The sequence below is a fragment of the Dipteris shenzhenensis genome, chromosome 3 (assembly GCF_047967505.1).
Source record: "Dipteris shenzhenensis isolate YYH24624 ecotype China chromosome 3, Dip_SZ_1.0, whole genome shotgun sequence".
NCBI lineage: Eukaryota > Viridiplantae > Streptophyta > Polypodiopsida > Gleicheniales > Dipteridaceae > Dipteris > Dipteris shenzhenensis.
Genome location: NC_141598.1, coordinates 33,289,822 through 33,361,910, shown reverse-complemented (window position 1 = coordinate 33,361,910; position 72,089 = coordinate 33,289,822). Strand labels below are relative to the sequence as shown.

The following is a 72,089-nucleotide window of genomic DNA, read 5'->3' as shown; positions in this document are numbered from 1 at the left end:
GCGACTTTGGGCCAAACAGGGTCCATGTGAGGTCCATGTTTGGCCCAAAGTCGTGCGCCGGCGCACACCTGGGCCTCTCTAGGTCCCCGTCTAGCCCAAAGTTGCATCCCCCATCACTTACACACACACACACACACAAGAAATACAGTAGGGGTAATTAGATAATAACGGATGTTAGCACCCTCTCCTAGGTGTTGACTTCATTTGTTAAGGATGATAATTAAGACGTCATTTTCATCCTTGGGGTCATTTTACCACTAGGTCCACTAAATGACTATGGTAAGATAATTATTACTTCGAAATTAATACATTTCATGCTTACAAGGACCCTATGTTGAACAAAGGACCTCACATTTCTTTTGGATCACTCGCTTAATTATACCCTTAAGAGTACATATCCTAGTTGTGGCACTCATGAGGAAATCGGATGTAATAGTGAAGCTTGGATTCCATTACCTGTCGTGCAAGGACACCGACCACCTTACATCTCTCATAAGCATGCAACGCCTATACCTCCTTGTCATGTGAGCTCAGATCTCTGGGGCTTCTCTCTATCTTCTCCTCCCCCATGTTTTTCCACTTTCCTCCACCTAGATCCTATATTCTTTCCTTTCCTCCCCATTGACGCTAACCTAGCTTGCATTAGCATTCATGCAACTCGTATGGTAGCCTTTTCCTTTTCGAACAATTGGGCAATGCCACTCATCAGGTTAACTCTGATGGCTTGCAAAATCCTTCCATCGCTTTGTGCCATCCATGGTCCTAACATGTAAAAACAAAAAAAAAAAGCGCCTCTGTCATGGCCACCTTTCGATCAAAGATGCAAAATTTTTGCCCAAATCAATTTGCTTCTTCATGCTTGAAATGTGGCCCAATTTATAAACCCATATCTTGATCATTAGCATTCAAAGTTGGGAGCCACTTTGAATAATGGTTTCATATGTCATGTTATTCACATCATTTTAATCCATTGCAACCATTTTAGTCCATTGTTGCTCATAGCTATTAGTGCATTTGTCAACCTTACCATTTTGTATCAAACTTCATTGCAGTCATCACCAATGCCTTCAGAATATCAAGGCACACTTCTAAAGCAATTTTGGCCATTCCTAGCATACTTTACAACATTTTACACCATAAGGGCCTACATCTTCAATTGTATGTAGCACCCCTTAGCCCCACAATTTCCATAAAAGTCAAAACCCAATCTCCTATGCTAGGATTGAGTCAATCATATGCTTGTTCTCTATCCAAATTTGATAATACATAAACACCAACCAAGTATACGTGTGGATTATTACCATCTCCATGTGGAACCATTGGCATAAGTGAGCTTGCCATCTCAATCATGGAGCATATATCCTCTTAATTTACATTAATCCTTCCAACTAACCATGCACATAACTAAATTAGCCACCATATTATTGTTCTATTTTCCTCCTAGGTTTGGGATGCAAAACATTCCTAGTCCTAAGATGAATCTAAATATGGAAGGGTTTGAGATTGTGCATCCAATTTAACCTTTTGTTGCTATCTTGATTAGAGTTCATCGGCAATCTTGATCTTGTCTATTCATACACCTAGTAACTTGAAGAATTTTTGAAACATTTGATAAGGGAATGCACTTTTCTTCAAAATCAACTGTATATTTAAATTAAGGATACACTAAAATCCAAGAAATGAAACTCAATTATAATGCAAAACACCACCCATCTGGAAAACAAGAGATATATATATTAAATTTTGATGTCTATACAATATTTCTTGTATATTGCATCCAATAGATGCACTTTTTACAAAATATTTACTTGCTTAGCTTTAGCTACTATTGCTGCTCTCCTCTGAGTTGACAAAACAGTGAATTCACTGAAAGATTCTACAAGCTTTCTAGCATCATAAACACCTGCCGAAGCACCCATAGCAGCAACTGCCATGATTCTTCCTGCTAGTTTCTCTCCAAAAGTAGATAATGCCAAGTCCCGCCTCACCAAAATACACTTGCACGTAGAAGGGGGTAAAGGCACAAGGGAGACTAGCTTTGAAAGTGCCTTGCACTTTATCATCTCTTCCTTCCCATAAGGGGAGAACAAAGTATGGAAGCACACTAGGCTATGGCACTCGAACATTCCCATGTAGTGTCCTAGTGCTGAATCCACACCAATGTTGTCACCTCGACCCCCTTTACGTGTCGCAAACTTATCAACTTTGATGACGTCCTGAAAATTGAGATAACATCAGTAATCTTCTCAATGCCAAACTAAGAACATAAATTTATTCATATTCACAAAAAAACATGAACTTACAATGTGGGCAGCATCTTGTTCGTCCATTGCCGGCTGAGTTATATCGATGGAGCTTTTGCTCTCATCAATTGCTGGAGGTGGCGCCGATGATGAGGCCTCTGCAGTATTCTCAAGTCTCTGGCATTTTTGCGCCCTCTCTACATCCAATCTTTCCTAGACCTCACGGAACTGCATCTCTGTAATAACTGCTGCATTAGTAGAGTCATGCATTTCCTCCCACACAATTAAGATCGGATGCTCCAAAGTGTTTGTAGGTGCCAAATCTGTGCACCTATCCAACCCCTCTTCTAGGTAACCTAAGTTACTACTACTCTCCCAAGCAGAGAGTGCCCCCAGTACTTCATCTTCTCTCAAATTTTTAATATATTGAATGTTAATCAATAATAAATATTCTCTATTTTCAATCAAAATATACGGAAGGGTTTGCATCAAAACCTCATCTATCATACCTTCTCAACATAGTGAACTCTAGCTAGACTTTAAGCTAGGACAACTCTACCACAATACGTAGCCAACAAAATAATGCCTTTGACATACTCCTCCCACATTTGCATTGGGTCTTTTCTTAAACAGGAATACTTCTCCCACCCCAATGCAAACCACCAATTTCCTAAAATTTTGTAATTCATGTCATGGCATTGAAAGACATAAAAGCCATGTGCCCATCTCTCTTAAATGCACATACCTACTAATTGGTCCTTTGCATTTACTCTTTTTCATTATCATGAAAGGTTGCTTTTAAAGGTCCATTAGCTCCCTCTTTCTTTAGTTCATTCTAATGACCTAGTTCCCAAAGCAATTTAAAAGGACATCTAAATCACGTAGGACACTTTCAATCACTATGGGTAGATAGCTAATGTCCAAATGACATTCTACCATGTGATCCTAAATATAGAATTTCTTACTTCCATAGATACCCTCCTAACACCTTATATACCCTTCAGTTATTACAATAGTCCTTTCCATAGATCTACCCTCCTAACACCTAATATACCCTTCAGTTATTACAATAGTCCTTTCCATAGCACTTACTCAACTTACCCCTTGGAAACCACTCTCCATAATGCCAAGCCTCAAGGCATACAAAAGTACGATACTCCCCTTGGCATGTCCTTTGGTTGAAAGGCAAAGCTCCAAAAGTAGAGTACACGTTCTTTGGTTGGAAGGCAAAGCTGTTATGTTTATAGTAGGGTACATGTGCATGTGTGGGCACACACACACACACAATGAAAGCCTGTCCCGCTTGCCCAATACTTTGTGGCTCTCTCTATACAAATCTCCATTGATCAACACAACCCTTGTATTTGACTTGGGTTAAATCTAGAGTGGTGGATTGTATCTCTCTCTCACTCTCTCACTCACACACGCACACACACACACACTTATTTTTGGGGTAATAATTTATATTACTGTGGGAAACCTGAAAAGTGGTGAAACCCCATCATGAAGTACAAATGTTGAAAATGGCAAATAAAAGATCCCAACAAGAGAGTCAGGAAACTCAAAATGCAATAATCAAGTAGAATCCAAGCAAGGTACTAGGATTAAATCATCCATAGTCGGCTGTTGGGTTTCCAAAAAACTTTGTAGAGAAACAACTTCACCAGTATCAAAATGAAGCCATTTGATCCCCTTACAATTCTTGTGAATAACAACTGGTATTTTGAATTTTTGAAGCAACGGATTGAAAGACCACTTCATCAGGGGGTGAAAAAGCTCTAAAGTAAAAGATGTATCGGAAGCTGCATCTTGGATAGAGAGGTAATGATCAACATCTGACTTAGGCATAGAAACATTGAACTCAACCTTGATTCCAACATCTAATTCAACCATGATCCCTACACCTAACTCAGGTACAATATCAGCAGAAGCTGCGCACACCTGATAGTAGCATCTTGCAGTGGAGTCTCCATGACTATATCTGAAGGAGGTAAAAGATGGGACTCCAATTGAGCAGAAGGAGGCTCTGCTTGAGATACTTTACTAGCTCCAAAATTCAAAGACACTTGTGTATCACTTTTAGATAAAGGTTTCAACAGATTTTTTATCACCACCGATGGAACAATTGCAAATTTTTTGCTATTTATTCACCTGATACCGTGCTTTTTTAGAAGGTTTAGAAGGACAAGGTGGCATGGGCAAGGAATCTTTTATGGACGAGGAGGGCAATGCAGTCGTAGAAGAGGAGAAAACTTGCCAGCACTACTTTGAAAAATGCCCAATTTGTTACACTTATAACATGAATTTGAAAAAGAGGCAAAATGAAGTTTAATGCAATGAGGGGAAGCAAATCCCAAGCTAATATCCAAATAAGCAAGTATAGGGAACTGCATATCCCATAGTACACAAACACGAACATCTCAACCTAGCGTATAGAAACTAAGCTTCGGCACATGAAGTACTCTACCTAAGAGAGCCGCAACTGAAGAAAGATGAGGGAAAAGAGGAATTGGGAGGTTTCTTAATGTTATCCATATTGGACAGTAAGACATGGATTCTATAGCTGGATCAAAGTGCAAATCCCAAGGCATCACATGGGCAAGCATCCCCTAACTCCAAATGCTAGCTTGGCAAACCAGACGATATACCACATCCCGAGACGTACAATGGGCATAGTAGAAGGAAAACGTATATTATCCTCATCTGCAACTACTTTAGCCCAATTACGAAGCTACTATTCCAGGAGAACTCGCCCATGAAGTAGACACACAATCCATGCTATTGGGAATCGTGCAAAGAGGCAAGGATTGAGGTCTTTGCAAAGGCTTGAAGAAGAAGAGACATGAATTGTGGAGTCATCACAGAGAGCACAGAGAGCAAGCGGTAAGGTCGAGGTCATGGAGCTAGCGTGATTCGATTTCAAAGCTTTATCTAAGATAGGCAAGGCTTTGGTAGTACTTGGTCTCTTCTTGTGGGAGTCCAGAGAGGAGGCTTGGAAGCGAAAGGGACCGGTGAAGAGGAAGAGGGCTGATTTGCGTCGAAACCATCTAGAGGCTCAAAAATATTCAGGGCAATATTAAGAGGAGGAGCAAAAGGTACGGTGGATTTTCCAACAAATGGAAAGATAGGAGGAAACGCAACAGGTTGGGACGGACGGAAGAAATGCAACAGGTTGGGGCAATGTATTTACAGGCGGCTGCAACAAAAACGAAGGAGACTGGTGTGAAACGTTACATGGCATGTCAAGGAGTCAACGAGATAGCAGTAGAGGCGACACAGGTGAAGCCTTGGACAAAACCGGGGAAGGGTAAAGGGACAACGATGGAGTAGTGAGCTCCATCTCCTCACTCACACACGCACGCACGCACGCACACACAACCCCGCTTGCCCATTCTCTATAGAAATCTCCATTGACCCCAACCTAGAGAGGTGGATAGTCTCTCTCTCTCTCTCTCTATCTCTCTCTCTCTCTCACACACACACACACACACGTAACCTCCACCCCATTTGCCCAACACTTTGTTGCTCTCTCCCTATAGAAGTCTTCGCTGATCAACCCCCTTGTATTTAACTTGGGTTAAGGGCAACCTAGAGTGGTGTCTCTCTCTCTCTCTCTCTCTCTCTCTCTCTCTCTCTCTCTCTCTCTCTCTCACACACACACACACACACACATTTTTTTGGGGTGAAAAAATCTCTCTCTCTCTCTCTCTCTCTCTCTCTCTCTCTCTCTCTCTCTCTCTCACACACACACACACACACACACACACACACAATTTAATTTTTTTAAAGTGAAAACTTTTGATTGATTATATTACAAGAGTAGCAGCCTCAAAACGAGGCAGCCAAAAGTACATCAATTGAAAATCTCAATGTATGCTAAATATACATCATGATCTATGCAGTGTGTCTGCAAGCAATTAAAGAAGGATTGCTACAGAGAAAGCTTTAAAAAACCAAACAAGGAAAATATGGGATCACCAAAGACTTTAGAGTTCCTGTCTGTCTATAAAGTCCAAAGTGCTCAATAGCGAACCCAAACAAAGAAAAGATGAAACTCTGGTCTGGGTGGATGAAAAACAAAGAGCCACAAAAACTTCCCAAAAAGACTAGTCGGGAATCTGGCTCATAGGCGCTGACAAAGAAGATCAATGAACTCACGAGAACATGAACAAAATCAGAATAAATGAGGCACAGTCTCCTGAGGACTCAAGCATCTATGGCAACGAGCAGGAGCAATGTGTCTACGGGCCAACATCTGTCCAGATGCAAAAATGCCCAGAAGCACTCGCCAGAAGAAAACTTGTTGTCGAAGAGGAGTTTTGTAAGCCCAAAGCTGCTTTAATCTCTTTCTCCATCACTTACCTTTCTCTGAAACCCAAGGTTGAGGCAAATGGATTTTATACAATGCATGCATCGTAATCTGAGATAGCCTCAAAGGGCGAGAAGAGGACCCTGGTGAAGTCAAAGTCCAATCCTCCAACCTGTCCTGAAGTTTCAGAGGAGGAATCGGAACAAAAGGCGAAAGTATATAATCAATTTGTTGCCACAAAGCACGATAGTGAGAGCCCAAACGATACCATGTAGTTGCCAAAGAAAAAGGTAGCATAGAGCCATCATCTTGAATAACATCAGCAATAGGTGATGCCCTTAAAAGAAACAAAATAGGAATGACGAGGTTCCTGTAAAGCCAGTGGAGACTAAAAAACAATTGACCAGTGAATGCTTTTAGCTTGTGAAGAATTCCCCAACAAAGATTATTGGCCATTCCATTCCAGATGAGCGAGGACGTGCTTCCAATCAAGAAGCAAAAACTGGAGACCAAAGGGCAACCAGGCAAAGTGCCATCGATGTGACCAAATAAGAAATCCCAGTAATTGATTTGCCAGTGACCAAAGGCAGCAATACTGATATGTGTAACTAGAGATCTAATGATAAGAGCCCAAGGCTGATCACCTTGCAGAAATTGCAACAACATTTCCCCCCCGTGAGCAAGGATGTGCACCTGGATATTCATGATGTTCAAACCACCATGCATCTTAGGAGAACAAAGTTGATGCACTAAAAGTAATCTGATACTTTTTCTGCCATGTTTGGAACGCCAAAAGATTTCCATAATGGCAGACATGAAAGAAGCAAGATCTGCCTTGGTGAACATTATCAAAGGCAAGTAAAATTGAATATATGCCACAAGGATGGATTGTACTATCCGAAGTCGAATATACAAAGGCCAGGTTGCCAATTTCCAATATTCTAGCTTTTTTCAAAGCTTGACCATCACCCAATTAGTTCGTTGATGACGAGTAAGACTCCACCCAAAAGGGTAACCAAGATGACGAACAATCTGAGTGGGTGGAATGATTTCCCTGGGCCACAAAAGACTATGGTAGTCTTAGTCTTTAGAATGCAATGGGAGTAGCTTGGACTTCTGAAAATTTACAGCTGCCATGCCATAAACAGAGAGAGCCTGCATCAAAGCAAAAAGATCATTCTGTGTATTCTTTAGGGTAAAGAAATAATCATCAATATAAGCTTGAGCAACCATGCTCGATTTACATCCAATTCCAAACCATGACGGGAGCTTGTAGCCACGAGATGATCAATATATTGTAGCATAGGATGGGTAGCAATGGCATACAATAAAGCACTAAGGGGACATCCCTGACAGACCGAACAATGAAGAGTCCACTCATCAGAGAGATCTCCAGAAAGAATGCAAGCTGCAATTGTTGTCATTGTAAAGCCAGTAAATAATCTACTGCATTTTTGTTCCAAACCCCAAAGCTCGCATTGTTTGCGAGATGAAATTGCATTGAACTATATCAAAGGCTTTTGCAATATCCACCTGTAAGAGCAGAACATCTTGATGTGTGTATTTGGCATATTCAATCCCGATATAAGCATTGGCAGTATTATATGTGATATGCCTATGGGGAACGAAGCCATATTGTGAAGGATGCAGCCCATCAACCTTTAATACGATCCACAACCATTTTGGCTATGATCTTGTAAATAACTGGCATAAGTGTAATTGGTCTCCAATCAGTGAGAACAAATCACACAACTGCTTTTTTGGAAGGAGCTTGACAAGTCCTTTTTTCCATGACGTAGGGATTTGCTGCCCTAAGCTGAATTAACCATTTGCAGCAAAGTGTGCTTGAGGATATCCCAGAAAGCAAGAAAAAATTCCACAGTGAGACCATCCCATCCGAGAGATTTCCATCTACCACAGGATTTAGCAGCATCTGACAATTATCTTTCAGTGAAAGGAATTTCCAATTCCAAAGCTTGAGCATCAGAGAGGATGGGATGGACATGCTGCAAAAGAAGCTGGCGAGTAGACACAACCTGATGAGAAAGAATGTCCACATGCCCAAAATGAGATGAAAAGTGCTGCACGCAAAAAGCAGCAAGCTCTAAGCGAGATGAGGACCAGGAACCATGAGACATCCGAATCCGATAGATATTGGCAGCTTGTCTTTTGTAATGCAAACTTTTAAAGAATTACTTGGAAGAGCAACCTTTATCCAAAAAATCCATTTGCCTAGATCGGGTCTCCCATTTAGCAAGCTTTCTTCGATCATTTGATTGAAGACAAAATTTAGCATGGCATAATAGCAAGTTTTCTTATGAAGATAAAGGCGGAAGATGACTGATGTCAATCAAACTCTGGTAAGTGTATTTGGCATGCTTAATGGTCTCCCATGTGGCTTGCATGTAAGATTTACCATAATCCCAAATAGCAGCTTGCATTCTTACAACAAAAGCCTGCCATGCATAATCTAGATCAATGTGCATCTGATGCGAAAGAGGCTGAATGGCATCAAAAACCATAACTTTATAATCAGCATGGTCAAGGTAACTATTATTTAACAGCAAAAGGCGTTTGCAAGCCAATCTATCATCTGGAAAGTCATGCAAAGAGAGCCTCAGCCAAAGAGGAGCATGATTAGAGTATATGAAAGCATAGTCTATCCAAAGCTGACAAGTGAAGGCATCAGAATGTTGCGGAATGCCCGATACCATCTGTCCAAGCGTGCCCGATATGAAGATTGAGAATTATGCTGAAAGGTATAGCCTGGAAGCATGGGCTACAATTCCTTCCAGAGACAACGAGAGACAACTGAAGCAAAAATTTAGACCATGCCTGCTTTTTAGACCAACATCTGAGTGTGGCTTGAGATATTATCTCCCAGTTGTGGGGCATTATTGAAATCACCACAGATAAAAGCATAATGCTGCCAAGGATATTTATGCATGGCATCCCAAACCAAAGCTCAATTCCCAGAAGATTGAGGAGCATATACTGATGCAAATTCAAAGATGTCGCCTTGAATGAGGCATTGTATGATCATCCATTGACCATGGTGATCATTGAAGGCCACAATAGAGTGAAGATCATGCTTAACCAAAAAAGCTACCCAGAGAAAGAGTGCTCTCCAGCATAAAAAATGTCATAACCAACAAAATGTCTAGATCCAGCATACATATGTTGATTATGCTCTTGCAAAGCCATTATATCAAGCTGCAATTGGCGTATATACAGCTAGACCAGTTTCCATTTTCGAGCATCACACAAACCCTGTACATTCAAAGTGACACATTTGAGATGTTCAAGCATATTTACAGACATAGGACAGGTATGTACAACATCAAAAAAGCCTTTTATGTCTGCATTTCCACCTCAGTATCCGGGCCTCTACCCTGAGAAGAAAACTCAGCCTGAGGAGAAGACAATAATGCAGCAACTTCCTCTTCTTGAAAGAGGGTACGATTAGCTATCACCTCAACCCAAGTCAAACCAATACCAGGATTCTCAGCCGATGTTTTGCCATGAGATGAAGAACCATTCCAAGTCCGGGAGGGCTAGGTGTGAAGACTTTTCTTGGGGTTTGCCAAGTATCATTCAAAGTTTTTTTATTTGCCTGAGGATGAGAGGCCGAAGGCACTAAAGGAGAAACATCACCATTTGAAGCAATCGGTGCTTTCCCTTTGTCCTGGACAACAAAAAACTGTTTCACCCCCTTAGCCTTCATTAAAGAGGGGGCAGTAGAAGTCTTGCTCGGAGGCGGAGACAAATCAGCTTGCACTGGCATCTTTGGAGTATGTGAAGGGCATTGCGAAGCCATACGCCCAAACTTCTTGCATTCAAAGCAAGCACCTGCAAAGAGACCCCATTTCAGTTTATGGAAGGAACTACCCATCAAAACATTATTCACTGTAACCAAATAAGAGTCTAGGGTTGGATTATCTATGTCCCACAAGATACAAAATCTATTTGAATTGCCATTAGGCCACAGTGGACACACTGCTTTGCTAAGAGAGGCTGCAATTTTTGGCAAAAGAGAGGCCAGACACTGAGGGAAATCCACAACTTCCACCCAAACATGGCATCTATGTCGAATCAACGCCTGATAATCTTTGGTAGGAGACCAGGGCAACACATGAACCATCTGCCTTGCTGCATAATGAACTTTTTTGACATAGCAACCACCCAGGGTTCTAGTCAACCAGTTACCAACATCTGCAACAGCAGGCATACATCCTGGGAAAAAAATAATGATGGCATGCGACGGGATCAAAAATGTCATCCACCTCAACCATGATGCCCATGCTGGGAATTGGATCTTTCCAACTCTTTCGAGTGTCTTCAAACCCTCATGCATCACCTCGTAGACTAATTGAGCCTCTGTAGAGGTATGGAGAGGGTCATCCTGACCCATAACTTGCTTTTTTTTTAAATTCAGAAGTGATCTATCTTTCTAAAAACTCCTCTCGTAAGGACAATCCACCATTGGGAGTTGAAAAAGTGAAGAGCCCAAGAACGGAAGAGGCTTGAGAAGGAGCTAGATAGCAGGGACTAAAAAAGCAAAGCAAAGAAAGAAGTGAAAGGAGAAGCAAAAACACAATGAAAAAGGCTGACAGTACAGAAAGAAAAGAGGGCTAAACTATATAGAAATTAAAATGCTGACAATACGGATCAAAAAGGACCGACGGGACAGGTAAATAAAACTGACCATATAGACTATATGGCAAAAGTACGGATAGACAGTACGGACTGACATAATGGCAAAAGGTACGGACTATATGTATGGCAAAAGGTACGAACTGACAGTACGAAAAAAACGTACAGATTGATAGGGAACCTGTACGGAGAGAAGAGAGGAACTAAAAGCCAAAAAAGAGGGCCCAAACTACATAAAAAATAGAGGACAAAAAAAGAGAAATGGTACGGACAACAAACGCCAATCGTACGGACTTGCAGGCAGACCTATATGGATTCCGTACAGGCTTGGGTGTAAAGGCAAACTAGAGGAGTGGATTCTCTCTCTCTCTCACACACACACACACACACACACACACACACACACACTTTTTCTTTTTTTTTTGGTGAAACCAGTGACTATAAAATTAACATAAAATCAATGTACATGACATTAGACTCCAAAAGAGAGCCTAATGGAAGCACTCAAAAATAGTGAAAAAACACTTCAAGGCTAGTAGCATCCAAATCCCTCACAGCATAACTATCATATAAAGATTGCTTGAGGGACATTCTGAAGAAAGCATATGCATGAGGGAACTGTTGTCCCATCCTAAAATGCCATCTCTGTGTCCAAATAGTCCATAGTACCCAAAAACAAGCCCAGAGAAAGAAAAGGAGGAATGGAGACATCTTAGATGAGAAGCATCCAAACATCCAGAAGAGTTTCCCGAATCTGATAGAGGGAAACCGAAGCCGCAGCAAATGAGAAACATGAGTGATCAATATCCGAGAGTGCGGGCAAGACCATAACAAATGGGGAACTGTCTCACAATGATGAGAGCAACGGGGGCAGGAAGAGGAAGCAATACGACGTGCTTCCAATTTCACCCCAATGGAAAAAGCTCCCACTATACATCTCTAAAAGAAAAGCCTCTGTTTCAATGGCAATTTAGCTTTCCAAATTTTCTTGAGTTTTGATTGCCACCAAGATAAAGGGCTATCCAAATTCCAAAGAGTGTTGGCATGCTTATCAATCCATGGCGGTGGAAGAAGAAATCTGTAGACCATCGAGGATGTCAAATTATGCATTGAAAGTGAACGGGTAGCAGGAGACAAGGAAGTCAGATTCCAGTGCAGTAATCTGTCCTGTACAAACAACGGAGGAACAGGAACAAAAGGCTGCAACATAGATGTAAGTAGCCTCCAAATGGGCCTATGATGTAGACCCAAGGGGAATGTCCTGCAAGCTTGTGGAAATGAGAGCACATAACCATGTTGATCCACCACATCTCCAACAAATCTTATGCCCAATTTCATAAGATTATATGCTTTAATAGGTGCCTGTAAAGCAAGTGGCGAATCAAATACCTTGCTCCAATGGATACTTTCCAAACGAAGAGAATTACCATGATGGGAGGAAGCACCTGACCATTTAGCATAAGAGAGAATTCTCTTCCAATCATGAATAAAAGCAGTAGAAATAGAAGTGCATCTTCTTCAGCAGGAACTTCAAAAGAAGCTGTCTTCTACTCAAATGCTGGCAGAGGTAGAGGCAGAGGTAGAGGAGGCCGATCTGCAGGCCGTGGTAGAAATCAAAATATGCAGCAAATGAAAGAAAACCAGTCCTATGCAGGAGGACGTGGTAACTCTAGAGGCAGGGGGAGCCAAAGAGGTCGTGGTGGATGGCAGAGAGGCCAAAATGCAAACAACAATGTTGAATGCTACTACTGTGGCAAAATGGGGCATATGGCTAAAGACTGCTACAAAAAGCAGAATGACATTATGAATGGAAAATTGCAGCAAGGCAATTATGCATCCTCTAGTAGACAGGGTGATGACAGAAATGAGCACTTGTTTATGGTGCAGCATATGACAAATTCTGTGACAAGTGCAGAAGAAAGCAATGATGTGTGGTATGTTGACTCAAGTGCGTCAAACCACATGACAGGTCATGCTGAATGGATGCAGGATGCAAGAAAAATGGAAAAACCAGGATTTGTGGAGACTGGTGATGATACTGCACATCCTATTGTGCAGATTGGCAAAATTCCTTTGTCTATGCAGGATGGGAAAAAGAAATACTTGTCTGATGTATTTCATGTCCCGAACATCACCAAGAACCTGGTTTCTGTTGGTCAGATGGTTGAGCAGGGCTTGCAGGTCAGATTTAATCCTCATGGATGCTTTGTTGAGGATATGAAAAATAATGGTCGCTTGATAGCAAAAGGAAAGAAGAAGGGCAGGATGTTTACGTTGGATGCAGACATGCCTGAATTGAGTGCAGCAATGTTTGCACATGGGACCGGTGTAGTTGCAGATATTGATATCTGGCACAAACGCATTGGTCATGTTAATATACAGCGACTTAAATCAATGCAAGCCCAAAATATTGTTGCAGGATTGCCTACATTCAAGGTTGCAGAAATGCACAAGGTTTGTGAAGCCTGTCAATTTGGGAAACAGGCAAGGAAACCTTTTCCTAGGCATGTTCAAGAGAGTAAAAAGCCATTGGAATTAATCCACTCTGATGTGTGGACTACAAAAGCTGCATCTATTGGAGGCTGTCACTATTTTGTCACATTTATTGATGACTTCAGCAGAAAACTGTGGGTGTATTTTATGAAAAAGAAAAGTGAAGTGTTTGGGCACTTCAAAGCTTTCAAAGCTATGGTTGAAAAAGAAACAGGCCTGCAAATAAAATGCCTAAGGTCAGATGGAGGGGGAGAGTACCTCTCAAATGAGTTTGCAAGGTTCTTGCAGGAGCATGGTATAAAGCATCAATATTCATGCAGTCATACCCCACAGCAAAATGGAATTGCAGAAAGAAAAAACAGGCATATTGGAGAGGTATCTCGGGCTATGCTAAATGAAAAAGATCTACCAGATTATTATTGGGCTGAAGCAGTTGCTACAGCAGTCTATATAATGAACAAGACTCCCACTGCAGCAATACATGGCATGATGCCAGAGGAGATGTATACTGGTAGGAAACCAGATATTTCTCATTTGAAGATTTTTGGATGCATTGCCTATGTCCATGTGCCAGATGAGTTGAGGTCCAAGTTGGATCCAAAAGCTGAGAAGTGCGTCTTTATTGGTTATTCTCTGCAGCAGAAAGGGTATAAATGCTATAACCCTTCTACACGTAAGTTCACAGTGAGCAGAGATGTTGTTTTTGATGAGATGAGCAGCTGGTATAAACCAGTAAATGTGATGATTGATGTAGATGCACAAAATGGTAATGCTGCACAGAATGCACAGCAGCAATCACAAAATATCAGTGGACCTGGAGTGTCCTCTACCAGTGGTTCACATACTTTGCCATGGATAGGCAGATTGAGATCAGGAGAATCCTCTCAAAGCAATGCAGAGAGTGGTACGTAGGTATCACGAAAAGGAAAAGAGAAGGTAGATCAGCCCATGTATGATGTGAATGCAGGTCACTCTTGTGTGGATGGTGAATCCAGTGGCTCAGAACAGAGCATTGATGATGAGTTGGGTATTCCTTCTGTTGTTACACCTGGAGTAAGGAAGACCAGGGATGTTTTGAGAGCACCTGGAAGTGAGCCTATTTTGTGCAGGTCTACCAGGGTTAGGTATCCTGTGGATAGGCTGAAATATGATGGATTTACAGCGATTCACTATGCCTATATGGTCAAAGTGATACAGGAACCAGAACCCACTTCTTTTGAGCAAGCCATGGGAAATGAAAAATGGGAGAAAGCCATGGATGAAGAAATGGATGCCTTGGATGCTAATGCTACATGGGAATTGGTGCCTTTGCCTAAAGGCAAGAATGCAATTGGTTGTAAGTGGGTTTATAAGATCAAGCACAATGCAGATGGTTCTGTGAATAGATACAAGGCAAGATTAGTTGTCAAGGGGTATGCACAGACATATGGCATTGATTATGAAGAAACTTTCAGCCCGGTTGCAAGGATGGCAACCGTAAGAGCAGCCATTGCTATGGTTGCATCAAAGGGATGGTCTTTACATCAGATGGATGTAAAGAATGCCTTCTTGCATGGTGATTTGCAAGAAGAGGTCTTTATGGAGCAGCCAGCAGGTTATGTTCATGCTATTCATCCTGAGTTTGTTTGCAGGTTGAAGAAAGCCTTGTATGGCTTGAAGCAAGCACCTAGAGCATGGTCTGACAAGATAGGACAGTATCTTGTCACTATTGGCTTTCAGATTTCCAAGGCAGATTTCTCACTCTACGTGAGAAAAACAGAGAAAGGGATTATGCTGCTGGTCATTTATGTTGATGATTTGATCATCACAGGTGATAGTGATGAAAATATCCTTCATGTGAAAATGCTATTGAGGCAGAAGTTTGAGATGAAGGATTTGGGAGAGCTGCGTTATTTCTTGGGCATTGAGGTGATTAGATCACCAAGTGGGATACAGCTCTTGCAGAGGCAGTATGGATTGGACATGCTGTCCAAATATGGGATGACAGGCTGTAAGCCTATTTCAGTTCCTTTGGAGCAGAATGTGAAGCTGAGCGCAGATGCAAGTGAGCTTTTGGAGGACCCTACTATGTACAGACGCATAGTAGGAAGTTTGATTTACATGACTATTACCAGGCCAGATTTGAGCTATGCTGTTGGGTTGGTAAGTCAGTTTATGCAGGCTCCAAGGAAACCGCATTTGGATGCGGCTAGACGCATACTCAGGTATGTGAAGTCCACATTGCAGTATGGACTATTTTATGAGGCTGGGGTTCAGATACAGTTGCATGGATACACTGATGCTGATTGGGCTGGTAGCATTTCTGATAGACGATCTACCAGTGGATATGTGTTCTCTTTTGGGAGTGCTGCAGTCACTTGGAGCAGCAAGAAACAGCCTACAGTTGCCTTGTCGAGCACAGAGGCTGAGTACAGGGGTGCAGCAATGGCTGCATGTGAGGTAGCATGGTTGCATAAGCTACTCTATGATATGCATCAGTCTACAAATGGGCCAGTTGTCATTTATTGTGACAACATGAGCAGCATACACTTGGCAAAGAACCCAGTCTTTGATGCTAGAACAAAGCACATTGAGGTGCATTATCACTATGTGCGGGAGAAGGTTTTACTAGGTCTTATTGATCTAGTTTATGTCAGCACAGAGGATCAGGTAGCTGACATATTCACAAAAGCATTGGGCGCAGAGAAGCTGCGCAAGTTCAGAGACCTGCTTGGTGTGCGGGATTTGGGATTGAGCTCGAGGGGGAGTGTTGAGATATCGAACTCCACTTGCGATATGCCAGGGTGACTGTTGTGCATTTATGTCACCGACTTGTTAGCTGGAGATGTGGTTGGTACACCGCCCACGAATAATAGCTGGATGACAGCTATCCTTATCTACTCTAGTTTGTGGCTCAGTTAGTATGCCACCTTAGTTAGTTGAGTTTGGTTTGAGACCCACATATAGGGTTCTCCTATTTCTTTGTACTAGAGTTCTTTTTTGGCTTTCATAACTAAGAAGAGGAAAACTGTTTTCAGCCTCCACCTTTGTGTGTATTCCCCCATTGTGATTGTGAGAAAGCCTCAAGTGAGACTCCTTCCCTCTCTCCCACTATCTTCACACCAAGTCCCTCGCAGTTATATAAAGATTGCTTGAGGGACATTCTGAAGAAAGCATATGCCTGAGGAAACTGTTGTCCCATCCTAAAATGCAATCTCTGTGTCCAAATAGTCCATAGTACCCAAAAGCGAGCCCAGTGAAAGAAAAGGAGGAATGGAGACAGCTGAGATGAGAAGCATCCAAACATCCAGAAGAGTTTCCCGAATCTGATAGAGGGAAACCGGAGCCGTAGCAAATGAGAGACATGAGTGATCAATATTCGAGAGTGCGGGCAAGACCATAACAAATGGAAAACTGTCTCATGGTGATGAGAGCAACGGGGGCAGGAAGAGGAAGCAATACGACGTGCTTCCAATTTCACCCCAATGGAAAAAGCTCCCACTATACATCTCGAAAGGAAAAGCCTTTGTTTCAATGGCAATTTAGCTTTCCAAAATTTCCTGAGTTTTGATTGCCACAAAGATAAAGGCCTATCCAAATTCCAAAGAGTGTTGGCATGCTTATCAATCCATGGCGGTGGAAGAAGAAATCTGAAGACCATCTAGGATGTCAAATTATGCATTAAAAGACCACACACACACACACACACACACACACACACACGTTTAAACACACACACTTACAACATCCCCCAAGACACTTTCACTTTGCTGCTGTGCTTTATACAAATCTCCATCGATCAACTTTGCTTGTTGGCGAGCAACAATCCTTCGTTACTGGCACCCCCGAAGGAGGAGAGGAGCTCTCCCGGCCATGCCCTCCACCGATCATCGTCCCTCATCAGGTTCTCATCTCTCCCAATTGCTCTTTCCTTCTCCCATTCACAGCACCATCTCTGCCAGTTTGTTTCTTATCCTTTTCATCTTGCTTTGCTTCATCGCATTCCTCCAAGGTCTTCCTCTTCCCTTCTCCTGTTTAACCCGCTTTCTTACTTCATTACATTCATCCCTGATCTCCGGTCTTCCACTTTGCCGATTGCTTGCCTTCCGTGTTTACTTCGTTTTGCTGGCATCTTCCAGCATTAGATCCACCATCCATTTGAGGTCCTCGCTAAATGTATGCCGGCAGGTGTCCTCGAGTCCGCTGGGTCGTCGATTTGCACTGATTTACGGGCTCAGTCCTTGCTTTCAGGATCTTCAGCGTGACATTCTTGTGCGGCAATGACGTTCACAAAGTTGGACCAATGTTCTGTTGGGACGGTATATAGTTCGTTCTAGTCATTCCCCGCGATGGTTACGATAAACCATACTTATGATGTGCGCGATTTTCGATGAACAGTATATGACGCGCCATCTTTAGGAGTAGCTCATGACCTGTTACAATGATTATTTACGAATCATGGGGTATCGCAATATTCAGAAGCATCGAAGCGTTGCTGGCACACACGTGCAGAAATTGATGCAAGATTGAAACGAGCAAATTGCCTGCACCTAATTTTGGCCCTTAAACGAAGTAAGAGCTTACTTAAGAGTGTGAATCTCAAAATACTGATTTACATGTGAGAGAATGCACATGGAGCAGCCTCAGTGGCTATTTCATTGCCTCTTCATTTCAGTGAGAAACGATTCTTCATTAACGATTGCAGTTCCATTTAGGGTTTTCCAACCCTGTCAAGGCCATGGATGCATTTTCATGATTATGAGTACATTTTTTCATAATTAATTGCTCTCTGCATTTCTACTAATCGTAAGACTTTTTGATGCACGAGAGTACATTTTCATATAGTAATTATCTTATGCACGTGGAGAACACGTCTCTTCAATTACACGCGTTTCATTCAATCTTAAGAAGAGTCTCTGCAAACTAACTCATTTGATGTAACAATCACTGATTGCAATATGTACACAAGGTGCTTGGAACAAACAATAATCAAAGGAAGTTTTGCTGCAACATGCCTTCTTGCGGCAAATTTTCAGCCGTGTAGCAGCTTGTACAGATGAAGGTTTCACGGGATCATTATCAAATAATTTTGCGTCCATCATTCCGGACAAGCTCTCAGGTGCATCTCTGTTTCAGCAGGGAGAGGCAATTTGGCTGCTTTTCGATACTCTTTGCTGGGCCCATGGGCAGCAGGTCCAGCAGGGGAATAGACACAAACGTAGTTTGTATTCATACTGAGCTCCCCAATTCCCTACATCACAAACATAACGTTGTTCTCAAAGTTTGCACGGTGGTGACGATAATGCATTTGTGATTTAAAGACTTTGGCATATTTTATCTTCCCAGCTCTTCCTGTCAATCCTAATTCTGTTCTGATGCCCAATTGCCCTGCTTAACATTATACCCAAATGCTCTCCTTTGCAGTGTACTAGGTCCCAGATACCTGTGTTGTTTTGTAGTTTCCCAATCAAGTACATCAGATGCGTTCCTCTATATACATTTCTGCATTCCAGTCTTGAATTTCATTGATCAGGTTCATTTAGAAAGTTAGGAACATATGTACGGAATGATTTTCATGAATGTGTTTTCACACATGAAAAAGTTGCTTTGAACGTTTAGCATGTTCCCTTTGTATTTTTGTGTGGGGTAAAGAAAAATGTGGATGGCATATATTATATTATCATATGACAAGTGCCATAGGTATATAGACTCATAAAATGAACGATTAGCTCCGAGCCTGGAAGAGGGGGTTGCCTTTAAACAACAGCCCAGAAGAGGGAACCGGTTGCCTTTAAACAACAGCCCAGAAGAGGGGGCTGTGTGGAAGATGACATATAGTGTTGTACTTATGTGACATGACGCATAGAGGGTAGCCACAAACCATGGGGGGAAGTTGGAACTTAACTCAGTGAGCCTCATTGCTGACCAATAGACTTAAAATTAACATGTCCAATGAAGAACAATAAAAACTCCTCATATACAGGAGGAGGTAAGGAAACAGAAGAAAAGACAAGCATACCCGGCCTGCTGAGAAGGGCTGAAAGTTTAACAGAGCTTGAGTCAAGTGCTTTCTTTCTTCAAGATGTTATTTCATTTGAGCTTTGGATCTTAATTTTATGCTAGGAATTGTTAGTCTTTGTTGTAGACTGTTTTTTGACGGTCTTTTGACTTTGAATTTTACCAGATTGACTGACAAAACTGATTCAAGTAAAATTCAAAAATGAAGGAGGAAGTGTCCTTAAACTTTGTCTAGAGTTTCAAACTGCAAGAGTGCAATCTAAAGTCGCCTTCAGCTTGCTGTTTTATTTTCTGCTCAGCAACCGGCACTCAGTTTGAAGAAGGTAATCATGATCTTGATTTCATATGTGATTGCTGTTTTTTGTTTGTTCAGCAATTGGCACTTAATTTGGATAAGGTAATCATGGTCTTGATTTCAGATGTGATTGGGAGAGTTCCAAAACCAAATCATTTTCACAAGTAGTTGCAGCTTGAGGATGAAGAGAGGGCGGAATTTTTCATTTTCTTCCTCCTTTAAGTGCTGCTCTTGAGCAAGACAGAGTTTCCCCCACCCAAAGGCTCTTGGAGACCTTGAGTGGAGGGTCTTCAGCCAGCAAGTTGAGGTATCAGGCTTACTAGGGCAGGGCCTACATCTGAGGTAGATGGTCCACTTGGCCAAGGCCTGCCCATGCTTTGCGAGTGGCTCTTCTTTTAGATCTCATGCCCCTTCGGATCGCCCATAGGATGGGAGGGAGAACAAGGTCCATCCCCTCAGACGAGCTGCCCAAGCACCTCAGTCTCAAACTACTTGTGTTGACCCATCAGGTGGGGTTTGGACTAGATTGGAGAGTAAGAGAAGAGAGAAGCATGCAGCAAAGAACGTGGAGTGGCGGGCTTGACACAAACAATAGGTGAGGATGCGGCCCTAGATAGAGACCCCCTCCTAGGGTAAGTAGACAATCGAAGGCCCTCATGAGTGTCCGGTGTCTCTAGATAGGGTGGAGTTCTTGGACCTTAGGATAATTTGCGGCAAGATCCTGTCTGTGATTGCTCGTCACCTAACCCACCCAAGCCTCTTCCTTCCTCCCCTCCTCTACCCCAGACTTAGGTTTCTTTGGTATAGCCTTTCAGCCTCCCTATGAACGACTTCTCATCTCGAGTCCAACGAAACTCTACACTCCTCGGGCTCACCTTCTCTAGGCCCGACTTGACTTGTCTTCTTCTCTAGGCTTGGACCCTCTCGTTTAGTTTCAAGGTGCAAGCCATGCCCAAGAAGCCACTCCATTGTGAGTTTTAGCGCGTGGGGCCTTCGAACTATAGAGGTTCCTGAGGGTTACTCTCTTGTCCTTGAGGTTTTAGTGGTGATTTTGCAACCCACAAAAGGGGGCACCATTGGAGTAGGAGGGAGCCTTGCTTGTCCAATCTAGGGCTTTAATTTTGCAGCTATAGAAGAGGAGCGACCCTTGTCCTCTTTGACCTTTTGACAAAAGCCCAAATGATGTAGATGCTTGAGGATTGCTTGAGCCAGTAGGGACATGAGTTTCGGATAGCACATGGCCATGGGGATATCTTTCCCCAATGATAGATTGGACTTGAGTGTTTACTAGCGGGGATCTATTTGGTTGTGAGCAAGAAGATGTGCCATGTTACTTATAGGCCTTTGAGTCGCTGTTTCAGCCTTGATGATGATGCGTTGGGCCCTCAAGCTGCTTTTGGATGTATATAGCGTGTTGCTGCATCGATTTGGGCTACTCCCCCTTCAACCCCACCTTAAAATGTACATGTTTTAAAGTAGTCTTGTAGTCTTCGAGGCATTGGAAGGCCTTGTTTGTCACCTCTCATCTGCTGGCTTTTAGGAAGTGTGAACGGGCATGGGTGTCATGAGTGTGCACGTAACTAGCCAAAGCACTTGATCTTGTGGTAGGAGTTGTAGTGAGCCCTTGTTGGGCCGTCAACAGATATTCTGATGCTTATGTAGCATATTTGCCGACTTGGTTGACTCCTTCCAGGAAGAGCTTCAGAGATTTGGTTCTTGGCTGTGAGACAGAGCGAGGGACCTGCGCTTGTCCCAGAGGTTTTCGACCAGGGTGAGCTCTTGTGGGATTGACAATATGGATGAACTAAGCAATTGGGGAGGTCAAAATCGGGATTCGTGAATATTTATGCACCTACATGCTGGCTGCAAAGAGCACCCTTTTGGTGACAGCTTACTATGTTACCAGATATGGACTCTTGGATTGTTGTTGGAGACTTCAATAATTTAGAGTTTACGGATGGCAATCTTGGGGGGTGTGTTGGGGGGGGGAGGGGCTTCCTTCTCTGCAGGCCTCCCTCTAAGTAGGGCATGCGGCAATAGTTCATATGGTCAAGACCCTTGGTGTTGGGAAAGTCTACCAGGAGTTTGGGAGAGCCTCCGATAGTCTTTGGTGAGCCTTGGTATGGTGGGCTCTTGGAGAGATTAGATAGAATTTACCTCAATGATTGGGCCTTGCTAGGTATACCAGTAGGCACTATAATGCTAGACCATTTCCCTATTGTGCTACATTTGGAATAGCCTCCGTAGGGCCACCTAGAACTCTTGAGGATTCCAAAGGTGTTGTACCAGGATGAGGAGGTTGAGCATGCATTATGGATAGTGGAGGACACCCTCCATGAAAGGTGGGATCTTGGAGAGATTAGATAGATTTTACATTGGTGATTGTGTTGGAACACTGAAAGGAAAGAGTAGAGTTGACACAAAATCAGAATACTTGCTTTACTTGGTTTTAGAATGAAGAAGAGTGAGGTCCTTAAGTAGGCACCTCATACATGCTCAGTGACATCACTGATGACTTCAGAGCTCCACAATCATCTCCTCAATCTGCTCCTAGATTCTCTCAATCATCCTATGTGGCTCTTCCACCACCTAACTGTGCTTGTGGGCACCTAACTGTGCCTCTAGCACTCACACATAGAAACATAAGGTGTGCCTGAGGCATACACCTTGAGATATCCCAACAAACCCCCCCTCAAGGGAATGCCTCAGGCTATTTCAAGGATACATCTAGTCTCATAGTTTCTCATGCCATCTCATGGTGGTCAAGGATAAATCTATGGCTAGGTTCTCATGCTAGCAAGGGTTCCCTTGGGTGTAAGGTAAACAAAAGGGATACAAAAAGACCTTCCAATGGTTATCTCCCCTGCATGTACATGCACACAATGTCTGCAGGAGGTACCATGGAGCAAAACATACACATGGCCTACATCATAAGGTGACCAGAGGTGTTTACAAAACACACAACACACAATAATTTATTTTCATTCATTTTGGAGGACTATCCAGGCTGAGTACCTTGACATAAAAAGAGAGATCTGGAGCATACATAGAGATGATTTAAAATGCATAATCTTCATGGGATGCCTCATCTTGTGGAAGTAAAATATCCATGTCAAGGCAAGGTCTTACCACATGGGCAGTGTCTAGTGCCTTATAAGATGGTACTATGATAAAACAAGTGGGTCTGAAAGTCATATCCTTCATGAGAACAATTATCTTGTCATCTCCATAGTTGTGTAGAGAAGCATATCTTAGGTGTCTGACGTTCATCTTTTTCTTGTACTTGGAGTCAAATAAAAGTGCCATGAGAGTGTAGATCTCTGTATTTGCTTCCTTTTGGGCAACCATTGGTTTGGCAATCTTCAATAAGGAAGTCAGGTTGGCATTTTCATCCTTTGTAGCATAACAAGACATTGCTTTATGTTTTGGCTTTTCACATATTTGGCATAAGCAAGCCATGAGAGGCTCTAACCCAAGTATTGGGTAGTGTCTTCTCTCTTACAAGGCAAAAATAACTGAAATGCTTCCAAAGTATAGGCACTTGATGTAGCAAATAGTAGTGACTAGTTTTCAAACAATGATGCTACTTTTTGCATGCTTCATAGAAGTGAATGAAATAAACACTTTCCAATCACAACCAGGTCTAGCAAGTCAAAACAAAACTGAAGCACCACTTGTAGTGAAGTTATTGAAAACTTCAAAAGACCAGAAATGCTAGAGTAGCATTTTATGTAGCATCATTTTCAAAAGTATGTCAAAACTGTCAAAACTAGAGAGCTGAACTTGGAGGGCTCATATCACACTCTTCAAAGCAAAAGAAAGGGGGCTTTCTGAGGCAAAAGAAAGCTGGTATACCACAGTAGATCCTCTGGGAAGAAGAGGCGAAAATATGCGTCAGGTCGCCTTCACCTTCTTGAACAAAGTCGACTGGTTTTTCTCTGTTTTCTCCTTCAATATGCAGCCATTGCTGCTCAAATTTCAGCACAAGGTAGCTCTAGGTATGGAGAAACTTGCCCTGGAAGGAATTAGGAAAAGACAGAGCAGGCGCAGAGCAACTTGCAGCAGAGAACTTCGACGATTTTCCTGCAATGGCGACGAGCAGCGCGCATATTTCGTCGATTCCTTGCAGCCAGGAGTGCGCCCCAACTAGGTGGATCTTCAGCTGGAAGGGCGTGGGAAATGAGTGAGAATTGGAGGAGAACAAGCTTAAGCAAGTTTTTGGAAGAAGAGGGAGAGATGGTGAGGAAGAAGAAGAAGAAGATGATGATGATGTGGCAAAAATGGGCTCAAGGGGGATCAAATGGCTCTGATACCATGTTGGAACACTGAAAGGAAAGAGTAGAGTTGACACAAAATCAGAATACTTGCTTTACTTGGTTTTAGAATGAAGAAGAGTGAGGTCCTTAAGTAGGCACCTCATACATGCTCACTGACATCACTGATGACTTCAGAGCTCCACAATCATCTCCTCAATCTGCTCCTAGATTCTCTCAATCATCCTATGTGGCTCTTCCACCACCTAACTGTGCTTGTGGGCACCTAATTGTGCCTCTAGCACTCACACATAGAAACATAAGGTGTGCCTGAGGCATACACCTTGAGATATCCCAACAGATTGGGCCTTGTTTAGGGGAGGCTTCCCATATGTATACTAGAAGGCACTATGATGTCAAACCATTTCCCTATTGTGCTACATTTGCAACAGCCTCTGTAGGCCCCCCCTAGAAAGGTTTGAGGATTCCAAATGTGTTGCACTCCTAGGATGAGTAGGCATTATGGATAGTGGACACCCTCTCATAGGATGGGTGCGCTTGGTGGACAACAAATGCCACTCAGAGAAGTAGTGTAGAGGTCTAGGTTCATGCTTTGTAGTGTAGTTAGATCCTCTAGAAGAGAGAGCGTGCTCTTGGACATGATTTGTCCTCCATCGAGCAGCCTAAGGAGTAGGAGCCAGACTCCTAGTGTTATCGAATAGATATGAGTGTGCCAACCTTGCTTTGTTGACGACAGAGATTTGACCAACAAAGCACTCTTATCACTGCTCTTGGGCATGCTATGTCTAAGAGTACATGGTGATTTTTTCTAGGTCATGGGCCAACTCCAGCACTTGACATATGATGGATGGTAGCTCCACTTAGGCCCGTAGGAGATCGTGGATGTGACACGTTGAGCATGATGAGGCAGTTAGAGGCTCCCTTCATGGATGAGGAGATGCTTGAGGCCTGCTCAGGTGAGGATAACTTGTTCTTTTGCTCTTTTTGGTTGGGATTAGATTCACACCCTTTGTGATTGGCTTTTTCAAGAAATATTTGATTTAGGACTACTCCCTCGGATGCTAGCAAGAGGGTGAAGATGCTTGGTGTTGATTGCACATAGTTTAGTGGTGTTTAATCACTCTATTGGACGCCACCTACAAGATCTTAGTGTGCTTACCTACTTGACATCATCTCTGGACTGGTTTTGTTTAGGAGAGGAGCATCTTGGACAATATCTTCACTTTTTGGGAGGCCATTAATTGAGTGCGCGAGGAGGATCAAACTCTCACAATTCTTCTCTTAGATTTCAAGAAGGCCTATGACAAGGTGAATCATACCTTCTTAGAGAGCATTATGCACATACTAGGTTTTTCAAAGTAGTGGGTGTGTTCAGCATTGTATGTAGGCAGCTCTTGCGAGATTCTACTGGAGGAAAGCTATTTCATTCTCACCCTCCATGTTCTAGGGCTGCCCACTCTCTCCCTTTCTTTTTCTCTCTATAGCAAAGGCACTGGGGTTGCCTTCAATTGCAAGGAGCTGGCCTAGTTTAGACAAGGAGCTAGCCTAGTAGGGATGTATCTCTCGAAGTGCCAAGAGTTGTTGGATTTTGAGTTTAAAATGATACTGTGCAAGCATATGGTTTGGCATGAGGAGCCAATATCAACTAGGATGACTTAGTGGGCATATGCAAGGAGTTGGCCTAGTACGGACAAGTAGCTGGTCTAGTAGGGATGCATCTCTTGAACTGCCAAGAGGTGTTGGATTTTGACAAGTTTAAAATGATACGTTGGAGGCATATGGTTTGGCATGAGGAGCCAATATCAACTAGGATGACTTAGTGGGGGACTGAGGCGATGTAAGGGGGGGGGGGAGTGGGGGCATTAGGTTTTCGATGAATTCCTTGGGGACAAATGGTGAGATACTTGGGATGTGTCAGGGGGGGTTAGGCGTCTCAGCCAAGCAATAGATTGCTCTTATGCTAGCGTTCGTCTTGGCTTGACTATCCTGGCAAGGAGGGCTTTGGGGGTTGATTGAGTTTTCCTAGCTATAACCTGGTACATTGCATCTTGCTGATGCTTTCATTGGGGATTTGTGGGGTAGCTTAGGTGCTGGGTGCGCAACTTCTTTGTGGGGCTCTAATGGCACACAACACACCTAGGCTAGAGCTGCTTTGTAGATACTGATTTTGCCCTAGGCAAAGGATGGTCTTGCTATTATTGTTCCAGAGATGCATAGTAGGGCCCTTTTGGGCAAGCTCATTGTTCAAGGTCTTGCCCTAGGCTTCAAGCGTCGGAAACTGTTGCTTCAGTAGGGCTTCTAAAGGAATACGCGTTGCACAGGGGGATAGTGGCAATAGTCTCACTGGTGGATTTTGATAGATGCCCCCTTTTCAGGGAAGGGGTTGCCGTTGATGAGGAGCTTGATAAGAGTTTTGTGGCATCTCTTAGGAAGCCTCATTTGGGCTGGAGGTATGAGATCATGAGGGTCGTAGGCTGGGGTAGTGCATACACATTAGCTGGGCATAGTGGGACAACGGACTATCTAGATCCACAGTGGCATAGAACAGGCTCCCTCAGTAGCTTGAGGATCGGGCGCGAGCACTGGCACGCTTGAGAGGGGCTAGCAGTAGGATGGTGGAGATGAATGTGGCCATTTTGGAGCATAGTTACTAGTAAACATGCACGCAAAGAGAAAGGTGACCCCTAGGGAAATAGGAGCAGGGGAATGGGAATGGAATGCCATGTCATCATGCCCATTTACAAATACACTATTCTATACATTAGAAACCTTGAAAGTTGGAGCTTGAACTCAATACACTCAAATATTGTACTTAGAATTCATGAAAACTGATATCACAACGGGTAGACATAAATAAAATCATTATGATCATAATCATTGATAATGGCTTGCCAAATGGCATACAAAAGGATCGGCCATAAAAGGTAATCATCTGAGGTCAATTTGGATACGACAAAAGGAGACCTTCTATAAAAGCTACAGGCATGATGCATGGTGCCATGCGATCTCCATCAATCTAAATCTGCAGCGTTACGATTGCTCACATTGCTTTCTTGTTCCTCTCTATCGTCTCCATCATCGACATTATCTACATCATCACCAAAATGAACCATGGATGTACCCGTCTCGTAGGCACAATGTTTTGGCCATCGTGCTGTCTCCATCCAATGAAATCCTCGCGGCCTTGATCTTTTGAAGGAAACACAAGTTTGCATGCACAAACATAAGGTTATTGTGGCCTTTTGTGTCTTGAATCTGTTCCTCTTCTTGCTTAAAGCTATCCATAAGCGCTCACAAGGGAGGAACTAAGCTTGTCGACTTAAAATATGGATAGCCAAACTATGCAACAAAGGTTTATCTGCTCCATAATTTCCCCACCAGCTGACCTGCCCATGTACTTGTCTTTTTGTGCATCCTCAGAGTCATATGTTTTTCTACAAAAGGTTCACCTTCCTTCGCTCTTGCACATCAGGTACCATTGCTTCAATACCCTCTCCCATCCTCGCAACCTCTTATCCAGTCTTGCTTGTTTCCTTGAAATTCAAGGTCCAAGACATTAGCTGCATCATGCAACTGTGAATGATAAGAGTTCCACTGCTCCACTGCCAAGTCTACTAACTCTTGCTTCCTATCAAGAATCCTTCTTCACATTTTTAATCATTTTGTCCACCCCTCTATCCATAAGCTGTTCAACTATATTGAAATATCTAACGCGGGTGCAGAAGCCCCAACAGCTAAAAATTCTCAATAGTTGTTTTGAACACGAAAAAACTGAATTTGTATGATTGGATATATTCTAGTCTTACAAAGGAATATTTTTTATCACCTTCGCGAACATGCAAATTCTTTGAATTTTCGTCCAAGTGGTGATCGTCTTTTCAATTATATTGAAATATCTTATGTGGGTGTAGAAGCCCCAACAGCTGAAAATTCTCAATAGTGTGTTTTTGAACAACAAAAATCTAAATCTGTATGATTGGATATATTTTAGATTTACAAAGGTATATTTTTCTCTCACCTTAGCGGACATACCATTTTTTTGAATTTTGACCAAGTGGTGATCAGTTGTTCAACTAAATCAAAATATCTTACGCGGTTGCAGAAGCCCCAACAGCTAAAAATTTGCAATAGTGTGTTTTGAACAACAAAAGTCTGAATTTGTACGATTGGATATATTCTAGTCTTACAAGGGTATATCCCTCTATCCATAAGCCTCATCAAAAGGATGATGGGCTTCACTATTTTCAGCATATTACTGACATCGTCCCAAAGGCATCATAAAGATAAAGATTGACATCCAAGGCAATTGCAATTGTGGAATCCTTCCATGTCGCCCACTTATTATTGACAACAAGCTGCCTTAGAGCATTTGATGAAGTTGTAAGCAAAGCGCATCTCTAAATACTTCAAGAAGTCTTGGGGCACAAGCGTGTGATAAAATGTAAGAATGTAGTGGTGTCTTGTGATAAAGTGATGATATCCTTTGCAAAATCAAAGATAGGATGCAACCAACCTAGCTTCCCTATGTCCTTAATAGGTTATTCTAACAATGTGAGTGAGCTTGGCATATTGTGCTTCCACAATTTGACTTGTCACCCTATTGGAATTCTCCCCATCTGCAATGAATTGCATCACATGTTCAGTCCCTATCTCGTCAATTGCCTCACTCCACAAATGTGCCAACTTGTATGCTTTCTTTCCACCCTCCGAGCTATCAATGGAATTCAAGAAGTAGGGGCAACTACACGTATCACTCCAACCATCACCTATCAACTACCAAATGTCTTCCATTCCTCTTTGATAAGCTTCAAAGCCTACTCTAGGCTGTGCTTCTCCCCTTCTAAAAATCTTGGTTGTCAAGGCCATCATAAGATGGAAGCATGTAAGAGGGAATATCCATGTAATATGGAGTATGGGCTTGGTTCAAGGTAGTGTCACCACTATTAAAAAGCATCCCATTGTTTGCCTTCCTACAAAGGTGCCATGTGATAGTCACAGAAGCTTTTGTCTTACCCTTTTCTAAGAATGGATGTTGATATAGAAGGCATAGTAGAAATTGGAATAGTTTTAAGTTTGCACTCGCAAAACCTTGTGCTATGAAGTCATAGAAGCTCGAGCATTACCAATTGCTCAAACACGTTGCTTGGCACATGAAGAGGGTGCATTTGCGAAAGCTTTCAAACGTGAAAGCAAGTGAGCTTGCAGCCTCACTTAATTGCCTGTCTTTGGCTTCCTTTAATAGCAGCATCTCTAATTGCGTGAACCACTTGCAAGCTGCTCCTTGGGGTTCTTGAGAGTGGGCATCGGAGCGTGGAGGAGGCATGGCAATCTGAAGTGTTTGATGTTGTTTGTTGACGCAAAAAAGTACATCAAAATTAGATGTTGCACATAGAAGGAAATGCATATACAAAGCACTCACCAGTAGTATGCGTTCTATCGTGCGTGGTTTAGCCTATGGGTTTTACCGCTAGTTCCATGCATGTGTGCCAGGAGGTAGCAAGGCCAGCTTTGGTCACGGCTAGTGTGGGTAGTATGGCTTGTGTTGCTTGCTAAGTGCTTAGGTTGCTGTAGTTAGAGGTACCGTTTGTAAGTGTAGGTTGCCGTAAGTCGCCTTCTGTCACAAGTATTGTAGGTAAACCAAGTTAGCCTTCTGTCATACATAGCGTAGGTAGTGTAGGCCGCGATTCTCTATCATAAGTAGCTTATTGCATATGATATGGCGAACATCCTTGGTAACGTGCTGTGGATGCTATCTCTAGCATTGTGGGTATAGTGGGTATAGTGGAAGCATCCAAGTGCACCAACTCCAAACCTAACGGTGAATTGACTATGCAAGAAACAACAAATTGCAAAATGCTCTTTGTCCCAAATTGATTTGATGGCGACATGTAGTAATGGAATGGCCTACGGAATGTTCCATAGCATAGTTGTTCTTCAGCTTTTCCATGGGGTGGTGTTCCACAGGCGTTTGACAGGCTTAGCAAGGTTCCAGATGCCAGACTTTGGTATGCTTAGGTCTCCAAGATCAGCATCCCACTCAATCCTTCTCATGGTTTATGACTTTGACTTGTCTTATTTGGCCTTCTTCAGTATTTGGCCATGAAGGGCTGCTTTAGTTGGAGTCTAAGCTTAGGGACAGAGATCGGTGGGATGTTGTCTTTTTGGACTCCATTAAGTGTTAAGATTGGTTGTCTAGGATGGAGATGGGCTATGGACCCCAAACCATATAGAGAGGAGTACTCTTAGTGACGCTTATGGCTATGGGAGGACAAGCCAGAAAGAAAGAAAGAAAGAAAGTTTATTAAAGTCTTCGGAAGACCGATGGGTCTATGAGACTGTGAAAAACCTGATACAATGAGCTGTGGTAGTGGAGCTACTAAATGAGCATCCACACCAATGCAGAATGCAAAAAAATGCAGAATGGCAGTACTAAGTCCTAAGTACAACATAGTCATGTCGATAGTCGACTAAAAGTATCAAACTCAGCATTAGCATTGACATCATCATCATCATCATCAGTAGCAAGACATCAGGATGGATGAGGCAGTGGAGGTATGAGGTCAGCAATAGAGCGCTGTCGGCCCCTCAAGGGTGCAGTCCTGGTACGTCTCCTGGTCGTAGCTTTGCGTCTAACCAGAGAGAAGTGCGATGGGATTCGGGCAAGTGGTTTTGACCATCTCGGATTGGGCATCTAGAGCGCCTAGAAAGGTGTCCTCCTACATTACTACATTGGTAGGTTGCTACACTTGGATGCTTCGCTTGGAGCCGTTCACGAGAGTAGCATTGGTTGGAGCAGTAGGTGCTTCATGAGGCCCTTATCAGGTTTTGGTCCCGTCTATGGTCTAGCTTCTTCACTCAAGGAAGATTTCATACTTTTTTTGGCTTGTGGTCAACATAGGCCTACCTAGAGGGCTGTGGCTGGTGCAGATGAGGGTAAATGGACTTGCCACGCTGTGCAGTAGGGACCTCAAGATGATCACCCACTACTTGTGGAGCTATCTTGCAGCATAGAGCAATGGTACCATCTTTTAGGATTGTATCTAGATGCAGAGGATGGAGTGGGTCTTGGTTGGGGAATGGCAGCATGGTTGATAGAGGGGTGACATGCAGTGGGATTCTGATGAGTGGTTATGACCATCTTTGATTGGGCATTTATTGCGCCTAGAAAGGTGCGCTTCTTCTACACTACCTACATTGGTAGGCTGCTACACTTGGATGCCTCGCTTGGAGCCCTTCACAAGAGTGCCACTGGTTGGAGTAGGTGGTGCCTCATGAGGCCCTGATAAGGTTTTGGTCCTGTCTATGGTCTAGCCTTCAATCAAGGAAGATTTCACACTTATTTCAGTTTGTGGTCCACATAGGCCTGCCCATAGGACTGTGGCTGTTGTAGATGAGGGTAAATGGGACTCCGCGCATCTTTAGAAACCTAGTATACTTGGGCACTGATGACGACATAAGTGTTGCTTTGCTTGCTAAGTATGTCGTTATTTTGTTTTTCAAAAAGTTTTTGTTACCTCTTTTTTCTTCTCTTTCGTTTTCTCTTTTATTTTCTGTGTAGATTTTTGGACTTTAGAACAACAAAATTTCTAAATTTGTATGATTGGATATATTCTAGTCTTACAAAGATATATATTATATATATATGAGACTTGTCATGTTGTGCAGTCGGGACCTTGAGATGATCACCCACTACTTATGGAGCTATCTTGCGGCATAGAGCAATGGTACAGTCTTTTAGGACTGTGGCTAGATGTGGAGGATGGAGTAGGTCTTCAGTTGGGGAATGGTAGCATAGTTGATAAGAGGGGTGACATGCATTTCCTATTGAGATTATCTTTTTGGTCTACATGATAGATGGATTGAGTGCCATCCCCACCTTCAGGACCCAGTCGCACTATCTTGGTAGCACGGAGTGTATATATTGTCGGCACGGGCTATAGGAGCACTAACTTCACAATTCCTTCAAGGTGGACGTGCACCCTAGTGAGGGGAAGCTACAGCAGAAAAGGGGATGTGCACACTTTCCGAGCAAAAACCTACGAGCAGGAAAGTCCGAGCGATAATTTTTGACACCAACCATGCTTGTATATTTCTCAAAGGAATATACAATTCTTTCTAAATTTCTCATTTATGGAACCATATACTTACTTATTTTTCATTATAACCCTCATTTTAGAGAACATCATCTATATATGAACAAATAGTGAACACTTTAGAAACTCCTATAAATACCTCCCTACCATACTCTGTTTTGAGGATTATGGTAATTAAGTCAATTTAAAAGAGTTTCCCTAATCTTTAGCAATCCCATATTTGAAGCTCTCATATAACAATGTATACCATATTCCTTGGATGAGTAGGAAAAAGTTGTTGGAAACCTCATACTTGAGGCCATTATAATCGATCATAAATTAATCTCTAATACATTATCAAATATGGGAAGGCAAGGAACGAATTTTCAAAATATTCCAAATTCTCCAAACCTAAGTACTTTTAAGGAAATGTGGTCTCTATTGAACTCCTTCCTATCATAATATGAATTAAGGAGAAGTTGTAACTCTCATATACATCTTGAAATTTTTACTTTTTATCTTTTATAACTATCAAAATGTTAGAAAAGAACCAACAAAGGGTACACGCAGCGGAAATAATGCCCAGGAGCTCACACAGTGTGCAGTGTGGGTGTGGAATCACAAACTTCTTTACTTATGTGCATTCAATAGGTGTGCAGACTCATCAATAGACAATGAACCAAACTAGATAGAGAAACCACCAAATAATATATTTCCGTCCACAACTATGGACACAATACAAGAGTGACAGATCCAGAGTCCCACCAATGGTGTGGTCCTTTGATCTTACCACAAAGGCCTTCTCCTATTTGCTGGCTATCTCTAGACTAGAGTCCGCGTGCTCCACCTCGAGCGTAAGTAAACTTTCTGTCTAGAATGATCCTCTCCACCTTGCTGTCTGGAAACCAGCCTAGGTGGGCAGCCTCCTGGCTAAGTCTGCAGCCCTGCTAGCACCTCTCTATCCTCCTGAATGTAGATCCAGAGGGTGGCTGCCTGCTGCTCCTTTCTGCTCTGGATCTGCTGCTGCAAGTGATATAAAATGAGGCCTGAATGTCCTCCTTATATAGCCCTCAAGGGCCTGGCCAGCCAACCGACCCAGCAGCCCTAGAAAGGGCTGACTGCTGGTCGGTTCAGCCACCTGCCCCTGGCCGACCAAAACCGACCCACAGCTCCCTATTTATGGGACTGTGGGCTGCCCTTTTGGGGCACTCATTACAAGGGCCCTTGGCCCACCTTTCAAGGGCAGATGCCCTATAAATACAGGGTCCAGCCCCCCCCAAAACCTACTGCAGACAGTGCGCCTCCTGTCTAGATCCATCGCAATCTGTCCCAGCCATGCTTCCGCACTTTTCTGGCCCTCTGTCCTGCACATAATAGTTCTAGATGTGCTGCCCACATGACAGCCATGATGCTGTCTATGTGGCAGCCCCTTTCTCTCTTTTGCTGTTGGGTACTGCCCTAGGTCTCCCTCCCCCATGCTCTCCTCATATGGGGGCTTACAGATGGGGAGGTGACCTTTCCAACACAAAAGTATAATTTTAAGCCTACCATTGCATAGATCATGAAATTTTGAACATTTTTCCTTTTTACAGCTCCTCAATCTGAGATAAGGAGCAAAAGTTATGACCCCTTCTGCGTAGGCTCTCCAAGGGTATTCCGCCGGCGGAATAGGGTTGGGGGGCAAGCTCTTCAAACCATATTCCTATGGAAAAATACACTTAGAGGGTCTATTAAAAAAGTATTATATTATTTTCTTAGGTCATCCTGAGGAACTATAAAGAGGATATTTGCTCAAAATTTCATGATCCAACCAATGGTGAAAGGAAAAGAAAGGATTTTTGAAAGTGATAAAATAAGTCACCACTTGGACATTATATATATATATTATATAAAGGTATATTTGTATCTATGTCTATTTATTAGTATTTCATATTTACTTACATATTCCTTGAAATAATTTGGATTTTTTTGCTCCCCAAAAATGACTTGAGCCTATATATTTTGACCCCTCCTACCTTTTGTCCGCTCGTCGCTCGGGGGTTTTTGCTCGAAGAATGGAAACCCCCGCAGAAAGGGCTAGGGAAATGGTGGCCTGTAGGTGGAGAACAAGCCTAAGGAAATTCAGGAACATCACTGTACCGTGCTTCGGTTTCGTCCCAGTGCCTGGATAGATTGATTGATATCATTATGATCTATTAGCATAGACTAGTACTCAGCAAGGGTCCTAGCATACCCTTTGCTTCAGCCCACTGAGGCTTGTATGAGTTCGTTTTTTTGTGCACTTTGTCCCATAGGCCCTCGAGGTCTCTCGTGGACGTTAATATCTCTCTCTCTCTCTCTCACATCTATTGGAACATCGCAGCACAGAAAATAGCCCAGCAAATACTCACAATGTAGAAAGATTTGGGAGACTTTTATTTCAATGGTTGAAATGGACCACTATTAAATTTAATAGTTTTCTTTCCCTTTGGTGTATTTTGCACTTTGCACTTTGTCCCATATGCCAACGAGGCCTCTCACGGACATTTATATATCTTTCTTTTCTTTCTTTTCTCACTCTCAGAATTCTCTCCATCCTCATAAGAATTCTTTCATCTTCTCTTGGTTTTCTTGTCCTATGCTTCTTGTACAAGCATGGTCCCAACGTCTTGAACATAATTGGCTTCAACCATTTTGATGCTGTGATTCTCATTACAAAGCTTCTGAAGTTTATGGGCAACATATTCAATACAAGCATGGTCGAAATCCACCTTATGACCGATTGCTGCCAGTTGATTGTTGATTACCTTCAACCTTAGTAGAGATCTCCTTCCTCTATCACCATGGTGAACAATTGATTTTGGAGTGATGATTTTTTACCAGATTGTTCATTTCATACATTTTTAAAGGGGTTGTCTGAGCTTAAAAGGCAGTATTTGCTTGATAAAGTGCGGAATCTCACTGTTTGAGGTTGTATTATTCATTATCATGGACAGTACCTCACAATTGCTTTCCTCCCACTCGTCCACTCATTTGGATCTGCATGTTGAGCACTTTACTTTATATATCCATTTTATCCGTGGGCTTCGGCTCCTTACATATGGCTACCTTCTAAATTTTCCTAGCCATTAAGCGGCTGTGTATGTTCACCTTCTATTAGGACAGCAGGAAGCAAGTGGGAACACGAAAACGGTTGGCTTGTATTGATGCAAGATGTGCACACACAAGACAAGACAACTAAGTACATTTATAGGGTTTCTAGGACCCTTGATGATGTGGCATTGCTTGGCAAGTCGAAAAATTTTATCGACCTATTGTGTACATAAGCTGCCCGCCCTACTGAGCTTAACTGATGTTAGAATTAAAAAACGACCACTGGCTGGTCCAAAAATATCATCAAAGAGTATGCTAAATTGGCTGTATTGTAACACACTTCCTTAATGCTCAATTTGATATCCTGCAGCCCAATCATGTCTCTGCACCATTCAAATTTCTGGCCACCCAATAGCTTTGTAAAGATATCAACAAGCTGCTGATTCGTAGTGCAGAAGATGAGATCTGTTTCCTTGTGACGCAATCTTTTCCCTGATAAAATGAAACCATACTTCTATGAGCTTTGTGCTTGCATGAAACATATGATTCTTTGCGCAGCATATACAGCTGTTGGTGTCACAAAACATAGCTGTGCTATGACTCCAGCATCCCAGGTTCTCTCAAGAGAAGCCTCAATCATGTGGCCTTACAAATTGTGATGCTGGCTGCTTTGAACTTTGCTTTTGTGGAGAAAGCAACTCCAAGAATAGTTCCAACCAAGTGAGACGTTTGAAGTATGATATGTTTTGAAATGTTTGTTATTTTAATGACCAAAATAAGATACTCCAAAACAGACTTCACTTGATCCTAATCCCCCGTGATAGCCCTCCCTAGGAAGCATAAAACACTTATAACACATTCAAATAACAAATTTTAGATTGCAACTGAAAATTGCTTTTTAAGAATCTACATTTATGAAGAGTCAGGGTGGACCAGCGTGGGTAGTGATGGAGTAATGTTGGTTTGCTTGCTAAGTATGTCTTCCTTTTGTTTTTCATAAAAGTTTTTGTTTACCTCTTTTTTTCTTCTCTTTCATTTTCTCTGTAGATTTTTTATCTTTAGAACAACATGATTGGACTTATTCTAGTCTTACAAAGGTATATAATGTTGGTTTGCAAGAGATGCAAAGTCTTTAAGTTGTTGCAAGTGTGTGGATGAACCGACTTGTGTCAAAATTTTGCTAGGAATCTCCAAGATGTAGTAAACGCCCAGCTTTTCGCGATGCTGAAATTGATCAGCAGTGAAATGCAGGACTTGTGTGTTTTTTCATATTAGAGTCAGTCTAGTGTTCAGACCAACACTTCTAATGCAAATTGTAAACCGAATAGTCTATGTGTCTATCTGTCAACTCAAAATATCCATAGCCTGTAGGAAGTGTGCGGAATCAAATCGCAGTGAAGACAGCCATAGAGCAAATGACAATACAAAAAATAATTGTTAGTTGTTCAACTGAAGTTTGTTATCTATGTATCTATAAATGATATCCAGATGCAAATTACAAATCTAGGTGCTAGCACAAGGTGTTTAGAATAAAAATATCAAACCAAATAAAGTGGAAGCTCGCAGATGTAATCACCAATTAGTAAGAGTGCATGGAACAATTCACGATTTCACAAGTAATGCCAATAGGTGAATTACAATTGCACACATGGGACAGCAAGCTGTTCAGCCAATGACCTTCAGCAAGGAGGTAGAATGTATGAGAGATTGGGAAAGAAGTTTGGAGTAAATGAGAAAGAGCTGCTTTTGCCATTGCCTTGAAGAATTTGAATGCCTGAAATGTCTTCAGCCTCTTGTACATGGATTTTTTTTGGTTTAGTCATCATGGAAAGAAACAAAGTATCTGCTTGCTCCCAATGATGGTATTGTGAGAGGTGCAGCGGAAATGAACAGAAAGAGAGAGAGAGAGCACGCCTCACACACACACTACACTGAGAGGGAGAAGGGAAAACAGAGAGAACTGCAAGTGATCTCAGGCCAAAACCCTCAGCCTGCTGGGGAAAACCTCTACTGCTCAATGGGAGAACTGCTCCACAGATGAGATCGGAAACAAGGAGTGAGGGGGGGCCTATATATAGCTCCTCACCCTCCTGGATAGGCAGGGCGACCCACCTGCTCAAAACATCCACCTACTCAAAACAGCCGAGGTAGAGGCCTCTAGGGGGCCGACCCCCTAGCCTATAACTAGGGCTATGTATGGGTTGCAGCCCTGCCAAAAAGGGCCCCTAGAGAGCTGACTGCCCTGCCCTCCTCCATGCCCTATCAGGGGATGATATCCAGCGCCATAACCCTTCTCCAGGGCCGACCAGCATGCCTCCCTCCAGCCCCTAGGCCTCCCCATTTGTAGCATGGTGTGCCTACACAAGTGCTGCCATGGGACAGCATGTGGATCAAGAGGGGGAGCAATACCTACCCTAGACTACCCTCATGGAGGGGGCGGGCACACCCACAACACAGGCCCTCACATATCTACCCTAGCCTCTCATTGGGCGGGGTCACCCACAAGCAAGACCCTCTCTCTCTAGGTGACATTAGGAGATGTTGACCTCCAACGGATATGCACCCAATGAAGGGGCGGAGTATACATCTCGTGTGATCATAGTGAACCAAATGTTTCTCCTTGAGTATAAGTATATTGTTTGCAATGAACACATTCTTCGCAAAATTTCCATTTATCCTAGGGAAACCATGAACTGTCAATGGGGTTTGTAGTAGAGTGAGGGCCTTGTTGTGGGTGTGCCTGCCCTGAGTAAGGCTAGATGGGTGAGTGTCAGGAGCATGCTGTTTGCCTGAGTTGACGCTGAGTTTGGGGTAGCTAGAGGGGGGCCACAGGGGCCAGAGGTAGGCAACATACGCCAAGCTGGCCGACTAGGGCCAATAGGTTGGTCCATCATTGGCTAGCCAACCAGCCTAGGGCCGACCTCCTACCTTGGGGACACCTGTCTTATTTATAGGACCCCTTCCCTTTCTTTCGGGTGTGAGCTTGCAGTTCTAGGCGCCTTGTCTTGGAGCACTTGTTAGTGTGCCCCCCAGTAGTTCTTCAGGCTTCTTTGTAGTTCTGGGACAGCAGTGTTGTCCACGTTTCTCCTCCATTGGTATACAGTAGTTGTTCAGGCTAGATCTCATGCACCATTTGCATTCTCTCTCCATTCATTTTCCGTTGCATACTTTGACATGGTATAAGAGCCAATGGTTGGCTAGGATCCTAGTGGAGGAGGGGAGAGATTTTTGGACGTGGAGTTTGAGCATGGCGGAGAACATAGTTTTGTTTAGTTTGTGAGCGGCAGTAGTTGTAAGGAGCTGCATGGATCTGACAGGGTCGACAACCAACTTGCGACATTGTTCCATTTCATGATGGTTGATGACATCATTGTTATGAGGTTGGTACGGGAGGTATTGCGTCGAGAATGTACAAGCATTTGGCAAATGGCAAGTTGTAGTGAGATAGTGATGGTTTGAGCAGCCATGGACAAAGCCGCAATGCATGAGTGGTAGTTGTAATGATCGCACAGTTGACGGATGCAATAGAATCGGCGAGCTGAGTGAAATTCCACTAAGGTCATGGTTGATGGAATCACAGGTTCAGCTGAATCACGTTGGCAAAGCGCAAGCAAGGTTATGGGCAGTGCATGTCGGGCAACGTGAGGTTGCGGGTCGACGATTTTGGGCTATAGCAACCGAGGTGAAGCAAAGGGCACAAGTATCACTAGATCAGGGTGTTTTGTTTAGGAGAGGGCTGAAGTTGTGCTGCCCTAATAGCATCCAATCCTCTGAATACGTTCACCCAAGATGAAAGTGAAGCAAATGGCACAAGCATCGCTGGAGCAAGGGTCTCCATGGCGAGCTGGTGGAGCAGCGGCAAAGGAAGTTGGTGAGGTAAAGCACAGAGCAAGGGGAAGGCGAGCGGCACCGCAAGTGTGTGATGAAGGCAAGGTGACGGTTGGATGGAAAGGATCCTGCAAACTGCAGCCAACCTTTGTCATAGATAGTCATTTGGCCTTTGGTTTCCCTTGCAATTCAAGTTGCTCAAAGTTAATCACATGTCCGTGCTGGTTGCAATCTAGTTGCAAGGAAAATCTGGTTGTTGTTTTCTAAAGGTTCACGCGTTGCATTGCTGGTTGCCAATCACTTGCTAAAGAAAATCAGATTTTATGTTTTCAGCAGCTTCATGTGTGGACAGTTTTCTACCAGCAATTTTATGGGCCTTGGGAGTGTTCTTTAACACATGTCTTGGTGCTTGTTAAGAGGGCATGCGGCAAGCTAGAAAAAGCTCGAGCACGTGCTGCACTCGGTGTTGGGATTATGTTCATAAGCTGCGGAGCAAGCTTTTCGGTTCCATAAGGAGAATTGCTGGCAGGAGGTAGGGTAACAGTAGATCCTGCTGTTGGGGCATAGGTGTTTTACGAGGCAAGTTTCCAGGCAGGACCTTGAGCCACATGAGTCAGTTCCCCCTTGGTTTGGGTGGACTCTATGCAGGCTGTTTACTTGTTTGGACGTAAAGGACTGGCAGGCATAGAGGGGGCTTGTCCGTGTCATAGCAGTGGTTGGTGGATGAGTTGCACGGAGACCCTGGGGGTTGTAGTAGATTGCCAGCATGGAGACCCGAACATCATAGTGACAATTGTTGATGCAGTTGTTCCGGCCAGATCTCATACTCCGTTTGCATTCTCTCTCCATTCATTTTCTGCTGTATACTTTGACATGAACCAAATTTCACTTTCCCATGAATTGCATGGACTAGAGACACATGTTTGCATCTAGTATTTGTTAACTAGATTTGTGACATGTCCGATATTTGGGACTGATGAGGATCCAGAAGGTGTCTATTGGAATTCACAATGCCCCATATGAGATTGTAAATCCTTAAAGTCCCATATATGGGCCTGTAAAGGGCATAAGGATCCTTGACTTTCCCATTTGGATGCATTAGTAGTAGGGTTCTTACAAGACTTTTAAAGATGTGTGTGTATGCACATGTGTTAGTATGTAAAATTTTTCTATATGGCGTGTGACATCCTCTTCTGTAGTGATTGTGTCTCCTGAATGAGCTTTTGCCAAACCCTAGGTTGCCTTGAACAAATGCTTCTTGCCAATTGCTCTTCTAATCGTTCATGGCACTAACAATTGGATGTCACTACCTTTTGGACTGTTTTTGGAGAATTTGCCTTCGTTGTGACTGTGTAGGTTGTTCCTAAGGTTGATGAAGAGGATGTCTATGGAGTGGTTTGTGTGTGGGTGTATGCAGGTTAGGAAAATTCTCTTGTTGTGGCCTTGCTTATGGTATTGATACCAAAGATGCTCCTTGTTTTGCCTTCGTTTTTCTTTTGGATTGCACATACCGCTATATGTTTGGCTGTTGGTTGTTGCGTATCTAGGTGCCATGTGAAGGCTTCAGGTCGTTGGTCACTGTTCTACCTTTGTGACCCACCTCATGCAAAGCTCAAGGTAGCAGTAAGCCCATATGTTGAATTTTAGTCTGTTATTTAAAACTTTGGACCTACCAGTTGATATGCATGTGGATTCCATGCAAGAACTTGGTCAACTTTTCACTGCCATCTTTCTGTATTGAATGGATAACTGTGTACCAACACACAGAGGATTGATTGACTTATCTTTTCCTGGAGCCATTGCATAGAACTGCCTAATTAGTCTATTTTCCTGCTTGCTTGTAAATATCTAGAGCAGATTTTGGTGATGAAGTCATTTCAATCATACATTAGCTGTTCAGTGTGATCAATTGGCCACCTATTGGTTTGTTTGCCTTACTATTATATCAGAAGTGGCCCAATAGAGCTTGTGACGGGCAACATGCTAAAGGCTATTCATAAGGAGAGGGATATGAGAGTTTTTTTTAACAACCGTTTCCTTCCCTGTACTTCCCTAACCCCCAACTTGACTTTTCCACCCTATGTACAAATTTTACATTGAATTTGTCTCTCCTCAGAACTAAAGCTTGCTCCGATAGGAAGGTAACAGGAATTAGATTTGGGTGTGCCCATCAGCAGGGGACCGTGATTGCTCTCTTTCACATTCTCTTTCATTCACCTTTAGTTTCTGCAGGTCCTCTGTTGTTCAATAATAGCAAGTGCATACTGTTAGAAATAATGACAAGAGAGGGTATATGTAGTGGACGACTAATAGAGCGCAATAACTCACGCAGTGGTGCTTGTATGTGGAATCCAAAACTTCTTTTGTTATGTGTAGTTAATGTAGATGTGCAGCAAGTAAATGGACAATGGATAGGAGAGATGTGGAACCAACAAAACGTACAATAGACAATACAAAAGCAATGCCCAGTGTGTCATCCTCTAGTAGCAGAGTGCTATCTAGATGTGAAACCCTACATAAACAACAATTGTTCTCCTACCTCCGTGGCACTCCCAAAACACTTGGTCTGCATGCTCCCTATGAGCTTACGTGGGCCTCATCGTCATGACCCACAAACTCACTTTAGGCCCACAAGTAGTGCTTGACCTCCTTGCTACTCTGAAACGCAGTCAATATTGACGGAGCGATGTGGAGCAGTAGAGATGCAGACTAAGTGCAGCAGACAAGGAGCTCACAAGGTATCTTCATCGTAGGCTGACTATCAGGGCAGCAAGGAGGATGGATCAAAGGGGGAGCAGTCAATGCTGTCCTTCACCTTCACAAAGGCATTCGACTCTTCTTCAAGAAAAGCTCTCTTGTTACCACCTGTGCTTTTGCCTCCTCTGAATCTTGATCGGAGTCCTTGGCAAAATGTCATGGCGTATCACGATAGGAGTACTTCTTTTGTTTCTTTCTTTTCTTCTTGTTCTCATCATCAGAAGCATCCCCCTCATTCTCAGATTTGACATCCTTCTTCTTGGGATTGCCGTAAGGTGGCTTGCCCTTGCCCTTGCCCTTGGCATAAAGGGTATCTCACTGGATCCATCATACTTTAGTTCCCGAGCTTCCTCTTGTAGAAGCAATGGTACCAGCTCCTCAAATGTCACTGGCATTGCCCTTTGCCCTACCATCATCGTCGTGACGAAAGGTTTGTAGTTCCTGGGAAGCATGGCTGTTGCTTGACCAACTGCTAAGAGTTTGTCAGTGATCACCTTCATGCTCATGCCGTAGAGCTCCATCTTGAGGTCGAGAATCCTCATGTCGTTGTTTACCTTGTACATTCCCTTCAATATGGTCCACGTGGCAAAGGAAATTTCTGCCAATTGGATATGAGGTCGTCATCCAATCCTTCGTTGCTACTGGATCCGTAGGTGCCATAATTGCTGCCACCGCTGTTGTTTGCAGTGGCCGGTGCAGTCACCGTGGGCTGTGGCTTTAACTCTATTCCCGTGCAATCTCTCATGTCGATCTCACCACCAAATGGCTCTAGACTTTCATCTTTCATGGGGGTAATTAGTCCCTTCCAACTTACCCATTTCCCCAAAGTTCGGGATCAGATACTTGGCGGCCATGACAAATGAACTAAAAGAGATAGGTAGAAAGTCGTACACCTGCCTGAATCTGAGTCTCTCTCCTTCTCGCAAGGGGACCATACATCAGACGTAGAAGATGATTCCCTCAAGCTTTGAATCAAGGTCGTCCTTCAGCAAGGTCCTTGCCTTCAAGATCCACCACTTGTGAACTTCCATCAGAGAAATAATGAGAACAAAGGGTATACGCAGCAGAAGACTAATAGAGCCCAGGAACTTACACAGTGGTGCTTATTTGTGGAATTCCTTACGTGTACTTAATGTTGATGTGCAGCAAGTAAATGGACAATGGACAGGAGAGATGTAGAACCAACCAAAGTTATATTTCCGTCCACAATGGACACGATACTAAAGCAATGTCCAACGTGTCACCCTCTATTAGCAGAGTGCTTTCCCAAAAAACTCGGCCTGCGTGCTCCCTATGAGCTTAGGTGGGCCTTGTCGTCATGCCCCTCAAACACATCCTCCTGGACAGCCACAAGTAAGGGAGTGCTTGACCTCCTTGCTGCTCTGAACGCCACCAATGGTGAGGCCTTTGATCTGTACTCCTCGCTGCCCTGATAGTCAGCCTACGATGAAGACACCTTGTGGGCTCCTTGTCTGCTGCACTCAGCCGGATCTGTGCTGCTCCAAACTGCTCACTGAAAGGCTCTTCCAATGAATGTGATATGAGCCCCAAGGGCTCTCCTTTTATAGGGGCCAAGAGCCCTTCCAAGTCAACAGACCAGATTGGCCGACCCCTCAGTCTGTGGGGCCTACCCTGTTCTGCTCCAATCGACCCGGCTGGCTGGCTTTGACCAGCTCAACGTTGCCTGCCTGGTCACATGGCATCAAGCCACTGGCCCAGGCACTTCTATGCTACAGTCAGGGTCTTCTCAGGCCCAAACCTGGCCCAAAATAACTGCAGGTCAGGTGCGTTTCAGCCCTGATGATCCCACCTCTGCTCGGGATATGTTCAAGCCCTGGAACCCTGCCACAGTTCTGTATAGCCTGTTCCAGCCTATCGACATTACAGAATAACTGTATTATGAATCATGATGTAGACACGTCACGATGATGCGTGTTTGCATGTTGAAGAAATGGTTTTGTGTAAATGCTTACAAAGTTGTTCTCTTCTATGTCATGATAATTAGATGGTTGCTCTTTTGATTTGAGACCTTACGAAGGATGATGTAATCTCTAGCATTGTCATCACGATTCACTAGATCCTCAAGTGTGCATGTGAGCAGTCCTACTTGCATTAACTCACACAGTAAGTTGTCTCTTCCATTCTTTGACAACCATTGTCTGGTTTTAACTTGCCCATGACTTCAATGTATTGTGGGTGAATGGTACAACATATGCTTGCTGTGTATTTGTTCTAATCAACAGCTCCGTAAATTGCAATTACAAGGCCCATTGATTTGATTGGGTAGCCAATGCTATATTTGGAACATTAGCTTTCATGGTCTCATCAGTGTGTGTGGGTTCGTATGTCTTTAATCATGTTCTCAATTGAGGTGCTTTGACTAATAACTCTCTAAAATCTGTGAAATGTGTTGCTAGGATTAGTACTTGGTTGGATCAGAAAATTGGCACAGATTCAAGGTTTAAGAAAGTGTGCAGGGGCCGGGGCATGAGAACAAACACCTTTAAAAAAAGTATTGAACCAATATATTTGAAGATCAAGGAAATCACGTTTTTATAGGGAGTGCTAGAGGCCTGAATCAAAGGGCTTGCCTAGCCAAGGTACTAGTCTTTTGATTCAGAGAAACGATGGCTGTTGAGGAGCTATTGGAGCTCAGATTTCGTCTATATGATGGTACAGACATTGGCCCTAATAAATATGCTCCTGTTACAACTGTTGCAAGCCTGAAAGAGAGCATCCTTGCACAATGGCCTAAAGGTATTGATTTGTAATTGACAAACACAATGCCATATTTTCTTGAAGGGGCTTTTGCCAAGCTATTCTGTTTTTGAATACCATAAGAAATTTCTTCTGTATCCATAGTCTCTAATCTATGAGTAGTCATGGTGGGCTGAGCTTATTTAACTGCCTCTTTCTCTTGCTGATTTGTTGGTAGTGGGTGTGCGTGGCTTAATTCTTCGTGCATATGCTTTGTTATTCTTGATTATATCCAGACAAGGAGAATAAACCTAAGACGATCAATGATATGAAATTGATCAATGCTGGGAAAATACTGGAGAACAACAAGACGCTTGGAGAGTCTAGGGTGCCTGTTGCTGAACTTCCTGGTGGAGTCATCACAATGCATGTGGTCGTGCGGCCTGCTTCTGACAAGGGTCTTGGTACGTGCACAAAACACCCGTGGTAGAACGTTGACAAAGTAAAAGAAATGACTGTTCTTCCTCTTACCTTGGTAATTTAGGTATCATTGGAGTGATTGTCATGGATAAGAATCCACGTTGCGGAAATAGTAAATGGATAATGTGTGTGCAACAAAAGAATCTTAGAGTGGAGAAGGGAATGTTGTAATTCAAACCTTCAACTTTATGTGTGCACAAGGTAGAGCTCACAAACACCAAACTCAGGAGATAGACAACAGTAAAGGAGTTAAAAAATGCCTTAGAATATATTGCACAAATCCGAGTCAAACACAAGAGATCCCAAAACCCACAGCAGTCCGCTGCCCTGGATGCTCTATGGTGAGCACAAACACTGCTCCTACTCCTGTCCTCGCACTCCTTTGGTTGCGAGTTTCAGTGACCTTTCATAGTCCCCAGTCCTTCTCAGACGGTGCCAGATTGCTATTCTACTCAAGACATCGGCTCCAACATGCAGTATGGGTGAGAAGAATATGGTGGATCTTTGATGAATTATCTTCTGAAATTTCTCAGTTTCAAATTAGTTTTGGTTCAGGTTGTATCTTGGTTTGTTCTACTTCTGAAAATTGGTCATCCAAGCATGGTATGGGCTGAAATTAAAGTATCTATGGGAATTCTCTTAAAAACGGCCTCTTTATGATCAAAATTTCGCTTATTTCTACTCTGCCAGAATGCTTGTAGACTGAAGACAGCTTCTTGAACGTGCAATATGGTGGATCTTTGGTTGTAAAACATGCTAGAACAACATATTAGAGCAACGAGTCATCACTTAGGTCTACATTCTATAGTCTACGGATTGTGTGACAATGAGAATGACAATAGGTTGGAGAGGCGGATGTGTAGAGGGGGCTATGTGGGCTAAACGAAAAGGGAACAACTGGCCTTGAGATGGGATGAGAAGGGGGGAGGGGGCAGGTGTACACAAACAATTGCTAAATTCATTAAAGCGACAAAGGGAACTCAAAAGTGTTGTATAATTACATATATATATTTAAAGGAAGTGGAACGCATCTGAACCAAATCCCTTTAAAAACAAATAAATAAAATAAAGTGCATCCCTACTCAACACGTGCACCCCTACCCCACACAAAAACCCACCTCCTCCCTCCCAAAAGGGAGGTACATGTATCTTACAGTATAGAGCTATCGTACTGTATCGCATGGAATTTTCCATACGGTATGTGTACTAGAGCTACCTTGATTGTCCCACTAGGCCCAACTATGTATTTGCGTGCACCTTTGTTGGACCTTAGATCTCCGTATGCCAAGGGAGGGGCTGTGGATCAAACACTAGATTGTGGTTTGAGAGAATCCTGAGCACAAGTGTTGTGAGATTGTAATCAAGCTCCTAATTATTGTGGAGCCTCATCCAACGAGAGGAGCATATGAATGAGGCTGCCATATGCCTACGTATTGCAAAGATATTTAGAAGAAAACCGTGCTAATATAGCTTCTTCTAGGGCTCTATCCATTTTGTCAATCACTAGCAGTGAGCTTGCCTAGTTAGGCCATGAGTCACATTGGTAGGTAAATTATTGCTAGAACGTGCTTTCACTTGGGGGAGGATCTCCATTTATCTTTCGACCTTGGCTTGAACTGTTTTTCTTTGTTTCGAACCCACCTTCTCAATTGACCATGCATACCTTGTGAAACTCTAGCAATTTCACAAGCATGAATGGCTAACAACTTGGGCTCACCACGAATGCTCGATGTTCAAGATATAATTCGGTAGTACCTTAGGACATTAGCTTACATGTACTCTCAAGGAATAGGGTAATGTGTTGCTATGATGTAGCGCATGCTGTTGGGGACTTGGTGGATCCAACCGAATTCCTCCCCTAAGTAACAAGGGCACCCCACATATAGGGTCATCATTGTTTGCTAGTTGGGAGCGTGGAAGTTCATGCTCTTAGCAAAATGAGAGGCACATACGTATTAGGCTAGGATCATGTGTCTAAAAACTTCGGCAACAAAAATGCACAAAAAGGTGGCCAAGGGGCACCCTTGGTAGACCGACCTGTAAAGTAGAAAGGCCTCACACAACGCCCCATATGAGCATCTCAAGCTCCTTGCATAAAGTGTGGAGAGTCTCTAGTTGTCTTTTTGAAATAAAAAAGGAGGGCTGCAAGACACTACTCTTGTTGCAATGCCATTGTCGGGCCAAGTGAATTTGCCCACAGGGTACCTAAGATCTTGAAGCTGATGGCTTGAGAAAATTGATACATCATGCCATCCGTTTGCTATGCACCAGATGGCTGCATGCAAGGAAAGGGATACTTTGCATGGTAGGCCTCAATGATTGGGAGCTCGAGGCATGCTTTTTCTTGCTCAAGAAAACAAGGTTACTCTTTTAGTGACTATAATGAGGCTAGGTTGTGTATAGTTCTTGCTCCCACTCCTTGAGCTCCTAAGATGTTGGAGCTTGTGTCTTGGCGGGTGGTACTAGACTTCTCAATACCTTGGCTACTCAAGCTGCCGCCCAGCTCTTGCTTTGCCTTTTGCAAAGGGAATTTTGTTGAAGTCGCCTCAAGCAATCTAAGGGTTCACATTCCAGTAGAGGACTAGTGAGCTTCCAGTAGCAAGGGGGGCTAAGGCCGGTACATAAACATTCAGGACTTGGTTGCTAAGGTATTCCATTTTGAGCAAAATGGGGAGAAAGCAGCAGCTTGCACACTGGCTGCTCTAGCTGCCTTCTATCCCCTTCCTTAGGGGGTGAAGGTCAAACTAAGTACCATGGACATACTTTTGTACTTCACTATCCACTCACTCCACCATGCATGTAAGCTCACGTGGAATGCCATTTGCCCATCCTGTTTCAATCCGTAGCTTGTGGAACTGCCCAATTGAGATCCTCAGTGCATGGATCTGAGTATAGCCCGGAGGTCCAGTAAACAATCAGTGATCTCTGTAGAAGCTGAGTTTTATCGAAAGCTCATGAGGTGGTAGCCAAATCCTGTACGTGTGGATCTGTAATAAATCCTCTCCAATGACCTGATTCACCTCGTGATAGGTGAGCGGGGTGGATTTAGCGTTGAGGCTATATTGAAACGGTGCTAGTGTCTCCATTTGGAATCCAAAGCCTGCAAACCATCTGCATGCCAAAACATACGAACTCCTCTGATCCCCACTGCCTCTAGTACAATAGATGCCAGCCATGGCAATCAGAGTCATCCGGATGATGACGTTGTGCCGAAGTCCCTGGCTCTGTAGACAAGTGACCTTCTGAAAGGCTGCATCAAGTTGTAGAGGGGTAGCCCCAACTCTGCTAGAAGAATATGATGTGGGACTCGTGGCTTTCTATGGATCATCCGAGCAAGAAGCAGAACCTGGTGTCTCACTGTCTGTCTCCCAAAAGGGACTGTCATATGTCCCAGCTGCCACTTTGAACGCGTGTAAGGGCATTGTCGTATATCTCGTGATGAGCTGCCACTTTGAATGCGTGTAAGGGTCCTGTCATTTTTTATGTCTCTCTTGTGAGTGATTTGGCTGTGTACAGGGTCATCCTGTTGTCTCTGGTGTTAAGAGTGGCAGCGGAAGATGTAAGCAAACTGAAGCTACAGAATCACACAGAGAATACTAGAGACAACAAGATGTGCCACAAACAGATCTGCTGTAACTCAGCCCATAAACCAGGGCAGCAACTGTAATACAAGGAGTCCTGAACAGGATGAGAAACAGGAGCTGCAGAAGGGGCTGAACTGGAGCAGAGGATAGGGGCACAAGGAGGCTGGAGCCTGAGAGCACAGAGGCTGGAGGAGCCTGGAGCGAGGAGGCTGGAGGAGCCTGGAGTGAGGAGGCAGAAGCCTGAGGCCAGGAGGCTGGAGCCTAGGAACGAGGAGGCTGGAGGAGCCTAGGAACGAGGAGGCTGGAGGAGCCTGGAGCGAGGAGGCAGGAGCCTGAGGCGAGGAGGCTGAGGAGCTGCACCAGAAGATTGGAGGAGCCTGCAGCGAGGAGGCTGGAGGAGCCTGGAGCGAGGAGGCTGGAGGAGCTGCACCAGAAGATCTGCAGAGGGAGCGTGGGCAGCCAACAGAACAGCTGAAGGGAGGCTCCGGTGGGGATGGCTAGGAGCAGGCTGAAGACAAGAGCCTTGAGGAGCTGCTGGAAGAAGTGCTGGAGATGAGGAAGGGGGAAGACCCTTTTATAGGGAAGGCCAGGAGGGTCGGCCAGATGGCCTAGACCGACCAGCCTGGTCGGTCAGCCAACTGGGCCGACCAGCTGGTCGGCCAGAGCCTGGTTGGCCAGGGGCTGGTCGGCCAGCCTACCCCCTCTGGCCCCCCTGCTGCGTGGGAGCTGGTCGGCCAGCCTCGGCCCTGTCTCGTGGGTGCCCCCTCTGAGTGTAGGAATAGCCTCCGACCGATGGAAAATAGTGTCAGATACAAGTGTAGAACCGGGAATGAAAGAACCTCACGAGGGGCGGGCACACCCACAAAGAAGCCCTCACTCAGAGCAGTGTGCACACAAGTACACTGTAGACAGGAGATGCATATAATGCTAACATCTGGAACGTGTCCTACAGAGGTCTGCTTCTGTTGCCTGCTGATCCGCTCTGTGGGATAGACGCTGGGTGGCATGAGGTAGCCTATGTTGCGAAGAGAGAGAGAGAGAGAGAGAGAGAGAGAGAGAGAGAGAGAGGGGAGGGGAAGGGGGGGTGTCTTGTTTTTTGGCATTAAGAGCACTGAAGTTTTGTTTTGTATTATGTGGCAGAGAAGCAGCCATCAAACAAGCCTAAAAAGAGCAATTGCGGATGCACTATCCTCTGACTGTATCATGCCCTGCGGAATCATTACATGCATTGTCTTAGCAGGTCATCCTTCATCTACTCCTGGTGGATCCAGTTGACCAAGTTAGGCATTCAAATGGTGGCAGATTTTCTGGGAAAAGGACCTGCAAGGAGACTGCAGGATATACTCTGATGAAGCACCATTTAATGACAACAGCTGATCGAAACTTGCAAATATTGTGTTTTGAAACAATTTACAGGTGTTAACACTTGATGTTGGCAAAATGCGGTGCTCATGTTTCATCAGGGTTTGTATTTGTGTGTGCTTTCTTGTGAGGCTGGTAAGACCGCTTTTTATTTCTTTACCCTTCACAGAAATATCTGTGTTGAAGTAACAGGGTTACAGCCGCTGCATTCACTCTTTTCAATTGGCGTGAATGCCAAGGTTTTTCTTTTCTGAGATCCCTGGAAAACAGGAAGAGGTGTATACATACCGATAATTTCACCTCTTAAATTCTTACCAAGGAATGTGGCAGAGGCCAGAATGGAACAGATGTGCTTGGGTCTGAGGAGCATCAACACTGTACGGCAAATTAAAATTCTAGCCAACCTTTCAAGTGCTAAATTTGTTTTAGTTTCCATGCATTTTAGCTTTTTAGACACTCAATAATTGTGGTGTCCACTTTTGAAATCCTCTTTTTGAATAATTGAAATCGCACAAGAAAGATGCAGCCTCTTAAAGAAGGTAATGGCTGATTCAAGTAGAATTACACGTGTCTTTGGTGAGGACTGAATAGTTTTAAGGTTTGGATGTGTGTCCTCAAATACAGCAGTATGTTGTGAGCCTCCTTCCCTCGCTGCCCATGTAAGCCACAGATTTTGGTAATTGGTGTTGATTCTACAGAATGATTCATCTTTGTTTTGTTTTGAGAGCCGGCTTTCCGTGTTTGTGGCACTTGCATCCATCAAACATCTCATGGAGAGCACTTAACCCCCACCTTATGTATTTGGCACCACCTCAAGTGTGATGGTGATGATGATGATGATGATGATGATGATGGGGGGGGGGGGGAGAGAGAGAGAGAGAGAGAGAGAGAGATGATATGATATGATATGATTGAATGTCCTTGTGAGACCCTTCAGGATCTATGGGACAGTGATCACTATCAACAAGTAGTGATTGATTACATCCATTGAAAGAAAATAGCATAAATAAAAGCATAAATGTGCTATGCAGTGAGTACTTGTGCTAGCCTGTGTGCTAGACCGAGTACTTTGTTGTGATATTCTAAAATTTCCTTTATGTAGTTTGCCTAGCTCTTTGGCTGGCCACTCCAGTAGGGATTTCAGGTTGCTTCTATTGCTCCTATAACATTCTCTGATTTGCGCATATGCTCGACACGTTAGGAGTACATGCTGCTCATATTCTACTTCTCCTGCGGGGCAGATTTTACATACTCTTTCCTCTCTTGGTACCCTGGGTCTTGCCCATCTTCCCCTCTCCACCTCCAGATTGTGTGAGCTGGTTCTGATTTTGCAGATTAAATGTCTTTTAAATATTGATATGTCTTCCCCGAGGTATTTCTGTATTCGGTAGCTGTCCATCGGATTGATTTCCTGCTTATAAAAGTGCATTTTTGCCCCCGGTTCTTGCCCTAGCTTCTGCGTCACTAGCTCCCTGATTTCCCATGCATCTTTGGGGGGAGAGAGAGAGAGAGAGAGAGAGAGAGAGACGTCTACGCTCAAAAGAGGCCCGTGAGACCATCCAATATTATATCTCGTGATCAAACTCACCTGTAAGGGAACCGGAGGTTTCAAGTACATTTCATAAGGATCTAATGAAAACTGAAACTAAAATTGAAATCGAGAATCAAAGGCAAAGAGATGTGTGTTAGTGTTGATATGTGGGTTTTGTGAAATCACTGGGCGTTGTGATTCATATATGGCAACAACGTACAGATTGTGTGTCTTGCCTCAATGAGTGTCTTGTGTCTAGAGAATGGGCTTTGTTTTTAAAGTCCCGTGATACCCACTTTGTCTCAAGATGATATTTGCAAGTCTTCTTGGGATCTTTGTTAGGGGCTTCATGAGCCTATGCCTATTTAGTGATCTTTGATAGGAGGGTGGCACAACGTTTGGCTAATTGGTGATCTAGCTCATGTCTATAGACCTTTAGTACATAGGCAATGATGTCGGTCTTGGATCTCATAGTACTTGGGGCATCTCATCAACACAAGGTCTTGGTCATTGCGAATTGCAAAATGCGCAAGTCTACTACCTCAAGTTTTGGCTCACATGTGGTTGAGAATTGGTGGCCTTTCTCAACATGAGCTTGATGAGATGATGTTTGGTGAGGAGATGGTCTTTGCGCCCGAAGTGTATTGCCTCAAAATTTGGCTATCACATGTCGTTCGGAACTTGTGGCCTTTCTCAACTGCAATTGATTAAAGTTTGTAAAAGGCCACATAGGATTGCGAGACCTTGCAATACGTTATGCTCAAACACCCCATATAGGGGGAGACACATTAATGTTTCCAAAAGGTGCAATTGATTAAAGTTCGTAAAAGGCCACATAGGATTGCGAGACCTTGCAATACGTTATGCTCAAACACCCCATATAGGGGGAGATTTATTAATGTTTCCAAAAGGTTGGAAATGCTTGAAAGACCAAGTGTCTTGGAATACATCTTGTCTAAACACCCCATATAGGGGTACTAGAGGTGTCAAGAACACCTATTTGAGCCATAAAATAAAAAGAGAGGAAATTTTGAAAATTGCTAAAGCCTCCCAAAAATGGAGTGTGTAAGTTTGGTATGTTCCTAGTGCCCTAGGCCATAGTGTTTAACTATACAACCTCCTTCCCTAGAGGATGAATCCTAGTCTAGGCCATGGAAGTGAGCCTATGTATAAGAGTGTACAGACAATTGGACGACTAGAGCAAGGCAATGAGACAAAGAATCAACTTGTGCAAGTGCTATGCCCATTTCCGTTATAGCTTCCAAGAATGAATTGGAAGTACTCTTTCATTTGCAAATAGTATTGCTTCATATAGCTTAAGAGGACGCTCCAAGAGCTTGAGAAGAGAATGAAAGAGGTAGAAGAGAAAATGGGCATGGGGGGTGAGGGGAGGGGGTGCAAACCCAGAACGGTGTCATATTCCAAGGATGAATACTAAAGATGCACCGTATCTGAGTTCAGAGCATCACATATTTGCAACTTGCTTTGTGATGGTGGAGAGCTCTTGGTGCCAAGATGGAACGCCAACATGAAGCAAAGATAAATGGTATAGTAGCATGAGATTTAACCCGTGACTACATGGCTAGAGTATTGGCAAATATGTTGAACCCTTGAGTGAAGAGAGAGGGTTTCAACAAAGAGAGAGGTTGAATGTGTTGTAGGTTTGGAATCTAACCAGTCTGATTATATAGTCAGCGGCTGTCGACGGCTCTCCCCGCTAAGCTTCAAAGGTTGTACCATTGTAGGATCTGAATTAGTAGTGCATTCAAGGTAGTTAAGTAGCCGTCGCTGCTTGAGGCATTATGGAAGCCTGGCATTGCATGTCTGTGAATGAACGTTGGCAGAAGTATTTCAAGAGCATGTTGCTCAATTGTAAAGGTTACTAGTTTTGTCAGATTTCAAACTAATTCATCTTAGATGTTGAGCTACAGCAGTCCCTATTGACATGAGCAGTGATCTTTTCTGAGTTTTCGTCAATTTTTGTCTTGTTTGTCTTTCACGTTTGTCCTTTGCCAGTTTCAACATCGCTTTCTGGCAAATCGTCACATAACACGACGGTTAGACGTTTAGGATATGCCACTCTCGATATCTTAGATAACAAAGTAAAACACGTTAAACCTTTGGTAACCATGATTTTCCAAAGAACCCAAATGGTACATGTCTGCACGTGAGCGAACGACACGATCGTTGAGAAGAATGACATGTCATTGATCTCTTGAATCATGGCGAAGCATGCGGCAATGTTTCCTGTTCTTTTGACGATTCGTTATCCTCAGTTGCTCATTTTGCTCCTAATAGATTGGGTGCCATACCAGTTCTACTTCTGTATCCCCCCAAAATAAAGTTTTACAATGCATCCCTCTTCATCGCCACATTCAACCTGCCATGACAATCAAATATCCAAAGCTCTATGGGAAATTTTATGGTGACGCGCATATTCTGTTGTTTGAAAGTGCTAGGCTGGTGAACGCTATAGAGGTGCAATAGGTCAATCAGGCCTCAGAAAGGTGATGCCTCTTCCAATGCTCTAGAAAGCAACGTCGATATGGCGACACAATATCTCTATGCCCATTTTTAGGATATGATGAAGTACACGATGCTTTTCTCGCTCGCTATCGAAAGCAAAAGATTGCAGACCATGTGTTGCATAAGATAGGCCAAATGTAACAAAAGGACTTGACAGTGCGGCCAAGTTCCCTCTCTTGCGACGCCTAGCGGGCGCTAATTGTTCTTATTTTGAACTCTTATTTTGTGCATGGTATTTCAAAACAAGTAAAATGTGCCATGGCTTTTATAGAGATAGCAGCTGTTAGGGCCTTATGTCATGGAGGGAAAAATAGTTATTTTTGTTATGCCATGCAAATGCACCAGGGGAAATAGGGGAAAAATAGAGTGGGACAAGGGGAAATAGCACCCCATGCTCTAGACCTCATGGTGCTATTTCCTTTACTCTTGAGAACCATTGATAATATTTGATGTGACATTTCCTTATAGCCCTCTCTCATTTTCCCTTGGATCATTACATCATGCATCATGGGAAAAACATCCAAATTAGGCTCTTCCAAGGGAAAAACTTCCAAAATAGCCATCATTATTTCCTTCCTTTTTCCCCTCCATGACATAAGTCCCTAACATTGGAGCAAGTGATTGAGTCTTGATCAGGGTTGAACAAATGTTGGTCCACAAGACCAAACACTCTTGCAAAGCAAAGTAGAATGCTTGATGAGTCCGCGTCCTTAGCATCAGAAGTCAGTAGTTTGAAATTGATGATTATGACAAGCGTCGAGAACAAAGGTGGACAAGCAAGAAAGTGGAGCAGATGACTCTAGAGGAGTTTCTCCACGAGGCTCGGATCTCCAAAGATGGAACAAGTACAATTATGCATATTTGACCCGATGTCTACTATGGTCGATGCCAAAACCACGGGCATTACTCCAAAGGATGTGGACATATTGAGCTATCATGCACAATCTGCCAAACCACCACTCACACCATGTAAGCGTATCGGTACAATGCTCAACACTAAGTAGCATTTGTCCAAACTCTTGCTGTTGCTCTAGTGCCGGGTGTGGCCTTGCCACATAGTTTGACAAAGATAAATATCCATACCGGTCTCGGCAACGTAATTCCAATGCCGATGCATCTCAATAGGTTAAATGGTGCGTTGCCCTATCAGCTAGATTTAGATGCTCGTTTGGGAGACTAAAATGAAATCGTTTAGACTTCACAAGCAGTTGTAGCTTGAATGAAGAGATTTGGACTACTTTTTGATTAGCCTTCTCCTTTAGTCCTAGCCTTCGTCATGGCTGAGTTTGCCCTTCACCTCCGGAGTGCCGACAGAAACTCAGTACGAAGACTTTGTATAAATGGATGCTCAAGTATGTGTGGGTGTGTGGATTTGTATGTGTGAGAGCATACTTTTATACTATGGTCTACACCCACTGTTGGGCGTTGATGATGTCAGTGGGGATGTCATAGTAGCTAGTCCGTGCTATGTGTGATGGAGTTTATGGTTTTCAATCTGATGAGTGACTCTCGTGAGATTGAAACTGCACTATGTTGTGTTTTTAGAGGATGAGTTTGGGAATGTTCCTGGATTCATCTAGGTATATACTTGCTATTATTGTTCGATCCTCGGACATCAAAAGTTTGAGTGTGAATTGTGGAAGAAGCATCAAGCCGAAAAGGAGATGGTACGAGCTTAAAACGAAGGCTCATTGGCTACTACCCACCTCGTTAATATGGCACAAATTGTCGCTCTTGATGAGCAGGAAGAACCACCCAATGTTGATGAGACCTCAACTATGGTTGTGAGCATGTTGTGGTGGGTTTAGCATTGCTAGATACACTATCCGACAAGAAGGGTAAGAAGTCTGATAATTGGTAGGAACAAGAAGCCATTTGCACCAAAGTTATAGAGTGGGTCCAAGAAAGGCAACCTCTAGCGATCGATATGCACAATAATGACCAATCAACGCATAGTGTGGCAAGTTCATTGCCTAAGCAAAGGTTGAGTATGCCAGATAGATGATGGTGATGGTGAACCCCAGTTTGGGAACAGTCTCATCTTCTGGATTGGGAAACGACCTATGGGAAGCGTTGACCAACCAATTGATTTTACGATTGAGCAAATGTTGTCCCTAGTCCGAAACTTCATCACTAGCTGTGCCAGTAGATCTTGAGTTTGGGGATGCCGATGGTACCAATGCCACACATCCTTGTCTCAACTACCTATGCTGGACAGCTGGCTTTTAATTGGATGGATTGAAAGGACCTGTCTATGATGAGAGAATTGCAATCATCAGTTGAAGGGCCAATCAAATCTAGGCATCTGCTCGATGGAGGCTTCAGAGTCAACATCTTATCGGATACTATGTGCAAGAAGTTGGGTTTTTCTAGTTGAGAGGCGGCTCTGTTCATACGTTGAATGGAAGTTCAATGGTGAGTACAACTAATAGGCCTTCTCCGCGGAGTGACAACCATAGTGGTGGACACAACATTTGTCATCGCAATAGTTGTCCTACGTAGGAAAGATATTGATGGCACATACCCCATGTTGTTGGGTAGGCCTTGGCTTTGACAAGAACAAGTCAAGAAAGATTGGCACTTCAATAGTACTACTATCCAAAAGGGTAAGAAAACATTAAACTATCGGTTGGCACTAAACGACCAATAAATACTCGTCTTCTGCCATAAGTTGTGGAGGGGGTCAATATGCTTGGTGGACTAGATGAGGACCAGGAAGACACATACCTCAGGAACAACCTGAACAATTTGGGCTTGTTCAAAGTAGATGTAGTGTTAGCATGAATAAAGACTGGTTGTCGCAACTAGGCCAAAAGGTGACCTTGACAAGACAAAGTCCGTAGTGCCTAAACTAGTGGAAGTGGAGAGTGATCTTGATATCCGATAGCTTATCTTAGTGGAAGAAGCCTTTGAACGTGAACTCTAGCAGCCCCAACGAGTCAAGGAAGATGACTTGTCAGAGCTCAATCTGGGAACAAAACCCTATCCACCCATCACAGATCATCCCGGTGAGTTTCAAGTTAACTCTAACATTACGGACAAAATTGCATACATTGTTGGTTCTCCTTCATTGATCTATTCGCCTCAAGCTACATTGATATATAGGGTATAGATCAATAATGTTTCTTTCTTGCAAGATAACTTCTTTCTCGTGTGGGGGCATACAATGTCAAAGTGCGCATCAAGGCCTAGGTGATAGAGCTATCTTGTAAAATTCAAAAGTTTTGACTTTGGAGGGCTAGCCACTTGCGATTGTCTCTAGACAAGAGTGTTCGCATAAGATGATTGTCTCCATGAGTAGAACATGTCATCATACCAAGTAGGCACAAACACTAGAACATCGACTTCAACTTTGTGCCTACGAAGTCAGCACAAACACCGGAACATCGACTTTAACTTCGAAGAGATCTGCATCTGGGGAGTTGTAGAAGAACTGGTCTAGCTTCTCTCCACTCGCCAAATGGGATAGATAGTCGGCAATCCCATGTTTACAACATAGTGTATGCACAACATAAAAATTAATTCTTGTAAAAGAAACATCCAATGGGCTAACTTACTTGTGAGGTTGGGTGTTGTACTTAAGCTGACGTGTCAAAAACTTCATAAGTCGCCCATCACATTTTGGGAAAGCTTCCATAAATAGTTGACATGTCCAAAACTTAGTACTTAGCCTATCACATCATGGTTGATTTTTTAATGATTACCTCCTCCTCGCCCCAACTTTGACCTCTGGTAGAGGCACACGTGTCAGCCTTTCCCTCAAATTAAAGTGGCTCGCGGCTTCGCCACTAGCCACTTTAATTTGAGGGAAAGGCCTCCCCATGGCCTCTACCTACTCCTACATGCACTATATGGGATATAGGATCCTGGACGTGCCTGCAAGAATGTTGTATGAGTGACAAATTAGCAGACATCCAAAGATGGAGGCAAGATGAGGTAGGATCAGAATCTTCTCCGACTTTTGAACCATAGCAATTGACTATTGTCAATAACAAGCATCAAATCGTCTGTGATTTCTAGTGTGATGGCAACATCTTTCAATTCATTGTAGACTTTGGTGCATCATCTTTCAAGTTATTGTGGGTACGATTTCTCAATTTACCGTGAGTGCCAAAGTGTTGTAGGTGCACCAATGTAGGACCCTTAGTTTTAGTAGTACGTTCAGGGTAGATATATAGCCATTGCCACGTGAGGCATTATGAATGCATTAACTTTATAACTTGTCATGGCATGACTACGAATGAGTGTTGGCAAGAAGTATTTGGAGAGCATGTTGCTCAATTGGGGGGTTTCCATTTTTCGAGCGAAAACCCCCGAGCGACGAGCGGACAAAAGGTGGAAGGGTCATAATATATAGGCTAAAGTCATTTTTTGAGAGCACAAAATTCCAAATTATTTCAAGGAATATGTACCTACATATGAAATATTGATGAACAGAGATAAATATAAATATACCTTTATATAATATACATATATAATGTCCAAATGGTGACTTATTTTGACTTTCAAATATCCTTTCTTTTCCTTTCACCATTGGTTGGATCATGAAATTTTGAGCAAATATCCTCTTTACAGCTCCTCAGGATGAGCTAAGAAAAATATATAACGTCTTTTTAATAGCCCCTCTGAGTGTATTACGATAAAGGAATAAGGTTTGAAGAGCTTGCCCCAACACTATTCTATTAGATATCAATGCTCCACTCTCGTGTAACTACGCGGGGACCAGCTAACTCTACTTGTAAGCCCCCCATATGAGGAGAAGGCATTTGAGTAGCTCGGTTATTCGGTAGGTCCTGGTTTGGACACCAGATGGGGGCCATGTGTGGCCTAATGGCTGGACAGCTTCAGATAGAGTTGGCACACCGCCAACTAGGCTACATGCAAGTGCGCGAAGGCATCCCTTGACTGACCGCACTGAGGGTAGACGGAGCATTTCCCGGGGCAGCCCACTCTCGGGTTGCGGGGCCCGTTTCAAGCCTCAGATGATCCCGGATGGCTGTGGGCCGAACGGTGAACATAGGTCAGTTGCTCTATTTTGCGCACCGGTTCTATCATATGATTGGTGGCCTATTTCGGGACCGACCCCCAGTCGACCGTTTTGGGCGGACTGGGTCGACCACCCAATGGAGCCTAACCGACAACGACTGGTGGCTATATAAGAGCAAGCCCGTGAAGCCCATTTCATCACTGGCTACAGCAACCCTGATTCCTTAGCATCCAGCCTCCCTCTTCTACTATTTCCGATGCGCCATCGAAGCTTCTTTCATAGGAGCGCACGGTTGGGAGGCAGCGCCATCTATTGTATCAGTTCTACAATAATCAAAATTTTGATTCTCCATACTATCTTGTTTTCTCTCTTGCGTACGAGATCTTGTTATCTGTTGAGCACAGACGTTATATTATTTTCTTACATGGTATCAGAGCCTGGACTCTAGTAAGAAGATTTGGTAGTGTGTTTCTGTTTTGCGAGCAGATTGTGAGAGATGGCCCAGCCCGCAAGACTGCGAATCCCACCGTTCGGCGAAAGCGGAAAGTTGGACGGCTCTAACTATCCTCTCTGGAAGTTCAAGATGAAGACCATCCTAAGCGCATATGAGCTTTGGGACACTGCTACTGGGGTGGATGTGAGGCCGGTTTCGAGACCGAATCCAACCAATGCAAGACAACAGATAGTACCAACTGCGGATGAGATTCTCGCGTGGACAAGAAGAAATGCAGAGGCGCTGTGTTCTATTGTCTGCAGTGTTAGTGATTGCGTCATGGCGTTAATTCGACATGTCACCACAGCGGAGGAGGCATGGATGGTCTTGAAAAATCAGTATGAGACCACGAATCAGACGCAGATTCAGAATTTGGAGACTCAACTCGCGAACAAGAAGTTGTCTGAGTCTGAAGCGGCAGAGAAGTTCATCACCAAGGTGAAGAATCTGCGCGATCAGATGACTGCGATTGGGATCACCATCACCAGCGAGAATCTAGCACGAAGGTGCATACGGATTCTCCTACCAAAGTACGACAGTCTTGTTACGGCGCTGAATGCGCAGAACAGAAATCCGCCCCTCAACTTTGAGGATTTCAGCGCGATGCTTCTGGAGGAGGAGATGCATCAAAAGACGAGGACTGGAGAAGATTCGACTTTCTAGACTGGATCAAAGAAAGGTAAGGGTAAGGACTCTGGTAACCCATCTGCTTCTGATGATAAAAAGAGAAAGAAGAAGATCAAGTGCTTCTATTGCAACAAGGCAGGGCACAAGCAGAATGAGTGCCGAAAGAAGATTGCAGATGAGAAGAACAGAGTCAAGAAAGAGTCCAGCAACAGCGCACAAGCAGTACCAATAGAGCTCTTCGTAGCAATTGAGGAGATTTGCACGGAGGCAGTTCATGTACCTACGGATGAACCGTGGATCATTAACAGTGGTGCATCGCGCCACATGACCAGTCGGAAGGATTGGTATACCTCTCTACAGCCAGTAGGGAATGACATTGTGGTAGCAGTCGGCAATGATGCAAAATGTCCAGCAAAAGGAAAAGGTACGATTGCTCCCAAGTCAGATGGACTTGTAAAACAGTTGTCCGATGTCCTTTATGTGCCAGATATCAAGAGGAACTTGTTGTCCGTTTTCGCAATCACGGATCAGGATCTCAAAGTTCAATTCGATAAGAATGGTGCACAGATCCTGGATCTTCAAGGGAAGGTCGTTGGTAAAGGTACACGGTGCAACAACATTTATGAACTCTCAGCTTTCAGTGCTTGAGCGGATGTGAAGAACACTAAGCTGTGGCATGAGAGGTTTGGTCATCTAAACCTTAATTCTTTGAAGGAGATGCATAAAAGTGGAATGATTGTAGACCTACCAGAAATTTCAGATCTGCCCGATGTATGTGAAGCTTGCATGATGGGCAAGCAGCATCGGCAGCCCTTTCCTAAAGAGGCCAGCAGGGCAAAGGCTCCCCTAGAGCTTGTTCACACGGACCTCTGCGAAAAGATGGAGACGGAAGCTTTGGGTGGTTCCTTCTACTTCATGATGCTGATTGACGACTACAGTAGAAGAATATGGATATACTTCCTGAAGACGAAAGACAAGGCTTTCAGTAGGTTCAAGGAATGGCATGTAATGGTTGAGAAAGAATCGGGGATGAAGGTGAAGAAGTTGAGATTAGACAGAGGTGGAGAGTTCACGTCGACTGAATTCGAAAGTTACTGCAAAAGTCACGGGATCAAGAGGCAGAAACCCCCGCCACATACATCACAGCAAAATGGAGTAGCAGAACGCAAGATGCGCGTCATCTGTGAAATGGGCCGGAGTATGATGAAAGGAAAATATTTGCCAAAGACTTTCTGGGCTGAAGCATGTAACACTGCAGTTTACATCCTCAATCGTAGCTACACGAAGGCTGTGAACGGGATGACTCCACTGCAAGCCTTTTCTGGTAAGAAACCTTCAGCTGCACATTTCAGAGTTTTTGGATGTGTGTTTTGTGCATGTCCCTGATGCTACTAGGACCAAATGGGAACTGAAGAGTCGGAAGTGTATTTTCTTGGGCTACAGTGAAGAGGCGAAGGGTTACCATCTCTATAACCCTATTACTAAGAAGGTAATTGTAAGTCACGATGTGGTCTTTTCAAAACAGCCGCATCAATTGGAGGAGGATGCTTCCTTCCCAGACAACGAGGACCAGGATATCCATCCAATATCGCCACCAATGGCAGACCGAACTCCCCCAACGGTGCTTCGGAGGATTCATGACAAAGAAGATGAAGAAGAGCCTATAGAACCACAACGGCAACGGCCATTCCCGAAGTGGGTAAAGCAGCTTTTGAATGGCAGAGAACCTCCAACCATTGAGGAGGAACCATCTGAACACTGCTGGTCCAAGAGATTAGAGGAGCAAAGAAGGGCGCACGAACACTTGGTCAACTATGCTTTGATGACAGAAGTGATCCGTGTTGATGAACCCAAGTGTCTTGAAGAGGATCAACCACCAAAATGCAAGGTAATCGGAACCAAGTGGGTATACAAAACCAAGTACAAGTCCGATAGCACGTTGGATAAGTACAAGGCTCGGATCGTGGCAAAAGGATTTGCACAGGTACATGGTTTTGATTATCAAGATACTTTTGCTCCCACAGCTCGACAAACCATAATTCGCAGTGTTTTGGCTTCAGTTGCCCAAGGAAGTTGGCCCGTGTTTCAGATGGATGTGAAATCCGCCTTTCTGAATGGAGATCTCAAGGAGGAGGTATACGTGGAACAACCACCAGGTTTTGAGATCCCTGGTTCAGAAGGTAAAGTCTGCAAATTGAAGAAGGCACTTTACGGGCTAAAACAGGCCCCACGAGTGTGGTACCAGCGAATTGATGCCTACTTTTTGCAAACCGGGTTCAGGAGGAGCCCATCTGATGCAAATTTATATATCTTCAGAGAAGGAGGCAGGTGTATGATCGTGGTCCTTTATGTGCACGACCTTGTCATAACAGGGAACCATGAAGAGAAGATCTCGCAGACGAAGCATTTGCTAGGAAGAGAGTTTGAAATGACAGACCTCGGACTGATGCATTTTTGTTTGGGGATTGAAGTTTGGCAGGATCCGAAACAGATCTTCATTTTACAGCTGAAGTATGCTGGAGAGATATTGAAGGCATTTGGCATGGCTAAGTTCAAGATAGCTGGTACCCCTATGGAGGTGGATGCGAAGCTCTCAAACGAGGATTCATCACCACTGGTGGACGAAGCGAAGTACAGAAGGCTTGTGGGCAGCTTGATTTACCTGTGCAACACACGACCGGACATCAGTTTTGCGACTGGTGTACTAAGCAGGTTTTCCAATAAGCCCCGAGAGAACCATTGGAGGGCAGGGATGCGGGTGCTAAAATACATCAAAGGCACACTTGATTATGGCATCACCTATACCAAGGGCAACATCTTGACCGGATTCTGTGACTCGGATTGGGCAGGAGACGTGGATAGCAGGAGATCAGTGACAGGGTACTGTTTCTCACTTAGATCTGGAGTTGTGTCATGGGTCAGCAAGAAGCAACCCACAGCTACTCTTTCTTCTACCGAGGCCGAGTACAAATCTGCATGCTTTGCTTCTTGTGAGGCAGTGTGGTTGAGGAGGATTTTGAGGGACATGGGTGCAGTGCAGATCAAGCCTACATAGTTATCATGTGACAATCAGAGTTGCATGGCGATTGCAAAGAACCCGGTGTTCCACGCTCGCACAAAACACATTGAGATTCAATATCACTTTGTACGTGAGCTGATCATGGATGGATAGGTTGACTTGGTGTATTGTCCGACTACAGAGAATGCTGCGGACATCTTCATGAAGGCTCTTAGAAGAGACTTGCTGGAGTGGCATCTTCATCGACTTGGCATTGGGCCGAAAAAGTAAGTTCACTTGCAGGTGGACATTGAGGGGGGGTGTTAGATATCAATGCTCCACTCTCGTGTAGCTATGCGGGAACCGGCTAACTCTACTTATAAGCCTCCCATATGAGGAGAAGGCATTTGAGTAGCTCGGTTATCCGGTAGGTCCTGGTTTGGACACCAGATGCGGCCATGTGTGGCCTGATGGTTGGATGGCTTCAGATAGAGTTGACACACTGCCAACTAGGCTACATGCAAGTGCGAGAAGGCATCCCTTGACTGACCGCACTGAGGGTAGACGGAGCATTTCTCGGGGCAGTCCACTCTCGGGTTGCAGGGCCCGTTAGGAGCCTCAGATGATCCCGGATGGCTGTGGGCCGAACGATAACCATAGGTCAGTTGCTTTGTTTTGTGCACCGGTTCTATCGTATGGTCGGTGGCCTATTTCGGGATCGACCCCCAGTCGACCGTTTTGGGCGGACTGGGTCGGCCACCCAATTGAGCCTAACCGACTACGATTAGTGGCTATATAAGAGCAAGCCCGTTAGCTCCCTTAGAGAACACGTTGAGTCACTCCGTATTGAAATGAGCACTAGCACGCCGTATTGAAATGAGCATTGCTCTTTTCTAAGTACTTTGTCTATTCTTGTCTTGTTGTCTTTCACACTTATTCTCTCTAAGTCTCGAGTCACTGACTAAGAGACACCGTCTAACAAATTGTTTTTCTCCTCTATACCATATGAGGTCCCCCGGCATACGGGAGTAACGCACCACGGGAGTTGATTTTATTACCCGCTTTAAGGCAAGTTACTAAATAGTACCAAAATATCTGTATGTGCCTGCCTGCCTAACGTTGCTTTTCCTTTCCTTGATCAAGCAGGCTCGGGGGCGAGATACTAAAGGTGGCCATCTCGAAGCATTACGACCTACAGGCAATTGTAACATGACAGTTAGCCGTTTAAGATGCCAATCTCCTCTTGATATGCATAGTTAATGAGCTAAACTATGTCAACTGAATGAAGAACAAAATCCAAGGCCAAGTAGCAAAGAGCATCAACAATAACAAGGAGAAGAACGAAGGCAAGGGTTAGGCAAAGCAAAGGGAAAAACAAGGGGCAATACGTTTGCCCAAGTCAACATCATCTTTACTAATACCACATAACCATTATTGGAACACACCTACATAGGCTACTTGTGTCAAAGAATTTCAACATGGCACCAACCCTTGTGATGGGTAGGTGTGAATGAATGTAGATGTGGGTGGATGGTACCCACCACACCCTATCAAAAGGTATTGTATATAAGGGAGTGGATGAGAGGTAGATAGGGTTGTTCTTATTGCTAATGAAAGTAGTGAGTGCCTAGAATTTGAACAGAGAGCCTAATGTACATCCATTGCCTAAGGGCCATTGTAATGCAAAGACTTTATGTTTCAAGCAACATCTTTACTTGTTCTGACATCCTTGCAACACGTATAATAATCTCTCCATTTGGTTCATGCTTCACGTGGCCTCTAAAAATGACATTCTACCCCGCATACCCAAAATGAATGCAAATTGCAATAGCATGCCTACACAAATGAATGAATTAGCTACTATAACATGGGATTCAAGACTAACAGACATATCATAATGGATGAGTGTTCTAGAAGCCTTTTTTGCATGAAATGTCAAAATTAGTATTTGTGCATCATTGTGGACATTGTTGATGAAATAAAAATAAAATCTATTAAAGAGATTAAATGCATCAAACCCTAATCAGGGTTTTAATGGATGTAGACATGGTTTTTTTCCTTTCTATTTTGAGTAATGGAGTCATGGAGGTGAAACAAACCTCAAGATAATAAATTAGTGCAAAAAAATGCCTCTAAATCACTCATCCGATTATAGCTCCTTTGTTTTCCACTTTTTACAAAAGGGTACTCCAAATGCACCATAATGAGATGGGTTGTTTTGCGGCCCTTTTTTTTGCACCAATTTTGACCATGCATGTTGTTGCTTCCTTATGCACCCTATGGATCAAAAGGACTTAATAAAATTGTAAGTGGTTTGAATTCCTAAAAGCCCTAGTTAAGGTTTGGATGCATTCAAGCATATAGGACTTGTGAAAAACCATAGTAGGTTTGTGATTCAAACTAGTATAACTAGTGCATATGGTTATTCTAAAATGTTCTCTAGATTGATGAATTTTTCTCACGTCAAGTGGGGGGAGATAATTTGTTGGGGCAAGCATGTCCTCACTTAGATATTACATCGGGAAGCTCTTTTCACATGTCATAGTATTCCATTAACAAATACCTCCTACTAGAAAATTCAAGGTCATAATATTGAGGGCAATAAAGACAACCATTGAAGATGAAAACAATAAAGCCAAATACTACTAGGATTATGTTGGTGAAGTAGAGCTTGTGTTGTATCTTCTCATAGACACCCAGGCTGTATCCCTCCATGCAATATTGGCTATTTTGGAGGGTCCTAGTGTTAAAGACTTAGTGCTTATTGAAAGAGAGATTACTAGCCCTTGGTTCTTAGCCTAGCAAAGGAAGTTAGAGGACTTACTTGCAAAATTAGTGTAGGCAAGAATAATGCGTATTAAGTGATGTTGCATCACTTGGGATCTCTTCTTACAAGCTGTTCATTTAGACTTACTAAAATAAATAAAGTAGAATGTTGAAATGTTTGTATATTCATTTTATTTCCTTGCTATGTCGAGATTAATTTGATATGAGATGGATGCATTTATAGCAAGTTTAAAACAAAAATCAATTAAAAACTTTGAAAGGAAGTAGATATTCTTATAGAAAGAAATCAGAATAAAGAAAGAGAGAGTACTTGGAGTTCATGAATAAGACACAAAATCTGAGTAGTTCATGAACAAGCTAAGTGTCATCAAAGAGATCTACTAGGTAGATCTGAGTAGCTACTTGTTGTACTAACGAGGCCTCTCGAAGAGGATTCCACTCCTCCCTATAAAAAAAGCAACCATCTGGTTTTGAATTGAACTCTTGCATAATCTTAGAGTCATTATGCTTGGTGTAAGCTCTCTATGCACCTTTGTTCTTCTTCTCATTCCATGTACCTAAGGAGCGGCTCTTGTTAGGGATTTTGTTAGCATTTCATGTTTGTGTTAAGACAAAGTGGGAAATACCTTCTTTCTTACATGGGTCGTATCAAACAAATAAATGGAAACCTATGCCTACAAGATGTAAAAGTCTAGTACATGCATAAGAAATTGTTTGACAAATATAACATAAGAGTGCTTCACCATTGCCCTTTGCAACAAGCACCTACAATTATGGTAACATATAATGATCTATGTATCCTTTGAGTGTGCCCCTTGACATGTGGCTCCTTCCTCCATGCACACTTTCTTTAAGCACACATTCATGTTGTTCAAGCTTCTTTTCAACTCTACCTATAGGGCTATGATAGTGTTCCATGAAACTTCATCTATCATTGCACTTTGCAAGCATTAGATGTCCTGGAAATGATCCATATTTTCATCACAAAGATTCTCCACTTGCTCTTTCGTTGTATCTCATGCTCCCACTAATGCATCTAAAAGAATCCCTTGTGCTACTATAACATTCATACAAGGCTCCATGGATTGTTCTTGTATGAGGAAAAGTCTACCCAAAGTTCTTTCATAAATAAAGACATAAAATCTTTGTAAAGTACAAAGTCACATCCCCATGGTGGGACTCTTCAAGCCATGCACATCAATGTATACTTCATGTGCTATAGCTTGTGTCTCTTGGTGCCAATAGTTAATGAACTTCCATCTACCATGCGTCTCAATTGGTTGCAAGATTAAGGTCAAGTGCCTTTACCTTCTTTGGATTCCCTCTATATCAAATTACTCCTTTTCATCTAGTGGCTAGATGGGATAATACCGCATCCTTGGTCACCAAGTTCTTGATGTTCTTCTAATGAATGCTAGTAGGATTTGTCCTATGTGGTTTATTGGATGGTGTGGCAACAGTTGAGAACTATTCTAAACAACATGAAGAATTTTTGGGAGGGCAAGTTGACATTATTACCTTAGTCCATGAACATGGCAATGCACTGAGTTAGCTTGAGCTTGTTTGAATCATTGCACCACATGGATGTGGAGAAGAGGAAGAAAAAGGCCAGCTGATGAAGGAAAATTGATTGCATATATGAGCAACAGGTCAAGGAGGATGCTAAAGCCAAGGCAGAGCTAGCACAATCCAAGGCATAGAAAGCACATTCAAAGGTATTACAAGCATGAGAGAAAACTGAGGTAGAGTGTCAAAATCATGGGTTTGAGTTTAAAGAAGATGAAAAATCCAAAATCCCTAGAACTTTAAGAGAAAATTCTTGAATCTCCTTGCAAATAGATTCAAGCAAGTGCAGACGATTGGCAAGAGTAGGGGAAGGGCTTCGTAAATTGAGGGAGGAGCAGCAAACAATTTGGGAGGAAAGTGAGGAAACATTGACTAGTAATCATGTGAGAGAATGAGGTGGAAAAGTGTTTTGGTTTTTTTTGGAGACCCATAGTGTTGATATAGCCATAGGTATAGCAATCAGTATGGGTGTCGATACTTTTATAGGAAATATAGTGCAACATACCAACACCTATTCTAACTACTATACCAATGGTGGATAGTATTGGTTCAAATTTTGAACTTTTTGGCATGGTTGTGTATGTGTATCGATAGATAAGAGGAGTGAAAGCTTATCACTTGAAGGAAAATGCTTGAGAGCGTAGAGTGGCTTCACAAGATAGGTTGGGTTGTCCTTTCACATTCTACAAGTGACATTTTTGGCATGAGGGTCTTCTTGCCCTGCAACACCTACAAGATTATGGAGAGGTTTTGTGAGATGATTTTGAATTCTTTATGTTAATGATGCTCATTCATTGGCAAGTGAATGGCATTCAAGTTCATGAGATTGCATGCATATTGCACACACTAGCATTATTTACATGAAACCATTATATAGGATGAGCAGGGCAAGAGAGCACCAAATGCTCCCATACTCATAGCCAACATGGCCATGCAATCAAGGAGATTTAGGAAAGATTAAGGAAGTGCTGGAGAGATGCATAGGTAATGCTTGGAGCATGAGGATGGATATCCTAATGTTTGACATGAGGATAATCTCCCTTATATCCAAGATGAGGGTATAAATGACATGAAGGATGCGATTTTTAGATCCATGACATCACATTTACACGTGTTGTTTGAGACCAAGATATTATGTGGGAGTTGCAATCAACACCCTTTTTTGATGGTGCTTTGATATCAAAACTATGAGCTTGCCTTTTGATCCTAAATTTGCAAGCAACATAGTCAAATACTAGAATACTCGGGTAGTGTTGTCTGAGGGAGGGGTGGTTGGGTGGCTTGTTGGCTGGGTTGGGCGAGATCCAGAGGAGGTGGTGGTGGAATTTTAGCAGGAGGGGCGGTAGAATTAAAGAGGGTGATAGCTTCTTGGCCTTCTTCCTCGGTGACTTCCTCAGGGTATGCTACATGAATTGTTTCAAAATTGCTCACCAAGGACTCAAGTAAGTCTTGGAGAGCTGGTAGCACCCTTTTGAAGAGGATTATTATGCCGAGGGGGTTGTAGGTGGTGGAATGGAATGCCGCAAGGTGCCCTTGGGATTGGATTGCAAAGGCTCGGCCGTAGGTCTACATCCAATTAATGTCTGCTTGCAGAGTTTCGGGGGTGTAGACCCACGGCATGAGTTCCTCGTGGCTTTATGATTTGCATCATTTCATCATCCATAGGATAATTAAGGGACTCCATGATGATGCGGCACTAGGCCTGGGAATTGAGGAGGATGGGATGGGTAGCTAGAGTATGCTGGAGTTTGGAGGGGCAGAGGAAAGAGAAAGAAGTGGGTTGGAGATCTAGTAAAAAATATGACATGGCTAGGATGGTGGTTGGGGTTATGGCAGAGGATGGTTTGGAGGGCGTTACGAGGAAGTGGAGCTGTGAGGTCTAAGTGGAAGATGAGGTTTTGTGCACGGAGTGCATCGAAGTGCATTTGGAGGGTTTGGGGGATGGTGCGTGGTGCAAGTGTGTGTGGCGAACTGCTGTGCAGAGACCTCCTTGTACTTTTGAAACTCTTGTTGCTCCTAGTCTTCCAAACCTGACTCCTCTGATTGGTTGAGGGCACGTTGTCATTCATTCTCTTCTTGGAGGGACATAGTAAGTGCCCGCTTGGCCCAAGAGATCTTGTAGAGATTGGACTTATCGTTCCTAGTGCTCTTGTGTTCTGGTGTACTATGCCTTCTGCTCCAACGTGGTTTGCACACGAGATTCTGCCTTGTTGACTTGGTCCATGAGAGTTTGGACTAGGGATTGGACCAGAGATTCACTTGTGGGCGAGGTCATCTTTGAGCTTCGTTAGGGCTAGCTCGAGCTCTTCAAATTTCAAAGGGTACTCCTCTGCAATTTGTATGGCTGCTTTGACCTGTGGCTTGGGCTACAACCATTACGGATTGGCTATTTTGTGCAGAGAGTTGTGCTTGAAGGAGACTAGCTAAGAGCTATGAGACTTGTTCCTGCCTCCTCTGCAAAATTGTGCATGCGACCTGTGGGACCTATGCCATGGATTCAAATAGGTGTTGTTCCATCAGGTCCACACTCGATAATTGCCACCTAGCCGACATGTGGCTATAGCCACCTGGTGCCTTATATTCGGGTGCGTTGAAAAATTATAGAGCCTCTGCTAGGCTTGCCCATGGAGAGGAGGAGCTACCAGTGGTGAAGGACTGGGGGGTTGTGGAGGCTGAGACATAAAGCGCAGCGGGAGTGGCTGGCATGGCTTTGGCTCCTAGATGGAGGCCAATGGTGATTGTTTCATCACCTTGGAGATCTTCAATGAGGATGGGCTCGTCCTGAACCCATTTCCCTTGTTTTGAGTATTTGCCTGTTGGAGTTGGAGTTGTCAGCTCATGAATTCTTGCATCTGGTGGTCCTCATATTGTACGAGCAGCTAGCTTGGGGCATAGTGAATGGCTATAAATCCATCATATTTCAGCCTATTCAAAGGACACCGAGCTCTAGTAGACCTGTGCAAAATAGGCTCACTACTAGGTGCTCTCAAAACATCCCTTGTCTTCCTTACTCCACGTGTTATAATAGAAGGAATACCCACCTCATCATCAAGGCTCTGTTCTGAGCCACTAGATTCACCATCCACATAAGAGTGACTTGGATTCACATCAACCATGGGCTGATCTACTTTCTCTTTTCCTTTTTGTGATACTTGCATACCACTATCTACATTGCTTTGAGGAGATCGTCCTGATCTCATTCAGCCTGTCCATGGCAAAGTATGTGAACCACTGCTAGATGACACTATAGGTCTACTAATATTTTGTGACTGCTGCTATGAATTCTGTGCAGCATACCATTTTGTGCATCTACATCATCAATCACATTTACTGCTTTATACCAGCTGCTCATCTCATCAAAAACAACATCTTTGCTCACTGTAAACTTACGATAGAAGGGTTATAGCATCTATACCCTTTATATTGGAGCTTTATGCCATGCTCCTGCAGGAAACTTGCAAACTCATTTGAGAGGTACTCTCCCCCTCCATCTGACCTTAGGCATTTTATTTGTAGGCCTGTTTCTTTTTCAACCATAACTTTGAAAGCTTTGAAATGCCCAAACACTTCACTTTTCTTTTTCATGAAATACACCCAAACTTTTCTGTTGTAGTCATTAATAAAAGTGATAAAATAATGATAGCCTCCAATAGATGCAGCTTTAGTAGTCCACACATCATAGTGGATTAATTCCAATGGCCTCTTACTCTCTTGAACATGTCTAGGAAATGGTTTCCTTGCCTGTTTTCCAAATTGATAGGATTCACATACCTTATGCATTTCTGCAACCTTGAACTTAGGCAATCTTGCAACAATATTTTGGGCATGCCTTAATTTAAGTCACTGTACATTAACATGAGCAATGCGTTTATGCCAGATATCAATATCTGCAATTACACGACCCCATGTGCAAACATTGTTGCACTCAATTCAGGCATGTCCGCATACATAAACATCCTGCCCTTCTTCTTCCCTTTTGCTATCAAGCGAACTTTATTTTTTATATCCTCAACAAAGCATCCATGAGGATTAAATCTGACCTCCAAGCCCTACTCAACCATTTGACCAACAGAAACTAGGTTCTTGGTGATATTCGGGACATGAAATACATTTGTCAGGTATTTCTTTTTTCCATCCTGCATAGACAAAGGAATTTTACCAATCTCCACAATAGGATGTGCAGTATCATCACCAGTCTCCACAAATCTTGGTCTTTCCATTTTCCTTGCATCCTGCATCCATTCTGCATGACCTGTCATGTGGTTTGATGCACCTGAGTCAACATACCACACATCAATGCTTTCTTTTGCACTTGTCACAGAATTGGTCATGTGCTGCACCATAAAGAGATGCTCATTTCTATCATCACCCTGTCTACTAGAGGTTGCATAATTGCCTTGCTACAATTTTCTAGTCATGATGTCATTCTACTTTTTATAGCAGTCTTTAACCATGTGA

The 72,089-nt window shown here is 43.4% G+C and overlaps 1 protein-coding gene across 1 annotated transcript; it reads left to right on the top strand.

Moving 5' to 3' along the window:
- Window positions 1-17,442: 17,442 nt before the first annotated feature.
- On the top strand, window positions 17,443-50,629 carry LOC147903685 (membrane-anchored ubiquitin-fold protein 3-like). Its single transcript, XM_087372555.1, has 5 exons — window positions 17,443-17,581; window positions 19,862-20,018; window positions 44,411-44,750; window positions 44,987-45,154; window positions 49,895-50,629. The coding sequence occupies exons 3-5, from the start codon at window positions 44,621-44,623 to the stop codon at window positions 49,948-49,950; spliced, it is 354 nt and encodes a 117-aa protein (XP_087228681.1). The 5' UTR covers window positions 17,443-17,581; window positions 19,862-20,018; window positions 44,411-44,620; the 3' UTR covers window positions 49,951-50,629.
- The last annotated feature ends 21,460 nt before the right edge of the window (window positions 50,630-72,089 follow it).

Bases quoted from the DNA above. Each gene is read 5' to 3' on its own strand.
- LOC147903685 (XM_087372555.1), top strand. From the start codon at position 44,621: ATGGCTGTTGAGGAGCTATTGGAGCTCAGATTTCGTCTATATGATGGT. The intron at 44,751-44,986 runs GTATTGATTTGT...GATTATATCCAG, and splicing joins CCTTGCACAATGGCCTAAAG to ACAAGGAGAATAAACCTAAG. The intron at 45,155-49,894 runs GTACGTGCACAA...ATTATGTGGCAG, and splicing joins TGCTTCTGACAAGGGTCTTG to AGAAGCAGCCATCAAACAAG.